This window comes from Lactuca virosa, chromosome 7, assembly GCF_052849685.1.
Source record: "Lactuca virosa cultivar CGN04683 chromosome 7, Lactuca_virosa_CGN04683_v6, whole genome shotgun sequence".
NCBI classification, from domain to species: domain Eukaryota; kingdom Viridiplantae; phylum Streptophyta; class Magnoliopsida; order Asterales; family Asteraceae; genus Lactuca; species Lactuca virosa.
In genome coordinates, this window is record NC_136432.1 from 69,126,701 (window position 1) to 69,198,789 (window position 72,089).

A 72,089-nucleotide genomic window follows, 5' to 3' on the forward strand; every position below is an offset into this window, starting at 1 on the left:
CCAGTGGTGCACCAACATTTCGTTTTGGACCAAAACTACATAATTTTGCCAACCACAGAGACCATTTTTGCAATTTTGTCTACCCAATATTTGTAAGCTCTCAAGATTTGGATTGGAATTAATAACAAATGCTTCTTTATTCTCATATGTTTCTTTAATTATTTATGAATACTGTGAGCATCTCTTGATTCATCAAAACAACCCAATAATGCTTCTTCTACCTCTTTGCCTACCATCTTTATGCTACCACTACTAGAATACAGGCTTTTAGTGACACACAAACTATCACGCACAAGGGTGTTGTAAAAAATGGCACCCCTTATAAAATTTGAAGGATTACGACACGCATTTTTGCGTGTCCTAAAATCGGCCGTTGTTCTATACAATTTTTAGGTTACCCGCATCCTACTTAATTAATAGAGAAGGGGGGAAATGAAATTCATAAAAATTTAGAAAACCCCATTTGGCCTCTAACCCTCACCGCCTCTTCTGATCTCTTTCCCCTCCACCAATATTTACTTACTCTCTCAAATAGCAATGAACCCTAGATCGTATTCAATATTCCTCTCCACCCCCCCCCCCCCTCACTACTTGTTACTAACTACCGCCATTTTGTCGCTTCCAAGCTTTGAATTAAGGTTTACTATGGCGATGGTTTCAACTTTTCTTACACCAATATCCCAACTCTCCGACCCTAAATTTGTCATTACTTCTCTGCCTCTTTTCTTAAGACTTTTCTTATCTTCAAATCTCGACTCCACTTCAATCTCCATAACTCGATCGTTCTTCCATGCCCGACATCGGGAATGTATAAATATATGCTTTTCATTTTAGATATTGTTTATATATTATCATATCTAATGTTTTGATATGTCGCACACTCAAATTCTCAATGCTAAATAAAAGAGCAAAAAAGGAAAAAAAAATTGAACACAACTCTAATTTTTTATACTAATAAATAATAATATTGCAACATTCTTTGGATTTATATTTGTGTTTCCTCTAGTTGCGGCTATATCTTATGCTTTATGTTGTGACATTTGTTCTATGATGGGACCAAAGATTCAATCAAGCAACTAGTCCCAGACTTGAACATTGCAACTTTGGAGCCTGATGTTGGTTATTTTCTATCTTCATCTCTATTTTTATTAAATTGGAACATAACCTAATTGAATTTTACATACAATTATTAAGCAAGATTTCATACAATTACAAACTACTTTTTGTCCACTAAACTTTATAAAACCTATTTTCAAAGAAGAAGAAAACTTTAAGAAGTGTGTTAACTGTTCTATTGTATTAATTTTTATTGTAGTAAATAGCAACATACTTTATTTCTTTAGCAATTCATTATTCATGATTCTTGATTTCTTGGAGCATTGGATCTAAGTTTTGTTTTTCGAACTCTGCAGATGTTGTAGGGCATCCTTTTGTTTATATTGATCAAATAAAGAGCTATTTTAATTGACCGAATTAAGATAGCTACTCAAAATTCTTGGATTCAAACCTCCTTTAGTTCATTATACATAAAAATTTGAACTTAACATGTTTCTTTTGTGATATGTTGAATATAAGTTATTAGATGTTTTCTCTTTTGGTGTTTCTTCTTCTTTGTTGAATCTATAAAAATTGGAACCCCAAAGGTGACACTTGAAAATTACCTTAGTCTAACTACATCCTCTTAGTTATCATCTTTTACATTGTAACACCATGGTTTCCAGGTATTTACACTTTTAACCTTGTTGTATTAATTTTTGGCACTTGGGTCCAAACGTCAGGCGTTTGGCATAGAACGCTAGGCGTTCTATGATGGACGCCAGGCGTTTGCACGCAGAGACCAAACCCTAATTTTTTAGGGTTTGCACCTTATTTAAAGAACATTATGGCCTCAAAACCCTTCACCACTCTAGCCCCCATCCTCATTTCGAAAACCCTAGGTGTGTAAGAGTGTTTGAAGCCTTGGTTCATCTTTTTGGTATCATTTACTGTTCTTGATAATAGAAGGAAGATCTTTGGGGTATTATGGTTGCTCTCTAGCTTGTAGATCTGGACTCTTGACATCTTGGAGCATCATTTTGAGGTATAAAGTTCAGATTTTGATGTCTCATTTGTTAGATCTTGATTTAGGGCTAGTTTATGTTCTTTTTGATCCCAAATACTTGATCTTCGTGAGTTTGGAATGCTCCATAGGTTTGGACTGTCATTTCAAACATAATAGTGAGTCTAGAATCAAAAAAATGCAATCTTGGCTCTTCATAATCTTCCATGCAAGAGTTTTGGATAGGGCCGGTCCGTTGGTTTTGAAGGCCCGGTGCGAAAGATAAAAATGGGCCCCTAAATTCAAATGTTCTATATAAAAGAAAAATAATTTTAAGAGGTGAATTGCGTCATGTAAATCTAAAAAGTAAATAAATTGATTAAAAATACACAAATACAAATTTAGGATTAAATGTGTAACTTTTAGAAACTAATTTAGCAAAAAAGTTAAAAGGAGGGGTAGATTGTAAAAAATGTAGAATAAAGCAGGGGGTGTACATGTATCTTGGATTTAAATTGGAAGGAGATGAACGTGTATAGGATTTAAAAATAAAAATGGTGCATATGCGAATCGAACCGAGATTGTTGGGAAGGAAATCACGCGTTTTAACCAGCCGAACCACACAACATATATGCATTGTTTTTGTTAACTTAATACGGATTATATATTTATTTATAATATATTATTATATAATTTAGACAAAATTCGGGCCCTATTTTTTTCGGGGCCCTGTGCGGCTGCACACCCGGCACTCCCTCAGGGTCGGGCCTGGTTTTGGAGCCTCATAGTTGATTTTGAGTTAGGATCTTGGTGTTGGGCTCGTTGTAGCCATGCATGGCCATAAAGTTTGCAACTTTATGGATTTAGACGTCCCATTATGATTGGATCTAAAGTTTGGACATGACATCTTAAGCCATTAAGACACTGGTTTGGAAGTTGGTATTCAACGAGCAAACGTCATGTGTTTGCATGGGAGCGTTCGGACGCCAGGCGTCATAGGGTGGAACGCCATATGTTCTCAAAAGAAGCCCAATGGATCGATTTCGGGCCTTTGGCCATTCGGGGTTTTGGGCTTAGTTTAGTTGGGCTTGTATGTAAAGGGAAAAATGATCTTTTGCCCTCATCATGATAAGGAATGGACTAGACCATGGGTTTGGGTTAAACCTTAAGTCCCTAATTATTAATTAGGTTTGTTTCTGGTTTTGGTTTAGTGTGAGGAGCAGTGTTCGCTGCGGATCGAGTGTTGTTTTAGTTATCATCAGTAGATGTGAGTTTTCCTCGCTGTACTTACGGGTCGAAGGCACCACGACCGACCCTTTGGATTGATATCCTGTTTTACCGTGTGTTGCAGTGATCTGTTAGATCTGTATCCTGGTACATAGGATGTGGTTATGTTATAGTGATCTGTTAAATATGTATCCTGGTATATGGAATGTTGGCATGCGTAGTGATCTGTAATATGCCTCTTATCTGATGTCTGGTTATATTTTATCGGTTATGTGCATGTCGACATGTTGTGGTTGTTCGGGTTGAGGCGGTCCTGCTTTGTGCTGAAGGCCAAGATACCCAAGGTGGTCCGGATAGACAGTAGGCCATGCGAGGCAGTCCAGTCAGGCCGAAGGCCTGACGAGCAGTCCGGATAGGCTGTAGGCCCTACGAGATGGTTCAGTCATGTCGAAGGCTTGGGAATTGTAACATCCCACTTTCACAAGCAAAATTTTTCATTTTTATTAAGGTAAAACTTCCCAATTTATAGATCCATTATTAAGAAAACCGTTCATTCCAAATTACATTTATTAAAAATCAGAGTATCATAGAAAATGTGAAATCCTCAATGCTGCTGATGAGTGTGTACAGTCTCGCATTCGCCTTCCCATAGACACTGATGATACCTAATACAATAAACAACTGGATAAGCATAAAGCTTAGTGAGTTTCCCCCAAAATACCACCACACAAACGGATAGCATATACAATCAAACATGTCGAGTCCAATCAACCATCGGGTTGGAATACCCCAGGCCCAGTCAACCATCGGACTGGAATGCCCAACTATATCAGGTTTATTGGCTTTATCGCCTCAACCTAACCACTCCTCCCGAGCCTTCGTTCCTACGACTCACAGCCGACCCGCACTAGGTACCTTGGCCTACAACACAAAACAGGACCGCCTCAACTCAAACCAAACAACATGTAGACATGTGAGCAATCAAAGATCAACTAGGGACATAATACATACAACATCATACAACTCACTACTCCCACTATTCCTCTCACAACATACAATCCTGCTACCAGCTAACCTTCATGGAATGCGTAACCATAAGTAACCAGAGGTGAGATAGCCACCCGAACAGATGATCCTACTCTAGAGCCACAACCAAACAAGGAACATGCAAGAGATCCTAGACCAAGAGTTCTCAGGCTATCCTACATGACCACATCCAGTCCCTAGGGGCACTTCATAGATGACAACCAACAAGCACATATAACATATAGTTATATAGATTATTACAGCAAAGCAACATACTCAATACCAGGAAACATATCTAATAGATTACTACAACATAACAACATACTCGATACCATAACACAAATCTAACAGATCACTACAACATAACAACATACTAAGTATCAACAATCCAATGAATACATGGTCGTATATATTCAGAGGTGAGATACTCATCCAGACAGGTGATCCTACTCTATAACCACAACCAAACAAGGAACATGTAAGAGAGCTTAGATCAAGAGTCCTCAGTCTATCCTACATGCCTATATACAGTCCCTAAGGCATCCTTCTACTAACAAATAACCAAAACTAGTGGGTCGACATTGATGCCTTCGACCCACGAGTACGGTGAGGCGAAACTCACCTTGATATGCGTGTAGGAAACCATCGTAGCAACGAAGAACTCTACCAGCTTCAACTTACTTCCAATCACCTATAGGAAAATACTATAGTCAATTCCCGATCATAGTTCATAATCACTTGCAACAGTGACTATTTCACATGAAATGATGATTAAGGTTCCACACAAATGACGATTAGGGTTAAGTAAGGACACTTAACCCATTAAGGACTTAATCACCTAAGGGTAGGACTAAATAAGGTTTGACCTAGTCATTCTCGGGTATAATAATAATCCAAGCAATATCACAAATACGTGCCCCGATCATTGTCCAAAATAGGGCTTCCCGATTCTAGGGTTTCGACATAAAATGATAGCTAGGGTTAGTGTTCCACACTTAACCCCCTTATGGACTTAATTCATTAAGTACAATACTGCATTAAGTTAATCGCAGGGCATTACTGAGAATAATTTAAAGTTCAATTAACAGTTTTAACGGGAGTCCCGACAAAACTCCAAAACCAGGGTTTTCTTGACATTAGGGTTTTCTAAACCCTAATTAAGGTTTCCAACCCTAAACACATGCCACTCGAACTAAAATTAGATGCTTAGGTCATTTAATTTTTAATAAATCAAACACTACCCACTGCTACCTCGGGCAGTGGTGGTCGATGGCGGTCCATGGCGGCAGCCACCCAATCATGGCGGTGGTGGCCGTTTCGAGTTACAATCTAAACAAACAGCTCCCACAACAACAATCTCGCAGAAAACACATGTATATACAATATTAAACACACACAGCCACCTCACACGGTGGCAGGTGGTGGCAGAAAATGGCAACAAGGCGGCAACCACCATGGTTGGCTGCCTTGGTAGTTCTTCTCGTTTTCCGGCCAACCAAGACGCACACACCTCACGACTTACACCAACAACACACACACACATACATACGTGAAACACGGTATCCAACACTGAAACATGCACACAAACTCAACCACCCTCGTGGTAGCAGACGACAACCAGATAACAACAACAAAAGGGGCAGCCGCTCAGAGCGGCGACGACGGCGGAACGTGACGAAGCAACAGAAAAGAGAAGAGGGTAGGAATGGTGCGCCTTTACCAGAGAGAGACAACAGTGGCTACGAGCTCTACTCTTCTGACCTCTTACAACCACGACGTCATCTCGTCGATCTCTGCTTTCGTCATTAGCAACAACGACGATATCGGCTCGGTGGTGCAAGGCAGCAACAAGGTGGTGGCGACGGCTGGAAGTATGGAGTGATAAGATGGTTGTTGCAATAGATTTAGGGTTAGGGTTTGGGGCCGATTAAATTGGAGGCCAAGGGAGGGGTGACAGGTTTTAGCCCCGCCTCTTCCATTTCAAACTTAATTGCATTTTTTCACTTCCAACGCCTCCTTCTCAAATCATTTTCAAACTAAATCCATAATTTACTCTATACCCCCCTACTTCCAAATCTCAGTTCTAAAGCTGCACATCATATGATTGAGTTTGAAAGGAATAATGACATCATCACCTTGGTGATTATACTATGTGATGTACATTTTACAATATGTATGTAGTCATATGTTATGTTGAAAGTGTGTGTTAATAGTTTTATGTTAGTACATATATTATATGAAATATATTATTTTGTTATATATATATATATATATATATATATATATATGCAACGCCTTGTTTCGAATCGTTTCCCATTGCGGGGTGGTAATCAAGGAGTGGGTAGTAGCAGACTTAGAACCCTTGAATAATTGAGTTTGGGCTCATTTGGAGGTAGACGATGTAGTTTGGATGATCCGGGTATTCAGTTTTTGTTTTGGAGCCCAAGGGTATCGGTAAAGGCATTGGTTCAGGCCTTTTATGCATTTTGGATTTAATTTTGGTTGTTTTTAGACTAAATAAAGTTTATAGAAGTGTAGGGCTTCTCGTTACCTTTCTGTGGATATAAAGAACGTTGAAAACGGATAAGGGATGCAAAAGTTATAATCATTTGAAGTTAGAAGGGTTTGGACCAAGCCGGGTACGCATGGCGTACACGGGAATTTGGACGCAGATGCATTTGGGAACGCCCTGCGTTCCCCTCTGCGTTCATCAAACCAAATTAAAACCCTGATTTATGGTCTTGGACCCTATTTAAACACGTTAACTCACCTCCAACCCTCATTTCCTTCCGCCTCCATCCTATCTAACCCTAAGAACGAAACCCTAGCCTCCATTTGAGTGATTATTGAGTTTCAAAGTTATTTATGAGTATTTTGGTGCTTAAGGAGGAAGAAGGAACTTCTTGAAGAGTCATTGCTTGATTTGGAGCTTTTGGATCCAGGCTTTGTGCACCTAGATTTATCTTTTGGAGGTATAAAGTCTCAACCTTGACAAATCTTTCATGTAGATCTAGCTAAGTGGTATTTTGTTATGAATTTGGTCCCTTTGAGGTGGTTCTTGTGAGTAGAAGTTATTCCAGAACATTTGAGCTTCATATTTGGTCCTTGTTGAGGTTATGGAGTCATAAAGTTTGGATCTTGATAGGTAAAAACTTCCCATGCATGATTTGGTAGTCATTTGATGAAGTTTAGGGACTTAGGGTTTTGCTTTGGGTCCCACTGAGTTATGCTAAGTCATAAAGTTGGAAACTTTATGACTTAAGAAGTCCCTTGAAATCAGATCTGGAAGTTTGGATTGAGGTCTTAAGGTATTAAGAAGTTTTAAGACATTTTAACGTGATTTTGACATTTGTAGTTCATCTTTGGTGTTGGATTTCATTAAGCCATGCAAAGGCTTAAAGCCTTCGATTTTATGGATTGAGTCACTGATATGAAGCTATTTTGAGGATTTGGATGTTGGACTTAAGGTATTAAGACGTTTGGTGTGATTTTTGTTCAATGCCCGAGAACGCCATGCGTTCATCTCAGGAACGCGACGCGTTCAGGCAAGGGGTCCCGATCTGTGGTCTGGCAACGAACGCCCTGCGCTCCACCAGGGAACACAACGCGTTTGGTTCATCAGTGGGCTTTTTGGGCTTTTGGTCATGGGCTTGTTTTGGGTTTGTTTCGTTTTGGACTTGCTGTTTGGGCCTTTCGGCCATCTGAGATTTATTATTGAATAAGGAATTATTGGGCTTTAGGATAAGACCCATATGGGTTGGGCCCAATTTGGAAAATTGGGGCATTAGTGGCCTTATGTATCTTATAGTTTTGGGCCTTTTGATTTTGGGCTTGGGCCTCAGTTTCGGTTCATGTTGGGTCAAGGGTAAAATGGTCATTTACCCCAAGTATGGATTATGGATCATAGTTTGGAACCCAATTGCTAATTGGGTGTTATTTTGGTATTGATAGCTCGGGAAGTCGTCAGAGCAGCAATTAGGGATTTCTTTCAGTGAGCTTCTGCATTCGAGGTGAGTCTTCTCACCGTTCTATGGGTCGAAGGTACCAATGTCGGACTATCTGGTTTATGTATTGTAGGAAGACCCGGGGGTAACCCCTGACATTTTGTATGGAAGACTGGGAGGTGGCTCCTTGCAAACTGTATGCCAGACCAGGGTTTTAACTCTGGTAGATAATTAGTTAAGTAGTTGTAGATTGTATACTAGTTGTCTTTGTGATGCTTGAATGGAAGACCAGGATGTGGCTCCTGGAACTTGCCTGTAAGACCTAGGGTTTTGGTCCCTGGCCTGGTAAGAAGACCACGGGGGCGGCTCGTGGCATAATGGCAAGACTATGGTTGACACATAGCACTTTTATTGATTGATTGGTTATCTATGATATATATGGATCATTTGATACGTTTGGTATGTGGTATTTGGGGAACTCACTAAGCTTTGTGCTTACAGTTTGTGGTTTATGGTTTCAGGTACTTCCGGCTTGAAAGGGAAGGGCCCGGCTTGATTGCAACTTCATACACCCGTATTTTCCGCAATACGTGATATTTGGGAATGAACTCTGATCATTGTTTTATTTTGAAATGCTTTTAAATGTTTGGATAAAGTTACAATAGTGTTTTGATTATAACAAGAGTGAAATTTTTACCATTGTTTTTTCGGGATGTTACAATATATATATATATATATATATATATAATTTTGTATTGTGAGATATTAATTGTTATTTAATTTGAAAATTAATAAATCTATATTTTTTTAAACACATAAAATTATGATATGCAAACCGTGTGTCGTCTTCATTTATGACAATAGATTTAAAGACACACAATGCGTGTCATAATTTTATGATATGCAAATGCGTGTTGACATGAGCTTTAACGACACACATTTTGTATGTCATATGTACCTTTTTTATGATAAAAGAGCTCTTTTTTCTAGTAGTGCATAGAGAAGAAAATTGACGGTTAATCTGAAGAATGTTTATACAATTTGATTTTGTATAACCTTATGTATTTTATTTTTCTAATGTGATTTTGTTCTTTCTTCCGTTTCGTTACATACTTTAAAGAAACAAATTTATGGGAACATATATAACAATTATTATTAGTTTTGACAAGATTAAAGACGCACACTAAATATTTGATGCTTGAGCGAGATAGACATTTGTCACATATTTCTTTGTATTGTCATTGGTATAATCTGTCAACCATGTTATGAAAATTTACTGTAATATGATAAAGTGCAGGATGGATTTTTGTTATATTAAATTAGAGATATATAAAGTTGTATGTTCGTTATTTTTTTTTTTTTATTTTTTTTTATTTTTGTTATTAATTATTGAAAGCATTAATAATTTGTATTCTATCTTATAGCTTTCTTAACCTTTTTAGATTTCATCTTATTTTTTTGGTCACAAAGTATATGGATTTTATCTTTGAAGTTTTTAAATGTTATTTTCCAGGTTGATGAGACATGTGTTTACGTGTGGATTATAGCTATGGAAACTTTTTCTACCTTGTTAGTACATTACTTCAAAACAATGGCATATTTTATATGATTTTTTTTGGCTACATTAAAAATACTTATGGAGTAATATCCAATGATATTCTTTATATGATTTTTTTAAAATGATTAATGGTTGCATTAAAAATAGTTATGATGTAATATCCAACGATATTTTTTATATGATTTCTTTAAAACGATTAATGGCTACATTAAAAATAGTTATGATGTAATATCCTATGAATGTTATGTTATAATATCTCATGAAAACATAATTGGTTTCACCGTAAACATTTAAGTTATAATGTTATAATGGTTCAATTTTAAACCGTATGAATATTAAATTTGGTGTTTTGAGAAACATTATTGAGGTTTTTATAATAAAAAAATTGATAAATGCAACCGTATGAATATTAAATTTGGTGTTTTAAGAAATCATTGAGGTTTTTGTAATAAAAAAATTGATGTATGTCTTGATGATACATTTATTGTACTTTTATTTTATAATTTTTATATATATGTTTTAGGGATAGTATAAACATTATACATTATTTTATTATCTTGTATTGGACATGAAAAATCAATAGAACGACCTTGAAAGTTTAGACCATCTTTCATATACACAACATTTGAATTTATATGTGTCATTCTACAAAAACACAATAATCAACTAAAACAACAAAATTTATGATTTAGAAGTCGTCGTTCCATGAAGATAATTACTTGCACAAATGAGATCAATTGCTAAGAAATGAAGATATATTTATATTTAATTTTCCACATACACCAACACATGTAATCATAAGAATAAATGAGATGATTTTATGAGATTGATTTCTAAATTCCCAAACATTCGGGTGCATAATACACAAAATAAAATTCATTGACCACGTAAGACCAAAATAAAAGAATTGCGGGAAGGTTTATACTCGAGTCGCTCCCATTCACCTTAAACCCTACACACATTCCACGTCTCTGTTTTCTTTGATCATGGCCCAAATAAATTGAAATCTCTCAATCTCTCGTCCCCTGATTCTGCGACAGCCCTAGAATTTTGAAATCACGTCCTCTTTCTGTGCGACTCACCGACGCCGCTGCTCACCACCACCGACCAACGCTGCTTGACAGTAAGTTACTTGAAGTATGTCATCTGCAAATTTTTTAATATGTTGTGTTCATCTTAATCTGATAATGTTACCTTTTACTTGCTATTTTGTTGATTCTCATTTATTTCAATGACTTCCTCCTCAATATATTTCACCGTTTCGCTAAATACATCTCAAAGTTTTCTTCTTTTCATCTTCCATGATCAAAGAAGATAACCACTTTTGATCAAGTTTCTGTGATTCTGTGTCTTCGTTATAGTCCTTTATATGGTGATAATTGAAAAGCTATTAGTCTTAGTAATAATCCTTTAGGTGTGAGTCGTGAAACTGTGAATTGTGATTCACTGATAGTTTTTGTTATTTTTATATTATAATGACTAAGGTTTACTTATTTTTAGACTGTATATTTGATTTTCTATTAACTTGTCGCTAAACATGAAATAGCATATCACCACCATCACCAATGTAGGTGTATCCTTTTTGTAGCTTGACAATATTTCATCAGCTAATTGACAATTACACAATAACTCAATCTAGCAAGTCTACAAAGCAATGCAGACGATTTTATCATTCATTTTGTCGTTAGGGTTCCTTTTTCAAGTTAAAATGTTTTTGTTAGTTGTTAATATGTTGTTACAGTTTGTTGAAAATTGACATGTGCTGATATTTTTCTTGATTTGTTGAAAATCAATATGTTTAAGTTCAAATGTGTTAACCTTTTTGTGGGCTTGTTGAAAAACGATATTGTTTAGTTGCTAATACTTTAATATCAAATGGTTAGTTGTTACTAATTAATAATTACAAGCTATTTGTTTATTATTTAATTATATTATGTATTCTAGGTGCCACGGTGAAACTTCTGTCCATATCCACCACTAATAATGGGAGTGATCGAAGACTCTGTTACTTTGGATGCGAGTCAAGAGTATGCAATATATTCTATGATAAATTGATTTCATCATTTTTCTCATTTAATATATATATATATATATATATATATATATATATATATATATATTGTTTTTGTTACAGTATGAGCAAAGTTGACAGGCAATTCCTTGCTGCTCCTGTGAAGTCTGCTGTTGATAAGTTTCAGCTACTTCCCGAGTTTCTTAAGGTAAATGCACTAAAATATAAGTATTTAATTAGTCATTGGTGAAAATTGAAATGATCACTTCCTTTTAGAAATATAAAAGTGTTTTAGTAAAACTATTGGAAATCTATTAGTTTATTGATATTTATATAGTAGTATGTAATGTAAATGCTAACTTTTAAAGAGTTTCAGGTGAGGGGATTGGTGAAGGAACATTTGGACTCTTTCAATTATTTTGTGAATACTGAAATAAAGAAGATTGTTCGTGCTAATGACCTTGTGAAAACTAAAGTAACTGATAAGGTCTTTCTCAGGTAGAACACTGCCATTTTATGTCTTTTTTTTTTGGTATCATTTAAAGATCCAATTTTGCAATTTATTTGCTTTGTAAACACATTCCACTTACTAGTTATCTGCAAGTATTTTGATTCTTTAGTCAGTTTCTTTTAGGTAGTGTTTGGTATGATGGAATTGGAGAAGGAATGGAATTGCCCGTTCCATCATGGACTGAAATGAAAAATTGCAACATATAAAAATTTCTGTAACATTTTATGGCACTACTTCTTAAAAATATTGCAATTTTCATTAAGTTGTTATCTTGTTTTCTAAGTTAATTAAAAAACTAGCATCTTTATTTTATACTATACTCATATTTGGGTTTAATGAACTTTTATTATGTTTAATATTCTATTTTGGGGAATAAAATTTTGTTATTTATAATTAAATAATGTATAGAGTAGAGTTAAAACTATACACACTAATTGCATATGTTTTATATTCCAGTCCTTCAGTCATTCCATTCTATCTAGCCTAACAAATCCTGTGTGGATAAAGTACTGTTTGGATAAATGATGTTATACAAAATATTTTGTAAAAAGTCAGGACTTAATGGGGAAAGCTTCCTTCCCCTAACTTTCTCTATTAAGTTGTTCTTTCAGCAATAAGTCAAAAAGAAACACATCTTTATAGCTTACTGGAGTAAGTCCTGTCTGATTAAGTACATTAATTCAAGAAGAAATTCCATTTAGTTCTTTTATTATAATAATCTTATAAAATTTTTTATCTTTTTGTGTGGTGATGGCAGATATACAGATGTTTGGATTGGAACACCTTCTGTGGTTGTGGATGGTGTTACTGATGTAATGACTCCTCAAAGGTGTCGGCTGGGTGACATGACGTAAGCAGTGACGGAAAATTACAAAAATACCCCTTTAAATATATATATATATATATTGTTTTTTATAGATAAATTGAAGAAATGGTTCATGTAGTTCAAAATTTTCTTTGGTTTTGGTTCAAAAAGGAAAATCTTTCTTTATTTTTGGTCCTTATTTCAGAGTTTCGTTTTGATTTTGGTCCATATATCGTTAATACATAGTCGTTAATACATAGTCAGTTGTTAGATTCCTTTAAATGACTATTTTGACCTTGGATCAAACTCGGAAAAGACAGTATACCACAGGGACCGAATTTGTAATATGCTCATAATTGCATTATTAAATTATTTTATAGTTATAAGGGATATTTATAATTTAATCTCGTATATACAACTTTATTATAATGGTTATAAAATTTAAAATAGATTATTTTATTATATACAACTCCATCTTGCCTTAATTTTATACCTTCGATTTTTTTGTTTCATTTTTTAGGTATTCTGCTCCAATATATGTAAACATTGAGTATTGCAATGGTATTTATGGTTATAATGCCAATCTACAAAAAAAAGTAAGTTCTAATTTCTTGTTAATATATTCATCATCACTTTCTGAGCTTTAATGGTTTAAATCTTTTTTTTTATATAATATTGCAGACAAAAGTTATTATAGGAAGAATGCCTATCATGTTAAAGAGCAATAAGTGTGTCCTTTATGGCAAAGATGAAGATGAACTAGCAAAATTAGGTGAATGCCCACTTGATCCAGGTGGATATTTTGTTGTGAAAGGAAATGAAAAGGTGACCTATATAATCTCAAGTTTATAACAAAATAGCAACATACTTTTGGTTATATGTTTTTTGTAGCATTTTATTTTTCATTTCTTTCGTTTACAACGTTGTTCTTCCATATTTTTCTTATTAGGACATTATGCTTTGAAAAATCTACCCAGTTAAAGCATCATACATTTGATTTTGGGTTTTTTGTTTCATAAATTAGATATAAAATTTCATCCCTTTTTTGTAATATAATTTATTGGTTGAAAGCATGTTTAAAGGACACCTACTCTATCTATAACAATTCCTATCAAACTTTTTTTGTGATAGCTATACTTTAATTGAAACAAAATGTAACTTCTAATGTGGAGTTGAATATATTTCCATATATTGATTTTACTATTGGTATGTTATTTATTTTTCTGATTCTTCCAGGTTATTTTAATTCAAGAACAGCTTTCAAAGAACAGGATAATCATAGACACAGATAAGAAGGGTTGGTGAGTATTAACTTCCCAGGTCTTCAAAACTTTATGCTAATTTACCAAAAGGGCAAATTGTGGAAAATAGCAATGTACCTTGCCTCCTTTACCAATATGGACAATGTACCTTGTTTTTACCCTTAATGACAATGTACTTATACTTAACTTTTTATTACCTGTAATAACAACATGCTTACATTTTTTTAGTGATAATAGCATTATGTAACTCATAATAGCAATATAGTTACATTTCTTTTTTTTCATAATATCAGTTCACTTGTATTTCTTTACCTATAATAGCAACATACTTACATTTCTTTACCAATTATAGCAATATGTAACAATTTCAGTACATTGTTATTATAGGTAAGAAGTATAAGTATGTTGCTATTATTAGTATAAAATAAAGTACATTGCTATTATCTGTAAAGAATTGTAAAGTACATTGCTATTTGGTTCGCTGAATATGTATCCTTCCTGTTTCTCTATCCAGCATCCAGGCATCTGTTGTGAGCAGCACAGCAACAACAAAGAGTAAAACAACTATAGTAATGGAGAAAGAGAGAATATATTTGATTTTGAATTCTTTTACTTCCAAGGTATAGATAGGTTTTATCTGTATTATGATTTGTTTTCATATAATTTTGTTTATCTGATTCCAAGATAAATTTGTTATTACTTCATATGATAAATTTAAGATTCTTCTTCATTATTTTCCTTTTGTTCTGTTTCATTTTTTGGCTTTTCTTTTAGGTTCCCATTATGGCAGTTATGAAAGCTATGGGTATGGAAAGTGATCAGGAAGTTGTACAGATGCTTGGTAGAGATCCTCAATATGCTGCTCTGCTTTTGCCATCTATTGAGGTAAGCTTCATGTTGACTTTGTAAAGCCTATGATAGTTTTATAAAAAAATGTAGTAAAAATGCCTTATTTTGACAACTTTGACTTTATATCAAATGCAAAAGTAAGCTATATGTGCTTTGGTAATATAGGACATCAAATAATAGACACTTAATATCATGTTTTATCATTCCCATTTCAGGATTGTGCAACTCATGGTATTTATACACGAGAACAAGCTTTGGAATTTCTTGAAAAAAGGGTACAATCTATTGTTAATGTGTACTAGAAATTTGATTAATTTATAATTTATTTTAAATTAATTTTTAAGTTTAGAGATTCTCCAAAGAAAGAGAACATTTTGACATTCAAATAAAGGAAATGCTGGGAATTGAATTCCATGAGTCTTAGGATGGAATGCTGAAATCCACCGATCAAAGGATTTGTGAATTCCAATGGAATTCAGTTTCCTACTCATTTTCTTACTTAATACTGACAACTACTTATTAAACCATCTGTTTTTGCATACATATAACATTATGTCCTTTTCTGATTATTCATGTGTTTAATGCAGCATAAGAAGAGGAACAGTAAGGATACTAAGGTATGTCTCTTCTTCATCCTTCTGCTTTAGGCTTATTGAAACATCTGTTAATTTTTTTCTTTTAATATTGTAGAGTCTGGTCTATTTCTAACAAAAGGGTATTGTTGTCCATTTAGGATGAGGGAGCTTTAGGTGTTCTTCGGGATATTTTTATTGCCATGGTTCGGGTGAGTCAAATAGTCAAATAAAGTCAATGACAAAATATATGATTTTTTGAATGTATCTCCACCTAACTGTATATCTATCTATCTCTGTAGGTGAGAGATAATAATTTTCATCCTAAATGTGTATATGTTGTGGTGATGTTGAGACGCATGATGGATGCACATTTAAACAAGGATTCCATGGATGACAAAGTAAGTTATGTACTTTCATTGATTTATTATGGATGTCATTGCTTTTTTTTTTTTTTTTTTTGCATTTAAATATATGTATCAGTGTATGTATGTATTATATGTTTATTTTACTTTACTGATTGTCAATTCAATGGGTTTACAGGATTATATAGGCAACAAAAGATTTGAGCTTTCAGGGCAATTAATATCTCTACTATTTGAGGTGAGTTGCTTGTCAAGATTATTATTATTTTTTTGTTTTTTCATCAGTGTCGATAGTCTTGATTTTTATATTTTAAATTTTTTTGGTGATATTTGGTTAAATTTCATATTTCAGGACTTATTCAAGACGTTGAATACCTATATAACATGGGTTTTAGATACCCAACTAGACAAGAGCAGTCGTTCTAGCAAGTTTGATATATCTAAGGTATGCCAGTTTTATTAATCTTTACCATGTGATACATATTAGTAACTTATTTTGTTGTCTTTTTGTTAAATAAAACATTTGCATCTAAATTTTTTAGACTTTGAAATCAGTGTTAGACTGGTTTCTTATCATAACAGGATAAATCCAAGAAATAGCAACACACTCCCATTTATTTGTTTGTTATATTATAGCATCCTACTTTCAAATCTTTCTACTTCCAGATTTTATAATTTTTTATTTTTTCATGCAGTTTATAGTGAAAGAGGATATTACTAATGGTTTGGAGCGCAGCCTCTCTACTGGAAATTGGAATGTTAAGCGATTTAATATGAACAGAACAGGCGTAACACAGGTGATTATTTCCCTTTTTCTAGTATACTTTATTTGGGTCAACTCAACACCTTTATCGATAAAAATATATGTTCACAATCTATAAAAAAAACTGAAAATTCACTTGTAACAGATTGTTTCAAGGCTGTCCTTCATTGTAGCATATGGATACATGACAAAAATCTCACCACAGTTTGAAAAGTCAAGGAAAGTCAGTGGACCTAGGGCCTTGCAACCTAGCCAGGTATGTGCCACTTATATACCAATCTTGAAGTGTCACATCACATCCCAAAACTACGTCGTTTTGATGAATCTTTATGTACAGTGGGGAATGCTTTGCCCATGTGACACTCCTGAAGGCGAACAATGTGGGTTGGTGAAAAATCTGGCTTTGATGACCCATGTTACAACTGATGAAGAGGAAGGCCCTATTATCGCCTTGGTATTTCTTACTTTCATAATTATTTATTTATTTATTTTTATAATTGTTTGTGTATATAAATATATTTAAACATCTTTGTTGTTCATCAGTGCTCCTGTTTGGGAGTTGAAGATTTGTCTCAACTTTCTGGAGAAGAACTTCATTCACCGAGTTCATATCTCATCATATTAAATGGTCTTATCCTTGGAAAGCATAGGAAGCCACAGGTTATATCCATATATTATACTTTTTGTTTTTGATATGATTATTTAATGTCATCACATCATTATTTTAATATTTATCTACTCTTTTATACGAATTTCTAGTTCTTTGCTAATGCAATGAGGAAACTGAGAAGGGCTGGTAAAATAGCTGATTTTGTAAGCGTTTATATCAATGAGAAACAAGTAAGCTAGCTCTCCAGACTTTCAAAATTCACCAATTAACATGTGTAGCATAACCAGGGGTAAAATGGTCATTTTCTTTTTTTTTGGCAGCGTTGTGTTTATATTGCTTCGGATGGTGGCCGTGTTTGTCGGCCACTTGTTATTGCTGACAATGGTGTTTCAAGAATTAAGCATCATCACATGAAAGAGTTGAAGGTATGTTACACAATCAGTTAAATGCAAGAAATAGCAATGTACTTTCATCTTATTTATTTATTTATTTTTTAAATATTTATAATTTATAGCATTCTCCTTTCATTTCTTTTTTTAAAGGATGGAGTTCGCAATTTTGATAGCTTTCTACAGGAAGGATTGATAGAGTATCTTGATGTCAATGAAGAGAACAATGCTTTGGTTTGTTAAACTTTCAACTTTTTGGAAATAAACTATTCCAAATGATTATATATTTATAAATAACTTCCGTTCTTATTTTGATTTTATGATTTTAGATTGCTTTATATGAAGGAGAAGCCACCAGTGAGACAACACATATTGAAATAGAACCATTCACACTCTTAGGTGTTTGTGCTGGGTTGATTCCTTTTCCTCATCATAACCAGTCCCCAAGAAATACCTATCAGGTCCTTCCTTATTCCTACTTTTTTATGGTCAAATTGTAGGAAATAGCAATGTACTTTATTCTGTACACATGATAATAGCAACATACTTACAATTTTTAGCCATATGTAAACCTGGAACTTGTATACTTACAATTTTGCCTTTTTCCTTCTGTGGAATTGTAGGACTTTTCAATTTTGTCTGTGTTATACTCTGGATGATTAATTGATTATGCTTTTGCTTTCTTTCTCTTTCAGTGTGCCATGGGAAAGCAAGCAATGGGTAATATTGCATATAACCAGGTATACACTACTCATCAAATTCCATATTAGTAGTAAAAAAATTCATTAATTATATCTCAATAAAAAAAAATACAGGCAAACCAAACATGATCATGTAATGTAATTATTTGTTCCATTCCATTCAACGAAACATACCCCAAGTGTTTATTACATGTTTACAACTTTACATGCATCTTGCATTTGATTATAATTATTATATATATTTATATTTATATGTAGTGACTTACATGTGTTTTCTTTAAATGAAGCTATGTCGGATGGATACATTGATCTACCTTTTGGTTTATCCCCAACTCCCACTATTGACAACAAGAACTATTGAGCTGGTTTGTATTTTGTCTTATCTCACCATATTATACAAGTTCATTGGTTTTCTTTATTAGTAAAAATAAATAAAAAAAAATTCATTCTTTTTTCAGGTAGGGTATGATAAGCTTGGAGCTGGACAAAATGCAACTGTTGCAGTTATGAGTTATAGTGGTTATGATATTGAAGATGCCATTGTTATGAATAAATCATCCTTGGATCGTGGTTTTGGTCGCTGTATTGTAATGAAAAGGTACTTATAACATGATCCATATTATCTGTTATCTATTATCTATTATCTGTTTGTCTTGTCTGTTGTTAAAGTTGCTTTCTCTTATGCATTTGTGTAAACAGGCACACAGCTGCCTTTCAGAAATATCAAAATACATTTGATCAGATTAATATACCTAGCCGGGCCCCACATGATCGAGAAAAGAATCAGGTCATAGTTCATACTCTCTATCTCTCTCTCTCTTGTACATTAATATTTTCTTATTTGGAATTTTATACTTTAGAAAGTCTACCAGTTATAGCAGTGAAAATTGCTTTTTATTTTGATGACATTGGGTATATTTTTTGAAGTAGGTGCAATGGTATGTTGTTTTTATACTTGTGAAGTATCTATATTCATGTTAAACAACAATTATTTTCCGTGTAGATTTTGGATAATGATGGACTTGCTTCTCCTGGTGAAATAATAAGATTTCAAGACGTTTTCTTCACTAAATTAATCCCTGAAAATACAAATGTTTCTCTCAAATCACAAACAACAAATAGGTGAGTTGTTATAATGCAATAAGATTTGATTGTGTTTTCGATGATATGGGAAAAATTCTCATTCTTTTTGTGATTTTCAGTAAAGGTAGACTATTTAGACAAACCTACAAAGGTGCAGAAGGGGAAGCAGCTGTTGTGGATAGAGTGGCTTTATGCTCTGATCAGCGTGGCAATTTATGTGTTAAATTCATGATTCGCCATACTCGTAGGCCTGAGGTGATAATTAATTAATTACTTAATATATCAAAATTAATAATCTTTTTTATTCTATAAATAGACACCTACATTGACATATGTCGAAGTTCGTTTTTTTTTGTTGAAAAAAACCATTTAGTTTCAGTTTCTGTGGGTTGAAAAATCATTTGATTTTGGTTTCTATGATTTAGTTTCAGTTTTTTTTTGGGCTGAGATACATTTTATAGTTTTTTTTTTTCAATCTTATTGTTATGCTTTACAAACATATAACTATATAAGTTTCACTGTTTTTTTTTTCTTGTGATAAAATTCCATTTCTTTTGTTTCTCTTTAAATGTATTACTGATATGCTTATTTGATTTAGGTTGGTGACAAGTTTAGTAGTAGGCATGGACAGAAAGGTGTTTGTGGGACCATTATCCAACAAGAAGATTTTCCTTTCTCTGAACGAGGCATATGCCCAGATTTGATTATGAACCCTCATGGGTTTCCAAGGTACCAAAACATTATTTTTTCTTAAATTACTAAATTTAATTCTAAATATGCAACAAAATTCCACTTTCTTCAAAATGGGGATACGACTTAATTTGGTATAACTATACATGTGTGTATCTTCTTGACTTAATGCAGAAAAAACGACTTAATATAGAAAGTCAAGCATTTAGTCCCAACTTTTTACAAATCACCCCTTCACTAGCTTTTGTGATTTTCCCATGTGTTTGTTCATTCATGTATTTAGATTTTAGAACCTTTTTTTATTTTTGTTTTCTCACTTTTTGCCATTTTTGTAGTCGAATGACTGTTGGAAAGATGATAGAGCTTCTTGGAAGTAAGGCTGGAGTTTCATGTGGGAAGTTTCATTATGGAAGTGCATTTGGTGAACCAAGTGGACATGCACACAAAGTGGAAGATATAAGGTGCAACTCTTTCTTTCTTTCTTTCTTTCTTTGAGTAGGTGGTTGATAATTAAAAACTAAAATAAAATTAAATGACATTTCAATTTTTAACAGTGAAACCCTTGTGAAGCATGGATTTTGTTACAATGGGAAGGACTTTCTATATTCAGGTACTTATCTTTTATTGCACCCTATATTGATGATAAATCAAGATTATCTTAGAACCCGATTAATACAAGTCTCTGTTGAATTTTAAATTTAGAAAGTAATAAAGATTTTATAAATTACATAAATACCCATGAAGTTGGTGTATCATGGTGATTTTCTTCAATTTAAAATCCTAGAAATCTATTCAAATATTCTCTTAACTGTGAATACATTTTAATTTTGTGATTATAATTCAGGAATCACTGGTATGCCACTACAAGCATATATTTTCATGGGACCAATATACTACCAGAAGCTAAAGCACATGGTAAGAAAGAATTAAATCCTTTAATTATCAATTTTTTAAAAGATATTAAACATGTATTTATGATGGTACATAAATCAGGTCATGGATAAGATGCATGCTCGAGGCATGGGCCCACGTCAACTCATAACTAGACAACCCACAGAAGGGAGAAGCAAAAATGGAGGTGAGTTTTTTTTGCTTAAAATACATTTTACATAAAGTTTTTAATAGTAATTTTAAATATGATAATTTTGATAATTATTTAGGTTTGAGAGTGGGAGAAATGGAACGAGATTGTTTGATTGCTTATGGAGCTAGTAATCTGATATATGAACGCTTAATGATCTCTAGTGACCCCTTTGAGGTTCAGGTATGTCACATTTTTTCAACTCATCTTTTGCTTAAGAGTGATTTTTTCAGTTTTGGTCCTTGTTCTAAGTAAAATGGCTATTTTTGGCCCCTAACTATGGATGACTTTTGCAATTTTGGTCCCCAAAATATAGTCATTTTCTTGGAACAGGGATCTAAAACGTTACAAGGACTTTAAATAAGCAAGAGAAAACTTGTTGGGACCAAATTTGCAAAAAAACATCTATACTATATTTAGGCTCTGATGAGCTTTTGTTCTGGTTAATCTATTATTTTTGTAAATTAAAATTCATCAATAATATTAAATACTGCAGACTAATGAACAACTGCAATATAACCCACTTTTTTATATGCAACATCTAATAACACAATTATTGTTTTCAATAATCTCTCAATTCTATTTAAATTACAGAGTTATTTACTAAAACTAACCAAAGTTATATATTTTTACTTTTTTTTTTTTTTTTTTTTGTTTTTTTAATCTGGTAGGTTTGTAGAAAGTGTGGGTTACTAGGGTACGAAAATCATAAGACAAAAACTAAAGTTTGCTCCACATGCAAAAATGGAGATAATCTCTCATCCATGAAACTACCATATGCTTGCAAGCTTTTATTCCAGGTAAATATTTCTTTCTTTAATAATTTTTTTTTGGGTATTAATGAGTTTTCATTATGTTTGATTTTTATTTTTGTAAAATAAAAAAGTTCATTAATTCTTCACTGTTCGTGGATGGAAGAAATTCAACTCCATTCATTCTTTTTGATTTTTGCTCCCATTTACATATGTAATCAAATAAGTCAAAAAAGAAAAAGAAAATTGATTTATAAATAAAGATTTAGTTTTTATCATGGAGTTCAACTCCATTTCCTGCCAACTAAACGCATGGCAGATTCCAATTCCTTTGACAAATTTCTTTTTTTGTTTCCTGATTGCAGGAAATCCAGGCCATGAATATAGTTCCAAAATTGACATTGGCCGAGTCATGATTGACACATGTATATGTTTTTATTTTTATTATTTTTTATAATTTTCATTTTTATAAACATACAAAGTTTATGGGTGATTTTTGAACAAACATATCCCATATCCCAGTTTGACATGTTAAACCTGCTATAGAAGGTCATCATGTGTTTTTTTTTTTTTGAACAATTTAAATAAATTATATATATATATATATATATATATATATATATATATATATTAATTACCAAAATTGGTTTGTGAGGGTATCACTATTCATTTGGTTTTGACTATTTCCAAAGCACAAATAACTATATTCAGATTAAGTTATTATATAGAAATAATACGGTACAAGTTCTAAAATAAGTCTTCTTTTGAAAATAAAGATTTTGTTTCTAACTAGCAAATCTTTATATTTACCTTTCTTTCCCTGAAGTAATTTTAATTGAACACTTTTCATCCTTGGTAATTATAAAATAAAACTATTAGTATTTAATAAGTTACTACTTACGTTCCTTACTATATTTATATTTTTACTAATTATATTATATATATATATATATATATATATATATATATATATATATATATAATTACCAAAATTGGTTTGTGAGGAGGTTTACTATTCACATCGTAAACAAAAATAAAATAAGTCTTCCTATTTTCAATTCTTTTTTCATTTTCCTTCCTTTACTTTTATTTGTTTTTATATTTTGTATCCCTAAACTAATTTTGATGTAACAATTTCTATTCTTATAATTTTAAATTTTATATATATTTATATTTTTTTCCCTTTAATTAATTTTTATTTAACAATTTTCAACCCTTATAAATTTAAAGTTAAATTATTAGTATTTTATACATTACAATTTGGTCCCTTATTATATTTTAAAGTTATATTTTGGCCCCTTATATAATTTTTTAATAATTCTTTTTTTATTAATTTCTTAAAGATACACTTTCAAGTCAATTGTTTGTATCCATATTTTATTTTGATATTTTTGTGCTCCACTTTATATGATTTAATCGTCTCTATGATATATATAGTGTCGAACTGCGTTTTTTAAAATACCGGAGCTTTTGCAGCAACGCGCGGACGGTCCAAACCCTAGTTTGATATTAAATATCGACATTAAATCGTGTTGAAAATAAACATACATGAAAGTGGAATTTAGACCTCCTCATGGATGATATTTTCAATATGGGAGATAAATGTGGGTTGTCCATCATTGTTCATATGGATTTTTTATTGACAATAACATCATATACATAAATGATATTTTTGCATAACATCAATCCAGTAAACGAAGGATATTTTTTAGTTGACAATAACATCATACCACTAGTGAAGTTTCACATCAATCCATATATTTTTACCTTGGATCCAACATAAACAATACCAAACTCACAGGTTCCAAAAAAGGTTATTTTCTCCTAAGGATGTGGCATTGCCTTTTCAATTGAAATGATGGCAAGCCACTATAAACATATTACATCACCAGGACACTCTTAATTGATGGCAAATCATTGTGTTTGGCCCTAGGGAAAGTTGATGGTTACTTGGAGTCATGGGAAGGAGAACCCCGTTTAGTGGACTTACTAAACTTGATGTTTCTAAGACCATCTATAACCCTTAACACTATTTTTTTTACACTATACCTATAATTATAGTGTAAAAGATAGTGTAAACACTAAAGTCCTTCAACCTATTATACTATATTTAACACTAAAAAGAGTATTCTAGGTATATTGTTCTTTGTTCAACACTATATTTAGTGTTGCACTAAAATCCAACACTATATATAGTGTAACACTAACACTATATATAATGTTAGGTATAGTTATATATATATAATGTTAGGTATAGTGTAGGGTTGGAGCATCATAATCTAATTTATAGTGTAAAAATGGTTTTTTAGTGTAGGGTTGGGAATGACCTAACAGTGTAATCGACATTGCATACAATTACAATATGAGACTCAATAACACCATCAAATAGTCAAGATTCAAACAAAAACCAAAGTCAAGTTATAGTCAATAAAATGGTATATGGACCCACATGAATCGAAGTCAAGATATAACATAATCAAAGTCACAGGTATATAAATCCACAATCAAAACTCAAAGGGTATAAAACCCATAATGAAAGTTAAAGAAAAACCCATGTTATTTAAACTTATTCACAAAAACATGTCCTTAGTTTAATAACGGACACCCCGAATCATAAATTATAATCAATAAAAGAAGGGAACACATAGTATATATATATATATATATATATATATATATATATATATATATATAGAGCTAGGTTCAGGTGTTTAAACTAATTATTATGTTATTGTATGCATAAATATGGGCCAATCAAAATTTAAAATAAAAATAAATAATTAAACAAATAAATAAGGGTAAATAGGTAATTTGATAATTAGTTTCCAGAAATAATATCCTATAATTATGGTAACCATTGACTTCAGCTGCCTAGGTTTTCTCGATTATCGTCGGCTTTTTAAAACCACCACCTATTCGATCCCAACACCATTGCTCGTCTCCCTCGCTTCACACCCTTTAATCAATTTACCAATGCTCTTAGGAAAAAAACACAGACGGATCCTTCCCAATTTGGTCTCTACTCATTTTAGCCCTTACTTGTATTTTGTCCGAGGGTTTTCAGCACTTCGGAGGTTAAAAAGCAGGAAAGCTCCTTACAGCGAGGTGTCTAAGGGTTTGTACATCGGTGGGTGGCCTTCTTCGCCGGAAAAAATGCCGTCGGGTAACCCTGCTGTAATAGATTGCACCTGTGAGTTACCTAGGGTTTCTGGTTTATCTAAAAATGGTTATCTTTGTGTTCCGACGTGAGATACAAGGTCTCCGGATCCAGGTGCCATGGAATCGTCTATTCGATGGGCTTTGAGAAAGAGAACTCAGAATACTCCTATCTTCATTCATTGTGCTTATGGTAATTCAAATTCATTTCATCCTTACTAATACAGTAATACTATACCTCTTGATTAACGATATCATTACACTAAAACCATCAATCTTAATTCTGATATGATTTTAACTCAGGCCATGGAAGAAGTGTGGCGTTGATGTGTGCTTTATTGGTGGGTTTGGGTGTCGTTGATGACTGGAAAAATGGTGAGAAATTAATCAAAGAAAAACAACCTTATATTCGAATGAGTGCTCTTCACCGGAAAGCCTTGGAAGAATGGTCAATGAACCGGTTATCTCCTCAAAAAAATGGATCCAATGCACGTTATTGATTAGGTAATGTCCATTAATTCAAAATTACTTTTCTTTATAGTGGTTATGTTAATATGAACATTTCTAAAACTTTGTTTTTTTATTGTACTTCATTGCTTTATAAAAAGTACAACAGTTGATGCAACTTTGTTAGATGTAGGGATGTGCTTCGGGCCGGAACCGACCCGAACCCGAATAACCCGAAACCCGAATTGGACGAAAAGTGGGAACCGAAACCCGGACCGATTATACTAATATGGGTCGGTTCGGTTCGGGTAATACGTGTTTCGGTTCGGTTATTAACCCGAAAGGACTGAAATAACCCAAACAAACATTTACACTATGTTTTGAACTGAATAACCCGAATAAACCGAAATGACCCGAATAACCTAAATAAACCTAAATAACCCGAATAACCCAAATAAGAAAATTCTATATTTAGTTCAAGAAAAAAATATTAAATTAATGTTTTTTTTTCTTGAACTAAAAATAGAATTTCCTTATTTGGGTTATTCGGGCCATTTCGGTTTATTTGGGTTATTCGGGTCATTTCGGTTTATTCGGGTTATTCGGTTCAAGTGACTATTCACTTTCCGGGTCGGTCTTTTTGGCCCGATTAAACCTTTATTCGGGTAACCCGGACCGAAAAACCCGAAACCCGAATTGGGCAAAAATAGATACCCGAGAACCGACCCAAATAACTTATTCGGTCCTAATTCGGGTCGGTCCGGTCCGGGTTTCGGTTTCGGTTCGGGTATTCGGTCCAAACGCACATCCCAAGTTAGATGTATCATTAGTTCTAATGTGCAAGTAAGAATTCACAAAAATCCAAGAAACATACTTTATACCACAAGGGCCGTTTTGTAATTTACTTTCTTTATTGATGGTATACAAACTTGATACTTTGTGATAACATTAAACCAAGATTAGAATGCAAATCTGATATCCCACCAGGTGTTCGATTAAATTCCTTAGTGAAAGCATAGACTATTATCAAGAAAGTGAAAGGGTCACTCTAGATGCACTTTCAACCACCGGTATGCCCATTCCAATCCTCGTGAAGTTGAAAATGCAACCTGGATGTTAACCGTGAGTACTATTCTAATCTAGTCTGTTGTTTACTTGAGTTAATTATTTCAATGAATGTTGGTGTTTTGATGGTATGTGTACAGGTGTTCAACTGTTTCGGGCATTATTTATGTCTCCACTTTGAGTCCAGAGTCAAGTTTTCAAGCCTAAAGATCAAAGTAAAAGCAAGGCAGCTAAGCGACGACAGAACACCCACCAGGTGTTCGATTAAATGCCTTAGTAAAAGCATAGACTATTATCAAGAAAGTGAAAGGGTTAACTGCAATTTTGGATGTGTTTAGGTTTATTGTCTAATTCTTTCAAGGTGTAATATTTTTGGTGAATTGGGAATTTGTTCTGATTGTCTAATTTTTACAGGAAATTGAAAGTTGTTTTGATACACACCAAGCGCTCGCTAAAATGCTTCAACTGAATGGTATTTCTTCGTTTATAGTATTCTATCAGAAAAGAATGTTTTTTATGATAATCATGAACATATTCTGTTAGAATGCCCGAATTAATATAACTATTGGTAAATGCATTCCAATTCTATCAGAATGGAATCACGAATTCCAATTATGTTGGAATGGAATATGAATATTTTTTCACTAATTTATTCATTGGATTTGTTTCCACAGAATCTGATGCTTGAAGAACGGACCACGAAATTTGAACGACGCTTCTTAGCAACATTATTCTTTTAGAATGTATTAGTGTCTTTGTTAGATTTTGATGTTTTTTTTCCAGATTTGAAAGTTTTTTTAGTTTTATTCTTTAACAATAAATGTAATTCTTAGCAATTGTTACATTTATTCTATAAGAATTAATGTAATTTTTGTTTTAATTCTTCAATTGATGGTTCGAGAATTTGTTATTCTACAAGAAATTTTTAAAGTCATGATCAAGAAATATGTTCAAGAATATTTTTATTATTTATGGTTCAAGAATATTTTTATTTTTGAAAATACTCATAAACATATTCTGTCAGAATGTCCGAATTAAAAGAATTATAATTCGTAAAATCGGATTTTTAAAATTTATAGAATCCATGATCCCTTAAAATATGCAATTTTCCTTTATTAAATCTATATTACTTGACTAAAATACCCTTGTAATTAAATTAGATGGTATTTTTCAAGTATATTTAATTCAATAATATGTATTAATCACTTTCTTAAAACAAGTAAAATGATTGGCCCACATTTATGCATACAATAACACAATAATTACTTTAAATATAATAACCTAAGCCTATATATATATATATATATATATATATATATATATATATATATATATATATATATATATATATATATATGGGAGCGTTCAATCGAGAACATATTTTTATCGCGAGACCATTTGAGAACAAAACCACCACCCATCACCACCACCACCCACACCCACCCACCACCCACCAAAACCACCACCCATCACTATCACCACCACTCACAACCACCCACCCATCACTACCATCCATCACCACCACCCCACCTCTACCACCATCATCACCACCCGCCACTACAAGCCCCACCCCCACCTACAAAATCCACAACTCGTCACCACCAACCACCACTATCCACCAATCACTGCCACCCATCACCACCACCTACCATCACCACCCGCCTCCACCACCCATCACCATCACCACCACCCACCCACTACCACCACCCATTACCACCCACTTACACCACCCGCCACAACCACCCCCACCCACCACTTACCAAGACCACCACCACCCATCAACACCACCCGAAACCAACACCAACACCCTCACCCACCACCACCACATGTGATTATATGTATACATATGATTTATATGGATACGATTCATTTTTGTCCAAATAAATCATATGTGATTAGATACCTTTTATCACATATGATTAAATACACGAGAATAACAAAAATGTATATTATCCACATAAATCACATGTGATTAGACATATATAATCACATCTGATTATATGTTTTAATCACATATGATTTATGTGAACAACATGCATTTTCGCGTTGCTGATTCGTTAGTTGTTCTCTTATATTTAATCACATGTGATTATATGTATAATGTATCTAATCACATATGATTTATATTGACAAGATTCATTTTCACATTTTCTCTTCAACAAATTTTTTTATGTTTTTAATCACATGTGATTTATGTGGACAATATTCATTTTCATGTTTTCGACTCAATATTTAGTCTCATGTATTTAATCACATGTGATTATATGTATTTAATCACATATGATTTATGTAGAAAAAATTATATTTTCGCGTTCTTGATTCAATAATTGTTCTCATGTATATAATCACATATGATTAAATGTATCTAATTACATAGGATTTATATGGACAATATTTACTTTCGAGTTTTAGATTCAATAATTTTCTCACGTATTTAATCACATGTGATTATAAGTATCTAATCATATGTGATTTATATGGACAAAATTGAATCGATATTGTCTATATAAATCATATGTGATTAGATACATATAATAACATATTATTAAATATACGAGAACAACTATTGAGTCGAGAACACAAAAATGAATATTGTCCACATAAATCATATATGATTAGATACATATAATCATATTTGATTATATTAATTTAATCACATATGATTAATGGGGTAAAAGAACAACTATTGAATTAAGAATACAAAAATAAATCATGTCTACATAAATCATATGTGATTAGATACATATAAGCACATGTGTATTTAGTCACATGTGATTATATGTATTTAATCACATGTGATTTATATGTACAAGATTCTTTTTCGCGTTCTTGATTCAGTAGTTGTTCTCGTGTATTTAATCACAAGTGATTAGATGTATTTAATCAAATACGAATAAAATGGACAAAAAATTTATCCACATAAATCATATGTGATTAGATACATATAATAATATGTGATTAAATATGATTAGATATATTTAATCACATATGTCATTATCGCGTTCTCGATTCAATAATTATTTTTTTGCCAACTTTAATCATATAATCATATGTGATTAGATACATATAATCACATGTGATTATATGTATCCAATCACATATGATTTATATGAACAATATTCATTTTTGAGTTTTCGTTTCAATAATTTTTCTCATATATTTAATCATATGTGATTATAAGTATTTAATTACATATGATTAACGTGGACACATATTTGTTTTAATGTTATTGATTCAATAGTTATTCTCGTGTATATAATTACATGTTACTATATATATATATATATATATATATATATATATATTTCATCACATATGATTTTTTGAATCAAGAACGTGAAAACAAATCTTTTTCACATAAATAATATGTGATTAAATACACGAGACCAAGTATTCATAAATCATATGTGATTAAATACATATAATCACATGTGATTATATGTACCTAATCACATATTATTTATTTGGATAAATTTCATTATTTTTTTCTCAATTCAATAGTAGTACTCATGTACTTAATCACATGTGATTATATGTATCAAATCACATATCATTTATATTGATAGTATTCGTTTTCACATTTTTGATTCAATATTTTTTCTCATGTATTTAATCATATGTGATTGTATGTATTTAATCACATATGATTAATGTGGAAAAACAAAAAATGTTGAATTGAAAATGTGAAAATGAATCTTGTGTACAGAAATTATATGTGACTAAATGTACAAGAACAACTATTGAACGAGAATGTGAAAACGAATATTCTCCATATAAATCATATATGATTAGAGGTGGACAAGATTCATTTTCGCCTTCTCGGTTCAATAGTTGTGCTCATGTACTTAATCACATGCGATTAAACATATAATCACATGTGATAAAATACATGAGAACAACTATTGAATCGACAAAGCGAAAATGAATTGTGTCCACATAAATCATATGTGATTAGATTCATATAATCACATGTGATTAGATGTATTTAATCGTATATGATTAATTTGGATAATGATTTGTTTTTGTGTTCTTGGTTCAATATTTGTTATCATGTATATAATCACATGTGATTGTATATATCTAATCACATATGATTTATATAGACAAGATTCATTTTTTCCAAATAAAATCATATGTGATTAGAAACATATAATCACATCTGATTAAATGTATTTAATCACATATGATTAAAGTGGAAAAAAGACAATTATTGAATCGAGAATGCAAAAATGAATCTTAGCCACATAAATCATATATGATTAGATACACATAATCACATGTTATTATATGTATCTAATCACATATGATTTATGTGGACAATATTCATTTTTGTGTTCCCGATTCAATAGTAGTTCTCGTGTATTTAATCACATGTGATCATATGTATCTAATTACATATGATTTATGTGAATAGGATTCAAATTCGCGTTCTCAATTCAATAGTTGTTATCATGTATTTAATCATATGCCATTTTATATATTTAATCACATATGATTAATATGGACAAAGAACAACTATTGAATCGAAAACACAAAAATGAATCTTGTGCATATAAGTCATATGTGATTAGATGATATAATCGCATGTGATTTAATACACGAGAACAATTAACGAATCGAGAACGTGGAAATGAATCTTTTCTGCATGTCACACTAAAAAACAAACTACATTTTGCCTTTCCTTGTTCACTCTACCGGATTAGGGTAACCGTAAACAATATCATAAAACAAGTAATACCTACATAATAGGAGAGTTAGTGTAACTCACCTCCTTGAACTTGAAAATCAGCTAGCATGATCAAGATGGATCCTTTCCTTTCCGAGAACCTACACAACAATTATAACATTATTTAGCTTGTGCTTTGTTGTATTACTCTTATAAAACTTATGTATATATTTTCTTGATTTCTCTTTGATTGTAGTGCTCTTTTGGGATCTGTTTTCTTACCTTTCAACCCATTCTTAAATTTCTATAAAATAACATTGGTAAAGTTCCCTCTTTTTTCTTTCCAGAAATATAAAGATCTCATTATAATGATTTTTGGTTGATTTTATATTAATTTTACAAGTTAGTAACTTTAAGCTGCCACATTCTGGACCACTCAACACTATTGAAATAAAATGTACCAATATACTAAGAATTACATCAGACCCTTTATATGTGGGAAACTATACATCCATATCTAACTATAGGCTTTGGAATTTTGGCATTTGGAGTTCTGATGAATTTATTGTGATTTTTTGAAGACAATGCATGAAATCTGTGACAGCATGGACCAAACTGAGAAGATTGCCAATTTTACCCCTCAAGGATTTGGAATTTCGAAATGTGATTCAAAGTTTGAAGAAAATAAACACAATAATATTTCCATAAAAATAAGTCTCATGATTTTTAGGTTTTCCTACTGACTTGCACAAATTTTAGAAGTTGGAGGACAGATTTGGGAAAATTGATCATAATAGCTTTTAAATCACTTTTGGTGTTCTATTAAGTACTTAATGGTTAAGCCTTAAGTTTATCACTTTTAACATGATTGTTGGTTACTCATTAGGATATTGAGATGTGAAATTCAATTTGACCTAAGGACTTTAATGTTTGGCTTAATGAGGGTTCAAAGTTAAGGATTTTCACATAAAACGCCACTTTTACACTTATTAGATTCTTTCAGACAATATGACAAACACCTTGTGTGCATGAAATCCTACAGTGATCATCAACTCTCTAATAGACTCCAATCCAGCCCCTAGAGCTTACTATTTTCATTTATCATTGGCACCAACAATTAGCATAAAGAAGAAACGATTCATGATTATAAATGAAACGATGTCAGATTTCACAATATCATGAATCTGGCTCATAATTCGATCGGATCCATTGTTTTCCTGATTAGAGTACAAATCAAACTAGAATGTGCTAATGAGAGAGAGAGAGATATATAGAGAGAGAAAGAGAAAGAGAGTAGTGATAGTACCTTCGGAAGATCAAATTGTTGAGTTTGAGCATTGAATTTCTGGAACAAGTATCGTGCATAGATGAAAGTTCATAGGAAGAAGAAAAACACTAGGAGGCGGGGTCAATGTCGGAGGGGCATAACGGGAGGAATCGGTGTTGGGCAGAGGGCAGGACCAGAGAAGGGTGTCACTAAGTTTGTGCGTGAAAAACAAAGCACAGGGAATCATTAGTTAAATTACAGATAACCCATTTCTTCATTAGCACTTAAATGACGCACTTAAATGACGCTGTCCTTTTTTTAGATGTGTAGTTGAAATTTGTTTTCAAATGTTCTCAATATAAGAATTGTTTTCATTTGAACATATATATATATATATATATATATATATATATATATATATATATATATATATATATATATATATATACATACATACATACAATATTACAAAAAAGAAAACACAAGTCAAAATACATAATATAGTAGAGATATGTGCTTCAAGGTAAGAGTACTCACCTCAATAACTTGTAATGTCACTTCACCTTGCTTCAATGCTACAATGATCTCTTAATCACTTCATAATGACGTGTTCAAGAGGTTACAAAATGCCCAAAATACCCTTGAGAAGGTTCATAACTTTCTTATTATACCTGTTTTAAGCCCATATGGAAGGTTTGGTTCATTAGATATCAAGGGCTTAAGGGTTAGGATTTAAAATCATTTTTGAACTTCTCAATATGTTACACATTATGTAACTTATGCCTTGGGAGTTACACTCAACACATCTACGGAAATGAGTTTTTACTCTAAAGGCAATGTAGTGTGCTCCTCTTGCTCCTAAATTTGACCAATGAGTCTTAATAACCTAAAAACATTCTTAATATAATAATTTTATCTCTTTTAAGTCCTATGCTACTCTTGACTTGACATTTAAGAGATTTAGACCTCATAAGAGCTTTAGGGGAATTATATGGACGTCCAACCATCAATAAGGGTCCATAAGTTCTTAATGGCATCCAATAGACTTTTAAACACTTAATAAATATTAGTATACTTCTAATATAACTACTAAAATGATTAAAATGAAGATTTACATCCATAAGTTTGGAGATTGGTCGACTACAAACTCTAAAAACTCAATAGAAGCATTGCCATATGATATGTCGCTCGACTTCATGATATTTTGTTTTCGCGACAACAATCTTCTATAGCAGTCTTCTAAACACCATAGTGTCATTTCCGATTCTAGTGTTGAGGATGAGTATCATGCGGCTTTGCAATCTTCTCCACAAACTTCGCTCATTACTACACAAGCTACCATATCTTTTATTGTGATAATTTTGGTGACATATCTTTTGACAAATCTAGTTCGATAATGATGAATCAAACATATTGGGATCGATATTCACTTTGTCCATGACTAAGTTACATTAGGGCGCACACACATTCTACACGTCCATCAACCTCACAATATGCATATGACTTCACCAAAAGGCTTCCTACATCATTATTTGGTGAGTTTTTGTCTAATCTAAATGCTCATACTATATATTTCTAAAGATAAAACTTTTCGGCGGATATTAGTACGTAAATGTAGATAACCATTTGTATAATATAACCGGCCTATGTCCGGCTTATCATGATCTGTTTGTACTTCGTAATATTGTACACATACATATTTAACTAATGTAAAGATATCGGGTTCATGGGTTCATGAGGAAAATACTATCTTACGGATCCTTAACCAAAAAAAAAAAAAAAAAAAAAAAAAAAAAAAAAAAAAGTGCTTACTCAGGAAAACACGTTTACACGCATAAAATTCATCCATTATTTGCTTCCAAAATGCAAATGGTTATTTGGGCCATTTGGAACAGTGTCATCGTTGTTCTTGTTCAATAGCAATGATAACAACGCGTGATAAATGAGTCATAATCTCTAGGGTTTATCAAAGCCAATTAAATGTGGGAAGTTAACTAAAGCACGGTTTCCTCGGTGCTTAAAGGCTGCTCTATCGTAGGCTATGGCTGCTTCCTCTGGCGTCTTGTACGTCCCCAGCCATAACCTTCCACCTTTCTTGTCTGGATTTCGTATCTCCGCCGTGTACTTCCCCCACCGCCGCTTCCTCACGCCTCTGTACCTCTTGGCCGTTGGTTCTGTTTGCGAGGATGCTTGATTCTCCTCCCTCTCATCACATACAAATTCCGTCTCGCATGGCGAAGCTTCAGTGTCCTTTCCGCTGATCACCACTAATTCCACCATTTCTCCGTTTGAGAAATCCCAATTTATTGGCATATTTATCCCTCCATCCGCCGTTAATGAACTCGTACCGGAAATGCATGATGAACTTTCCTGCAAATCTCCTGTTTCTGGGTACAACAAATCCGTAAAATCAACATTGTTGACTGGAAGAATGTCCTCGAGCTTGCCAATATCATCAACAGTTCCCGACTGTTCAATCCATTCATCCACTAAGAACGAGTCAATCAAGCTTAAACTTGGGCTGTGGTGGTATATCTCACCCGAGTTTGATGAACTCCAAGCTTCTTTATCAATATTCATGGACGATCCACCATGGTTCTCAAGAAATGAAAAATCGTCGTTATCAAAACTCCAACAAACATCTGCAGGTATTTGATACTCGTGGAGAACATTCTCAGAATCATCATCAAGAAGGTATTTTCGTATAGATTCAAGGTTGGAAGAATTGAAATTAATTTGTGTATCCATGTTGGGTATTCCTTTTTGGGATATATAGTGGTAAGTGACTAAGACGATGCCTTATTATGGTATTTATAGGCAATAGAATAAAGAAAGACTTGGTCCATTTCCATTGACTATAAAGTAAATGTTCCATGACGACGAGAAAATAACATTAGATCTTTGATGTCAACGTACGGACTACGGAGGAGACATTGTTGATAGTGCTATGTATGTAACATGTGTGGAGGAGCATTATATTCAATAGTTTGTAATATTGGTGATGCTGATGCTGATGCTGATGCATGCAGTGCAGATTATGAATGGAACCCACTTGAAATCATTTGGCTGTTCGAGTGGCTGATGGGAATGGTGTTACACATGTGTACATAGCAGCAACACCCGTAATCAATAATTTTAGTTGTAGTTAATGACACAGTCACTGTATATTTCATCCTTTCTCGTTATCTTCGATTGATTATCGATATTGCATGGCAAGGTATGAATTATGGTCAATACTTAATTAACACTAGATTAGGGCATCCATAATACATTGAACTCTATAGAGTTTAATGAATTGTTACATATTTTTTTACATTCCATACAACTCACTACAAGGAAAACGATCATTAGCGGCGACAAAAGTCGCCGGTAATAACTCAAGATGTCGCCGCGGTAATAGTAATAACGGCGACGCGTTGCCGGTAATAAGTCGCCGCTACTACTTCGTCGCTATTGATCAACTTGTCGCCGCTAATGACAGATGTCGCTGTTAATGACAATGGCACCGCTAATGAGGTCTGTCGCCGCTAATAACGAAGTCGCCGGTAATAATAATTTTCATTTTTTTAATTTTTTTTAATTAACGATTTTGGTTGCCGGTAATAATTTCCTCGGTAATTACATAGCAACATTCGATTAAATATCAAAAATAATAGTGTCGACGCTAATTACAAAACAAACATCCGATTATAACTAATTAAATATCAAAAGTCATAATATCCGATTAAATATAAAAAGTAATAATGTCGCCCGGTATTAGTGTCGCCGGTAATTACAAAAAACAACCAAAGTTTTACAATCTACCAAGTAGCAAAGCGTGACAACGTATGCAAATAAAATTCATCCCTACATACCATCATCTTTGTTCCCATCGTTTCCTCGATTATTTTGGGATTGAAAAAACGAATAAAGCTCATCCCTACATGCCGGGTCGTTGAGCATTGCACGAAGATTTTCCAACTACATAATTAATAACAACATATATAAACTTATAAGTTAAATTATCAAATATAAACAAAAACTATCAAAATACATTGTTATTTTTAAACTAAGACAAAAAACCAAAGTACGTTGTTATTTTTTGCACTTGGGTCAAAAACCTAATTACCAAACTTTTTAGCAAATAATCACCACAAAACCAAAATTACCAAATCAACATGCATTTTACGATGCTAAAGTAGATTGTTATTTTTAAACTAAGACAAAAAACCAAAGTACGTTGTTATTTTTTGCACTTGGGACAAAAACCTAATTACCAAACTTTTTAGGAAATAATCACCACAAAACCAAAATTACCAAATCAACATGCATTTTACGATGCTAAAGTAGATTGCTATTTTTAAACTAAGACAAAAAACCAAAGTACGTTGTTATTTTTTGCACTTGGGTCAAAAACCTAATTACCAAACTTTTTAGCAAATAATCACCACAAAACCAAAATTACCAAATCAACATGCATTTTACGATGCTAAAGTAGATTGCTATTTTTAAACTAAGACCAAAAACCAAAGTACGTTGTTATTTTTTGCACTTGGGTCAAAAACCTAATTACCAAACTTTTTAGCAAATAATCACCACAAAACCAAAGTAGATTGTTTTACCTGTGATGGTTGTGATGGTTGTGGTGATGGTTGCGAAGGCTGTGGAATCGGCGGGAGAGCAGAAGGTTTACGGCCAATGCCTCTAATATGGCCACGTCGCTCTCCTAATACTTTCTCAAACGCAGCTCTTTCTTGAGCGGGTGTTAACTCACTTTCACCTTGAGTTTGTTCTAACAGCTCTTCAACTAACCGATTCTGTAACTCCCAAAAGTGAGTAACAATTAAGTATAAATAAACATTTAATTATATGATAAAATTATAATTAAATACTTACATATTGTTGTTCCGCCTCAGCAGTAACAAATACACCATTCTTATCGGTATGAGCTTTGTGAAACGTTTCCACTCTCTTAAGGTTCTGTTTAACTTTAAAAATTAGATTATATTTTAAATAAATAATTACATGTATCGTACGTTACCTTCTTATAGCAAGTACTGCTATGCGAGCTCGACCCCCACGATTCACATTTGTTTGCATTTCATGGATTTTTTTGTTCCTTTCTGAAGCAATTCCGTGTTCGTCTGTTTGGAAATACTCAACTGCTTTCTTCCAGTTATCAACTTCCTTACCCTTTGGAGGGTTGGCTAATGCTCCCGGGATATCTTCATACCCTCCGACTGACATAAAATATTCTTTTGCGTCAGCTTTACGTTCTCGATAACCTTTTAACAACGCTGCTAGAAAACTCTCTGTCAACATATTAGCTTGTACATCCCGGTACATCTGATCCAAATCAAACTTTGTCTACAAAAAAAAGTTAACCAAGTAAAAAACAATTATAATTAACCATATAAAATATATTTAAATAAATAATTACCGCTAAATGTTGTAATACGATGTCCTGCATTGTAGGGGGAACTTTTTTCCAAGTCCATTTATCAAAAGGGACCATGTGCCACATTGTTTTTCCAACTTCTCGGGAAAACATGTCTTTCGGCTCACCTACGGGATCAAATGTGATATCCCTATCATATTCCATGCTAATCGGTTTGCCCTGGTTCCGTAAGATCGCTTTTTCAAGCTTTATATTTTTCGCTTTGCCTCGAACTTTCCTTCGTGCACGTTGCTCAACTACAAATGTAATTAAAAATTATTAGAAACGATATTTAATTTATAATAACTGAACAAAAATAGTAAATAAAAATTCATAATAAAACTTACCGTCCTGCTCGTGATGCCCAACACCTCTACCATCTGGGAGAGGTGGGTCCTCAGCTCCATCACCCCCGTGTCCACGACCCATAACAGCAGCCATGGTATACATAAACAAAAGCCATATTGTCATCATTTCCTGAAAAATTATAAGATATACAAATACAATTTTTATTACAAATACACATTACATAGAAATAAACATTTACATAGGAATAAACATTTCTATTTAAACTAGAAATCCAAATAAAGTTCATATTACAAACACGTATTACATAAGAACTATTCTAATCAGAATCTTCCTCATCTCCTTCATTGTCTTCTTCGGTATCATAATCAGAATCGGTCTCATCGTAATCAGTCTCGCAATTAGAAACATCATTGACTCTACCAGTTGGCGGAGGAAACTAGAAACTTATTGGTTAATTTGGGGTTAGCTTGGGAAGAAACTAAAAACTTTCTAGTATTTGTATATAAGTTTTTAAACAATTTTATAACATTTTTTTTTGTGTTTTTTTCCAATTATAACAATAATTTATTTTTATTTATTATTTTCAATTATAACATCATACTTATACCAAAACCACATACTTTTACATAATAAAAGGGTCAAAGATCCAACAAATCAAATTTTTCCACACGTTTGTTTTATTTATACTAGATGTACAAATATACCCATGATTATTGAAAAAAAATTGTTTGTTTCTTTTAATATGTTTAGCAATTAGTTTTTAATGAATAAAATATTAAATAAAGAAAAATTAATAATTTGATATATCCATAAAAAAAACATTTCTTACTATTGTACATTTTTATATTTTTTTATTTATAACATTTTTTATTTTATTTTTTAATTATACGATTGTAATTTAAACAATTATATTATGTTTTTGTGTTGTTCTTTTTTACCGTCGAGATTAAAAAAAAATATTTTTTATTTATAACATTGTATAATATGTTGCAAATAAAAAATTTAAAAACTAAAAAAGACATGAAAATTTAAATATGAAACTATAGAAATATAGCATTATAAGTTAATTTGAAGATTATAAGTTAACTATAGAACTTATTGGTTAATTTGGGGTTAGCTTGGGAAGAAACTACAAACTTTCTAGTATTTGTATATAAGTTTTTAAGCAATTTTATAATATTTTTTGTGTGTTTTTTTTTCCAATTATAACAATAATTTATTTTTTCAATTATAGCATCCTACTTATACCAAAACCACATACTTTTACATAATACATAAGAGCATGAAATTCACATACATATACCACATATACACCAAATACAAATACATTCACATACACACAAAATAACATCCTACTTAAACCAAATACACATAATTTCACATATATAGATAATAACATCCTATTTATACCAAATACACAAATTTCACATTCATATACCACATTTACAACAAACATACATACATTCACATACACACACAATAACATCCTACTTATAACAAACACATATAATTTCACATATATATATATAATAACATCATATATATACTTCTACCAAATACTCATATACCAAATATACATCAAACACACATACATTGGCATATATACACCAAATTCACATATATTCATACAAATATCAAATATACACACAATTTTCATATATGACAATTTTCACATACAAATACCAAATTCACAAAAAATCGAAATAATAGAACCTGTAGTGGCGGAAATCAACAGATATGTAGCCGGAAAAATTGGTCTTCACCCGAAAATATCCTCACCTATAAACCCAAAGACAACACCACCAAAAACACTGAAATTGAACAATTTCTTGCAATTTAATCATCAAATGCAGCTAGAAATCGAAATTAACATACAAATACAAAGAGATACAAGAAATTCAACCTACCTTTCTTCAATAGATGGAGCTAGAAATCGGTCCCAAGAAGCCCTAACCACCCTTGATCCCTAATCTCACACAATGTGGGGAGATATGTTGTTGGAATCAACTAATTGAGCACAAAATCAAGGGAACTTGGAAGAGGCGCACCAACAAACAGAATGCAAAATGGGAAGAAATGAGGAATCTGCGTGCGTTTTTTTTTATCTGCGACAGCCTTTAGCGGCGACAACTAGGGCTTTACCGGCGACTAAAGTCAATAGCGGCGACAATCTGGAGGGAAGGGTACCGCGTCATTTTTTATGTAACTATTAGCGGCGACGTTTTAGACATTTAGCGGCGACACAAATGTCGCCGGTATTAGGTTTGTGCGGATAAGGGGACCCCAACCGTTGGATTAGATACTTGATCGAACGACTCAGAGCTAACAGAGGGGGAAAACGCGGATTTGGTTGATAAGCCTTTAGCGGCGACACTATTACCGGCGACATGGACTTTTAGCGGCGACAAATGCTAGAGTCGCCGCTAAAAATCCATGTCGCCGGTAATAGTGTCGCTGCTAAAGGCTTATATTCTTGTAGTGACTCTATCAATTTTTTTTTCGTACAATGCATTGAACTCTAAAAAGTTCGATAAAAAATTAAAAAAACTAATTTATAGTATATATATTTAACATTAAAAACTTTCGTATTTTTCCATTGAAGAGTTCAATGGCCATTGAACTCCAAATCCATTGAATGTCAACGTGACATCTCATTATGATAGAGTTTAATCCATTGAATGACAAATAGACTTGCCACCTCATTCAACTCTTCCATTGAACTCATAATTAAAAGTGTTATCTTGCTCCAGAAACTAAATCTATAGCTAGTCGACAACAAATTTAGTAATAAAGTTCTAAACGTACGTTGCTAATTTACCAATCCTAATTATTATATTATTAGTCAACATATATATATATATATATATATATATATATATATAGGTAGAGGTTCATTTGAGACTATCTATATTTTGTGAGACAAATACCAAATCTTAGCCTTTGATCAAAACTGATCTTGTGGCTCATAAAAAAACGGATTAACACTAACTAATCTAACTGATTAGTTAATTAAGGGGTAGATTAGTCACTAGGTTAAATTCAAATATGATATAATGTTAGCGTTATCAAGAAATCATCTCATCTGCTTTGATTCTTCTACCAAACAGGATCAATGTGACATCCCCAAATTCACGGTTATTTTAAAAATTTTATTTATGCTTATTTTAAAAATCAGAGTATCCTTTTTGAAGAATAATATTGCAGATTTTGTTCTCAGAAAACATGATAATAATATTATCAAAGCATTTCCGAAGAAATGTATTTTATTTATATTAAAACATTGGGATGTTGTGACATCCTCATTTTCACGGCTAGAAAAGACCGATTTTGTTTATGCTTTATAAAAATCAGAGTATCTCTTTTAATAAAAATGTTGCGGAATTTGTTCCCAGTAAAACATGATAAATACGTTATCAAGGCATTTCCGAAGAAAAGTATTTTTTTTATTCATTTTAAAACATTTGGGATTTCATCGTCAATACAAAAACATAAGCATAAACAGAACTTACATTCCTTATTACTAGGGATTTATATCTCCTTAATCTCTTAGTGTAGTGTAACTTCATATCGACACCTGTGATAGAAATGAGCTGGAGTGGGTCAGGTTGGGAAACCTGGTGAGTACATAGGGTTTTCAACCCACAATAATATAATTATTATGTTTAAACATCAAACAATCAACCCAATTACCCATCCCCATTATCTTCTTTACTCTTAAGGATCTACCCTAAGAATGAACTATTCCTCGTTCATTCATTCCTAAGGATCATCCTAAGGAATCGACACGAAGTCCATCGTTGCCATGGTTTACTCAATAGGCACTAAGTCTCATAGTCGCCAAGTTTATTCTCTTTTATCGATTCCGAGACTCCTCTCACAACACATGTCAAGGGGTTTAGGCACTACGTTGCATAGTCGCTAGGGTTAATCTCGTCTATCGACAATGTCGTTTTCGAGACTCCTCTCACAACACTTGTCAAGGGGTTTTTAGAGTACAGTTGGTGAGCACACAGTTCAAAACACCTACAGGTTGCGAGCCTGCTAGTGTCCACTGGACTGTCTAGAATAGTCTGTGGTTGTCATCCATACTCTGCTAGATGACGGGGCCAACACTTGGGTAAAAGGCTTCTCTCATGGTTCACCTCTCACCCTTATCTCATGGTCTATATCACCTCTCATTATTTTGTTTTTGTCACACAACAACTATTTCATCTACCCATGTTTTACCCAACACATTTTGTAGATATAAAATACATATACAATTTAAATCATTTAAAACATGTATAAAAATCTTTCACCCAACATAGACAGCAAATATTCAGACAATATGCATACATAGCACGTAATTAAATACTTCATATCTATGTGTAAGATGAAAGGGACTATGCACTCACTTGATTAGGTGGTGACTCTGTACTCGAACACCACTTTTTTATCTCAAAACAATTTTCCCTTGACAAAACCTAGTATCAATACCACTAGGGTTTAGTCTAACGTTAACCGCGACTAATTAATAGTCTAGCTATTATTACTATTATATAAGCGTTAAACAACACTCTATATAACTCATAATAATAGCCCAAATAATTATTTTAAGGTTCTAATAATGTTACTATAATTAATTAGAAGCTATATTAAAAATAGCGTAGGCATAGCTCACTTACAACGGGTTTTCTCGAAAACCGGGCTTTGCTTGGAGCAGCATTTCCGAATCGAAAGACCCTTTTTCCCGGGACTCCAGGAGCCTCGGGGCTTCCTTCGGGTGCTAGGGGGTTTACCTAGGCTTAGGGGGGGGGGAGGGGGGGGGTTGTGTGGTAGTGAGAGAAAGTAGAGAGAGAAGTGGGAATGGAGTGAGAAACGAGGGCTGCCTTCGCTCCCTTTTATAGCCACCAGCTGTAGAGTACGTTGGGCGTTCCTGCGAGGGTACGCGGGGCGTACCTCGTACGCAGGGCGTTCCGGCCTTACGCTGCGCGTTCGTACATACAAGTGTCCGAATCCGGGTGGGGCGACGTGGATCATTCCGAGGCCAAGCGAATCCGAACGCGGGGCGTTCCCGTCTCGTACGTGTTGCGTAGCGAGCCAGCTGTCACCCATCCGAGGCAAGTCCGTGCTTAGCAAGCGACGCCCAGATCGAGCCACGTCATCATTCTCGCATCAGATTTCGCAAATTCACTTTCCGACTTCTAAATACTCTATAACTTTCGTTTAGACTCCGTCGGCTAATTTTGACTTTATTTTAAAAAGTTATATTTTTAACAGGCCGGGACAGAATTGGTCCGTTAAAAATTCATAACTTCTTCATCCGACGTCCGCTTTCGTCCGTCTTTTTATCGTTACGCTACTATTAACGAGATATTCGATTCTCGTTTAGCTTGTGTCGGCTAAAAATCGCTCGATCTAATATTCGAACTTCGGGCTGTACATTGCTAAGCCGAAACTTCGAAAAATCATAATTTCCTCATACAAAGTCAGATTTGGACGTTCTATTTATGCACACTCTCGGTATAACGTATTCTATGACTTTTGTTTATATTGCTAAGGCTATGAGTCGCTCTATCGTAGATTCACTATTTACGCTTCCCGGTGCCGTGCCGGTTTTGTTGCGAAACTTCGATGGTTCATAACTTCTTCGTTATAACTCGGATTTCGGCGTTCTTTATATGTACGGAACCCTTGTAACATATACTAACACTTGGTTAAGATGATTTATTCTAAATAATCTTTTGTCGAAAAATCGTTTTCGACCCCTATTATCTCTAAATTGACTAGCCCGGATCTACGGGCGTTACAGATGTCATCGTCAAGACAAAAACATAAGCATAAAGACCTTACATTCATTTACGCTAATGATTTAAATCTCTCAGTGTAATGTATATTCACATCGATACCTGTGATACAAATAAAGTGAGTGGGTCAAGTTGGGAAACCTGGTGAGTATATATGGTTTTCAACCCACAATAATATAATTAATTGGTTTCTTTACATACTTCATGTCAAACAATTAACCCGATTACCCATCCCCATTACCTTATTTTTTCTTAAGGATCTACCCTAATAATCATCTATTCTTCAATATTTATTCCTAAGGATTGTCCTAAGGAATAGGCATGAAGTCCATCACTGCCAGGGTTCATCTAACAAACACTAAGTCCATAGCTGCCAATATTATTCACTAGGCACATCTGCCATTGTTATCTATTAGACACTAAGTCCATAGCTGCCAATGTTCACTCATACGACACTAAGCCCATAACTGCCAAGATTTTTAGAGTACATATGGTGAACACGTAGTTCAAAAACACCTACAGGTTGCGAGTCTGCTAGCGTTCCACTGGACTGTCTAGAATAGTCCGTGGTCGTCATCCATACTCTGCTAGATGACTGGATCAACTTTAAAGTCACGGCTTCTCATCACCTTTCACCTCTCATTATCTATATAATCTTTCATCCATATCATCATTCATCTACCCATCTTTACCCAATATATTTATAGGTATAAAAATACATATACAGTTTAAATCAGGTAAAACCTGTATAAATCGTTCATCTAGCATAGATATCAGGAACACAGATAATAAGCACATATAGCATGTATTAATATTAAATACTTCATATCTATGTGTAAGATGAAAGTAACTATGCAATCACTTGTTAAAGTGACGAATTGAAATTCGGGCAGTGTTTCGCTTCTAGCAATTGTCGCGTCCGTCGACGTAACCTAATATTATTATCACTAAGTTTTAGTCTAATATTTATTGCGACTTATTATTAATCTAGATTTATCATTAACTCAAAGTCTACTTCACGATCTATCGAGTAAGGAACAACCAGGTAGGATCATATCGGAGGTAGGGTCCGTTTGGTATACGAAGTATACTGTTGGGAAATCCCACTTTAAACACCTCACTAAATCCAACCTAGACATCATCCCCGTAAGCAGATCAATATGTATAACGACTTTGAATTACTGATAAATCTTGTTTATAGGTTCATAATAACGATAATAAACTTAAACGTAAGTTATACTTAAAGTATGGTAAGCATAACTCACTTACCGGGGCTTTAGCGAGGAGTCGGGCTCTGCGTGGGCAGAACTTCTGAGCCGAAAGCTCTTCTTCTCGGGGCCTTCTGGAGCTCCGGAGCTCGCTTCTAACACCTAGGAGGTGCTAGGGAAAGGCTTAGAGGGTTTGGGGGTGTTTGAGAGAGAATGGGTTGAAGAGGTGTGGAGCAATGGGGGGAAAACGCCTTCTATTTATAGGCTGTCAACACGTATGTACGCTGGGTGTACGCAAAGGAACGTTGGGCGTACTCAGTACGTGGGGCGTCCTCCTCGGTACGCGGGGCATACTCCGCGGTATGCGGGGCGTACCGGTGCCAAGTGTCGCAATCTCGTGCAAAGCCGTGGGGAAGAAGTAGTGCCCCAGATATTGCCACGTGTCACTCCGGGGTTTAATCCAAAAATCAATTATCTTCTAAAATCTGTAACTTTCGCATACGAGCTCTGTTTTTGACGTTCTTTATATCCATGCATAGGTAGCGACGTGATATACAACTTTCGTTTAGACCCCGTCGGCTAGTTTTGATTTATTTTTAAAGTTATATTTTAATAGACGTAGACAGTTAAAGTCCGTTAAAAATTCATAACTTTGTCATCCGAGGTCCGTTTTGGACTGTCTTTATATCGGTGAGCTCCTATTAACGAGATCTTCAATTCTCGTTTAGGTTGTGTCGGCTAAAAACTGACCAATCTAAAATTCGATTTCTGGGCTGTATACTGTTATGCAAAATCTTAGAAAAATCATAACTTCCTCAAACGAAGTCAGATTTGGAAGTTTTCTATATGCATGCTCTCGGATTAACGTATACTACGAATTTCGTTTAGATTGATAAGGCTTAAAAATATTTCATCAAAAATTTACTTTTTACGATACGCGAAGCCGTGCCGATGTAATCGCAAAACTTCGACGGATCATAACTTCTTCGTTATAAATCAGATTTCGACATTCTTTATATGTAAGGAATCATTGTGACATATACTATAACTTTGGTTAAGATTATTTATGCTAAATAATCTTCTATCAAAAAGTCATTTTTAACGCTTATTATCTCTAAATTGACTCGCCCGAATCTGCGGGCGTTACAATTATCTCCCCCTTAGGATGATTACGTCCCGGAATCATCAACAAAACATGGCTTGTATAATGACTCCATATGTTATCTTTTCATTCTAGGTAATAACCGTAACTCTTATGTCCTTTCACATGAGTATCTAACTCTTGGACTTCTTGACTGCTGGCGCTGCTCAATCTTGCACCCGCTCTTCGTACTATGTTGGACTTTCAATCGTAACCTTCGAGTTACAAAATCGATCTTTATTGGAGACTCTTTCTTCTTCTTAACATACTTAACTTAAGATGAGTTCTTTACTTCGATTACCATAATATACCGATGGGTCATGTTCTAATGATCTCTCATCGTATGATGCAATGCTTAGACTCAGGTCTTTTAGAGTCTAATTACAAAATGGAATATACTTTCCTTCATGTTCTAATGTGATATGATCACATTCTAGCATGTAGCACTTCTAGCTACAAGCTTCTTACTTTAATGGCGATCACGATACTTCTATTGATCGCTTCGATTATCTTTCACTTCAATCTTCTTGTTTAAGTCGGATGTTACATCGAACTTGGTTCTTCGAACCATGTAACATACTCATCTTAGTCGGAATCGATTTGATATGACCACTAGGGTCGGAATATCAATCATTTTCTTAGTCATTACTGAAACGATGATAACAACAGACATGAACAAAACGGAAACAATTACCAGTGCCTTGTTAACCTTGTGACTTTCCCTGATCCAAGTGTGAGTCCTGTGCTTCCAGCAGTATAGGCCTCTACTACCTTTCACACCTACTCATACTCATTCTAAGTATTGCCTCTCAGTTCACCAAGTCACCATACAAGAATTTCACATAGTCATTTAACACATCGGATAACATAACTAAGGTTTATATTATTTCTTGAAATGATTACATAAGTATTCAAGTTCACCCTACACTATGCCTCTTATATTAGGCTATACCACATGATTCTATCTATACAACTAATTTATAGATCCTTACTCCTAATCCCTTGCATCGTCACCTGCTTCATCAAGGATCATCTGGAATGCTCTTGCCTTTGGCTTTGGCGGTGCATTTGTCCTTGCTACTTCATTTTTCTTCGGGAAATCTTTTGACATATGCCTCTTATCTCCACATCTATAGCATACCTTATCATTAAACGTATAATCCTTGGAATAGTGACCGATCCTCCCATACTTATAACAAGTCACTTATCTGTAGCATCTCCCATAGTGCTTCTTTGTGTACTTCTCACACCACTTTTCTTCATTGCTATACCCATACCTATTGTTGTTGGGGTCATAGTTCGGGAACCTATTTTTCTTGTCGGATATTGAAGACCCCTCAAACTTCATCTTCTTCTCTACCTCAGCTCTTTCTAGAACTTTTTCCCTAAGTTGGCTCTCCACATTCGCGGCTGCTCTAACAACTGTCTTCAAAGTAGTTGCCATTTTTACCGTTGCACCAAAGTCCGCTGGCAATCTATTAGCAAACCTATATATCTTGGAGAGTTTAGTAGGCACTAAGTAGGGGAATAGATTCATCTTCTTGGTGAATGCGGTGGCACACTCATCAATACTCATCTTTCCCTTCTTTAGGTTCTGAAATTTGTTGTTTAGGTCTATTAGATCTACCTCCAAGCAATACTACATTTTCAACTGCTCCAGGAATGCTTCCCAAGATATCCTCATGGCTTCTCCTTGTGGCATTGTATCTGCCAACAACTTCCACCAACTTAAAACTTCGGTCTTTAGTTTTCTGACTATAAAGACGGTTTTCTGCTTGTTGCTGCAGTTGTAACTTTCAAATACCATCTCTATCTCGGAGATCCTGTCCATAATCTCCACTGGCTTTGGGCTTCCAGAAAGACTTGGTGGCTTGGCACCCAAGAAGTTCTTATACATACGCCAATCCCTGTGAATCTCTCTTTCCGGGTCGTTCCTCCTAGCCAATCAGGGTTCAACTTGACTCACAATAAGACTGTAATTTCCCTCCTCTGACTGTTCAATGTTCAATTCATGTTGTATAATGGGTACAATAGGTTCATTCATATTAAGAAACATTTGTCGCATCTCCTCTCTTTGTTCGACCATCATAGCCCGAATCATTGCTCGGACTCCTGCCATCGTGATTGGCTCGGGTGTAGCTGCTACCTCTGGTGCACACTCAATCACTCGTGGCTCAGGCTGTTGATTACCGTTTCCCAATCCGCTTTAAGTTCTCACCATGTCGATCTATACACTCTAGCAGATGTTCAGTGTACAACGATGAGAATTAAGATATGGAAAGATTTATTTACGATAGAAATATAAATCTCCTTATCACTCCGAAAAGTTACATGCCAGTTCTAATACCGTAGCTTAAACGTTTAGAAATCTGAACACATAAAATTTCTACATTCAGTCGGAAATAGGCCATAGATCCGATCAAACGATAACATCATAAAGCATATAAGGCATCTTATAGCATACATCATGTAGCACATAAAAGCAATTTAGGAATCTTTCCTAAAATAAACTAGTGCTCGTGTCTATTTAGGTATATTTCCTAAATATAGCAGACACTCATCTTGTTAGAAATAAGGGATGAATAGATTGCTTGGATTCTCTGAAAGTCGTGATTCACTATCAAATTGAAGTATTTCGATGGTATAGATCGAACACTCAATTGGATGAAATTCAGAGATATGAAATCAGAGAATGTTTGTGAAAATGTTCTTCAAGATGTACCAGAAAATGACCAAAAACGGCTATATGATTCCTGTCTGAAAACTGTCACTAGACAGTTATAAACTGTCATAAAAAACTATCAAACCTGTCATTAAACGGATCTCAGGGAAAAAAGGGTCGACCCCAGCCAGGGGCTCTGCCCCTTGGACCCCGCCAGGGGCTACCGCCCCTGGGACCCTGCTCCCAGGGGCGCTGCCCCCGGACCCTTGTTCATTTAGGGGCTTCGCCCCTAAATAACAGTGTACTTTGAATCTTGAAAAACTTGAACAAGTGTGCACTCCTACACCATCCTAACTTGTTCAATATTCAACAAGATCACTTTTGGTCAACAAATTTAATCCTATTACACTTAAATAATATTGATGATATAAAATCACCAACACATCTCACAATCATCGCTTAGCATTTCTAAGTTTAAGCCTAGAAATCCTATAGATTCATAATTCGCTTAAACTAATGCTCTGATACCAACTGTGACATCCCCAAATTCACGGTTATTTAAAAATTTTTATTTATGCTTATTTTCAAAATCAGAGTGTCCTTTTTGAAGAATAATATTGCATAATTTGTTCCCAGAAAACATGATAAAAATATTATCAAAGCATTTCCAAAGAAATGTATTTTATTTATATTAAAACATTAGGATGTCATCGTCAAGATAGAAACATAAGCATAAACATACCTTACATTCATTTACACTAATGATATACATCTCCTTTAAATCTCTCAGTGTAATGTATCTTCGCATCGATACCTATGGTACAAATAAACTGAGTGGGCCAGGTTGGGAAACCTGGTGAGTACATATGGTTTTCAACCCACAATAATATAGTTAATTTGTTTCTTTACATACTTCATGTCAAACAATTAACCCAATTACCCATCCCCATTATCTTCTTTATTCTTAAGGATCTACCCTGAGAATCATCTATTCTTCAATATTTATTCCTAAGGATTGTCCTAAGGAATAGGCACGAAGTCCATCGCTTCCAGGGTTTATGTAACAGACACTAAGTTTATAGTTTCGTATGTTATTCATTAGGCACAACTGCCAATGTTATCTATTAGGCACTAAGTCCATAGCTCCCAATGTTCATTCATAAGGCACGAAGTCCATAGTTGCTATCTGGTGAACACGTAGTTCAAAAATACCTATAGGTTGCGAGCCTGCTAGCGTTCCACTGGACTGCCTAGAATAGTCCGTGGTCGTCATTTATACTCTGCTAGATGACTGGGTCAACTTTAAAGTCAAGGCTTCTCATCACCTTTCACCTCTCCTTATCTATATCATCTTTCATCCATATCATCATTCATCTACCCATCTTTACCCAATATATTTATAAGTATAAAAATACATATACAGTTTAAATCAAGTAAAACCTGTATAAATCGTTCATCTAGCATAGATATCAGGAACACATATAATAAAAACATATAGCATGTACTAATATTAAATACTTCATATATATATATATATATATATATATATATATATATATATATATATATGTTTGTGTGTGTAAGATGAAAGTAACTATGCACTAACTTGTTAAAGTGACGACTTGAAATTCAGGCAACGTTTCGTTTCTAGCAATTGTCATTTCCGTCGACGTAACCTAGTATTATTATCACTAAGTTTTAGTCTAATATTTATTGCGACTAATTATTAGTCTAGATTTATGATTAGCTCAAAGTCTACTTCACGATCTATCAAGTAAGGAATAACCAGGTAGGATCATATCGGAGGTAGGGTCCGTTTGGTATACGAAGTATACTGTTTGGAAATCCTACTTTAAACACCTTACTAAATCCAGCCTAAACATCATCCCCGTTAGCAGATCTATCAGTATAACGACTTTAATTTACTTATAAATCATGTTTATAGGTTCATAATAACGATAATTAACTTAAACATAAGTTATACTTAAAGTATGGTAAGCATAACTCACTTACTGGGGGTTTAGCGAGGAGCCGAGCTCTATGTGGGCAGAACTTTTGAGCCGTAAGCTCTTCTTCTCGGGGCCTTCTGGAGCTCCGAGACTCGCTTCCAATACCTAGGAGGTGCTAGGGAAAGTCTTAGAGGGTTTGAGGGTGTTTAAGAGAGAATTGGTTGAAGAGGTGTGGAGAAATGGGGGAAAAAGCGCCTTCTATTTATAGGATGCTAGCACGTACGTACGTTGGGCGTACGCAAGGGAACGCTGGGTGTACTCTGTACACAAGGCGTACTCCGTGCTACGCGGGGCGTACCGGTGCCAAGTGTTGTAATCTCGTGCAAATCTGTGGGGAAGAAGTAGTGGTCCAGATATTGCCACGTGTCACCCAGGGGTTTAATCCAAAAATCAATTATATTCTAAAATCCCTAAATTTCGCATACGTAGGTAGCAACGTGTTCTACAACTCTCGTTTAGACTCCGTCGGCTAATTTTGACTGTATTTTAAAGTTATATTTTAATAGGCTTAGACAGTTAAAGTCCGTTAAAAATTCATAACTTTGTCATCCGACATCCGTTTTCGACTGTCTTTATATCGTTGAGCTCCTATTAACGACGTCTTCAACTCTCATTTAGGTTATGTCGGCTAAAAATTGATCGATCTAAAATTCGATTTTCGGGCTGTATATTGTTATGCAAAATCTTAGAAAAATCATAAATTCCTCAAACGAAGTCAGATCTGAATGTTTTCTATAAGCACGCTCTCGGTTTAACGTATACTATGACTTTCATTTATATTGTTAAGGCTAAAAAGTATTTTATCAAAAATTTACTTTTTACGATACGCGAAGCCATGCCGGTTTAATCGCAAAACTTCGACGGATCAAAACTTCTTCGTTATAAATCGGATTTCAGCATTCCTTATATGTACGGAATCCTTGTGACATATACTATAACTTTGGTTAAGATTATTTATGCTAAATAATATTATATCAAAAAGTCATTTTTAACGCTTATTATCTCTAAGTTGACTAGCCCGAATCTGCGGGCGTCACAATCAACATTCCTTGTTCTTTAATCCACTCTGATCGATCTTCTATCTCCAATCTTATATTCTTTCAACCTTTAATCGATTTGAGTTAGACATTGATCGAACAATGCTAAATCATAGCTTTCAAAGTTGCAATTTTTGTGTTTTTCGAGTTCGTGTTCTTTATTCTTCTACATCTGCAATTGATAATCTGAGTGACTTTGGTCAATCATGTTCTTCATTCTTATACATCTACAATTTTTGTGTTTTTTGAGTTCTTCTGCTTCGATTCTTCTACCAAGACATTGATCGTAACAGAGAAGTCGCCCCCTTTGTCGTCTGATGATTTCTCAATCGCAACCAAATTTTACCAATCCTTCATAGAAATTTGTCCCCTTCATCTAATGGAATAGTAACTAAAAGTATGATATTCAACAACTTCGAGCTGCAATTTAATTTCAGATCAACGATTGTTAGTCATTTATTAACATCAATAATGAATCATCCACTGATATCGATTTCCATCAGATTGATGCTTCGAGTTTTACTCTCAAATAAGGTGTTTTAGCAATTTAACTTCATCTTAGATCTATTATCATTCCAAGTGTTTGATTTCAACCATCGATTATCAATTTTCAAGCTTTTGGTTTTTTCTGTGCATTCTAGCACATATTAAATGAAGAGAAGCAAGCAAAAGCAACATATCTTGGAGTTATTTTGTGCTCTATCTATAAAATCAATGAGGTATGTACATAAATATTATTTTTCTTGAGCCAATTCTCTTACATTATACATGCACTCTACCTGTTTGATGAAACTCCTGAATGAATAAAGAGTCGGATGTAGAGTCTAATATATCACTCCTTACTTTCCACCCTTAAACTTTGTTACTATTTAATGATATTGACCCTAAATTCCAAGATGATTTTTCTTAACTTAGTGATGACTGGTATACTTCTTCTTTTTGTAAGTGATTAAAGGACATACAACTGTTCATTGATGCAAATGTTCATTGCATATGTTGGAAGAAGCATATCATCCATATCTTGCCACCATTAATTAATGATGAGAACTTTAAGAAGTATATTGACATGGTGGTTTCAATGGTGCTTGGTCCATAAAAAGTTAAAGTGGCTAAGAAGTTAATGGATGATGAGGACTTGATTCATCTTTGGAATCGAAATCCGTAATGATGATGTTGGTTTAATTTACTCCCTACACTCTCCTTATTTCTTTCTTTATGAAATTGTTCTCCATATTTGTGCAACTTTAAACATTGTTATTGCAGCATATATATATATATATATATATATATATATATATATATATATATATATATATATATATATATATATATATATCCCAATACCCATCAAACCCCTTTCACAGTGTAAAGTGGTACATAAAGTTATGAAATTAGCTAAAACTTTCATGTTTTCTATCATGACAACTTTTTAGGTAAGTCTTGAATGGAACCGTAGAGAATGTGGCTCGATAATAATTTCCTAGGGAGTCTCATTCTATGTAATGGGATGTTGTAAATTTTCTTATATTTTTCTTTGTTTGGTTTCAAGTGATGTATTTGAGGTAATTGAATAAAACGATAACACTATATTCTAAGTTTTTATTTTTACATTGGTATTTACACATAAATTGTGCGTTATTTTAATTTTCTTATATATATATATATATATATATATATATATATATATATATATATATATTCTAGTTCGATATTTGATGTTCATATAATCATTTAGTGTTACATTCTATTTAGAATGTTCTAACAGATACAAACAACCTATAACATGATTCTATAAGAATATTAAGTTAGTAACTTGAATATAAACAACCTAATTAAATTATTCTGTTAGAATGTTATGTAAATTCATAATATTACATATAATATTAGAATCTTATGTAATATAAGTTCATTTTATATGTTATAACACAATTTAGAATATTACACTTTAATATAAGAATATTCCATACAATTTCATTATATTATGTATCAATTAACAACATATTCTTAAATATTGTAACCTTGTGATAGATTTTTTAAATACAAACTTGAAATTTGGTTTTCAATCTATCAGGTTTTTAGAAGACATTTCAACTTCCAGAGACAAATTTGATATTTATCCTAAAAGTATTCATTTTATTTTATAAACTTATATTCTTCTCACTCGTTTAAAAACTTTATTAGTCTAGGTTCCTACCTGTTATTTGGTTTCCTACACACTTGAAGGGAATGATGGTCTGCATTAGAATATTTCATCTTATAATATAATATTACACCATATTACTATCTTAAAGATTATTACACATTAACATTATAAAGTTTTCTTTTTCTATAAATCAATTTTGTTTCCTATAGACTATTCTATATATTTCTATAACACTATAAATTGTAAATTCAAAATATTACATAACATTACATATAATATTAGAATCTTACATAATTTAAGTTAATTGTAAACATTACAACATAATTTTTGAATACTACTCTTAAATTTCATAATATTCAACACATTATAAAGTATTGAATATTTGAATAAGTAGATTAATATCATATCATTGAGTATTAATAAAGCCAAAATTTAATTAGGCATTGTTGTATTAGAATATCCTGCATATAACTTAGAATATCACAAAATATTATTCTACTAAAATATTCTACATATAGATTATAAAAACCTAGAACTTTATTTTATTAGATTATAAACATCATACATCATAAAATACAACATTCTAATAATTTTAAACATCATACACCCACTTATAAAATTTACCTTGAATAGTGACTTAAATTCTAAAAAAAGACATAAACAACAATTGACGATAACAAACAACACATAAAATTATTCTATTAGAATATTATACATATACTTATTATAACATAAAACATACAATATTATTCTGATAGAATATTTTACATAGAGACTTTAATTTTAAACTCGTCTAATATGTGAAAGGTATTATTACCATTACACGACATAAAAATATAAAATTACATGTATTATCATTTAAAACATAACTATTGTTCAACCACAATATTGTTTTATTAAATATTCACCAATCTTCAAACCTTCTAACCATAACTATTGTTTACCGAACATTCAACCATACATGTTATTCAAAATATAGAAAATATAGCCAATATTCAAAGAGAAAAAGACTCCAAATTCATTAGACATTAAATTCTTGCAAATATTTTATCAATTCGATCAACAAACTTAATTTCACTGCATCGCTTCTTGCACCAGGTTAAGATGCTTTAGTCGGTCAGATTTTTCAAACTCCATAGCTTCTTCAATTAGTTTATATGTAGGTTACCATTCAATTTGTCTGCATCATGAAAAGTAAAATCAATGTAAACAAATATTTATGCAAACAAAATACCCATAATATACAACCTATAGTCAAGTAATAACAAAAATCAAACGTTTTGTAACATTATAAGAATTTCATTCACCACCACACATTTCCAAACTTACATCAAATTTATTTTTGGATACCTTCTTATGCTTTCTTTTCCATCAATCTATTCCCTCTTCATCTTATACCAAGTTTCTTTATCAAGATTTCCAAATTATTTAGCTTCTTCAATATGTTTTTCTTCTTATTTTATCTGCATCAAAACATATATCATAACTTTATTAAAACAAAAAACTAAAAAAATGCATTATTTTCATTACCTAATATAAAATCAGATATAAAAATATGTACATTCTAAGAATAATCAACATCGCGAAAAGAAGAATATAACACTTAAAAATATGTTAACTTAGATTATTTATGTCAAATATCCATATGCATTAATATGTTTAATGTTATACTTTGTCCTTTATTTCACGTTCTGATAAAGATCTATCACTTAAACTATCATTGTTTTCTTAGTTTTAGTATCAACAACATATTTTGCTCTTGATTGAGTCATTCTTGTCTCTTGATCTGCATCAAAAAATATATCATGCTTCTGTTAGAACAAAATACTAGAATGTTCACACCAAATACCATAAACCAGAATAATACATGAATTTATTTATTAAATACTTGACAAAAACTAGAATATTGCTATTATAAAGCGTAAACAACATTCTAATAATAATCAACATCATAGACTCTCCAAATAAAATATAAAGATCTTTTCTTTGAATTATACATGGAGTTATGATAAAATAAAATCTAGAATATTATAATATTAACATTATTAACCATATACTTCATTTTAATAATAATCAATATCATACATTCTCCTAATAAAGTATAAAGAACTATTCTTTGAATAATACATCAAGTTATGATAAAAGAAAATATAGAATGTTAGAATGTTATATAAATAGACATTAACTTTACACAAAAAAGTCATTGGTGTATGAATTAGTTCTGATTTATCAAAGTAAACAGTAGCATCTGATTAATCAATAAAATAACATCTGAAACCAAATTTATGAAGTAACACCTAACTTAACAAATCAGAATACCTAGAATATTAAGTTACCAAACACTATTTTACTAATATTTTTAATCGATCCTATAAATAATCAAACAAAGTAACATATAGATCAAATTAAGAAGTACCATATAACTTATCAGACTATCACGTAATAACAATTCATATTTTAAAATATATAGGGTTTTGTACTACGTGGAAGTTCAAGGTTTATATAGAAGTGCAAGGCCTTTAACTGGTGCAAATATGTAGAATATGATATCACACATTCAATTCATTGAAGATTTTAGAAATTAATCATCATTTCACAACCTGTTTAGCAAAGGACTATGATGTACATGACAAATTGAGAGAAAGAGTTAAAGAACAAGAATACATATTCAGAATATATAGAATATTATACTAACATATGCAGACTATTGTACATTTTATAGAAAATATGCAGAATATATAAAATATTATATTAACATATGTAGAATACTATACATTCCATATTACAATTTATAGAATAACAAAAATATCACACATTTATATTTTAAAATGTCTAGCTTATCGTACTTCATGGAAGTGCAAGGTTTATGTAGAATTACAAGGTGTTTAACTGGTGCATATATGTAGAATATGATATTAAAATATGTAGAATATTATGCATTCTCATTACAAATTCATAGAATCAGTAGAATATTAGGCATTCCAATTTCAAAATTTAAGTAAAGTTATATACAAAAAGATATATCATGGTTTATTCAAATTTCCTTTGACTTCTTTGACACAGAAAAAAGACAATTCTAGTTATTTGGAGTAGATATGAAGTAAAGTAAAAAAAGAGATTTTATATGAGAATTAGAACATGAATTTGATTATGTTGAACTAGACATTCTTGAGATCTTGATCCGATTTCTATGATTCTGTAATGCTAGTGATTGAAAGCTTGGTTAAGGAACATAATCAGAATCACAAAGTTGAAAATATGAATAAGAGTGAATAAGAGGATTTTTAGGGTTCTTCAATCGCAAATCTCTCCTGTAATCAAAATCAGGTTAATCACAATGTTTAAGCACGAGAGGAATCTAATGGTTGAAAGCAAAACTTAATCTCGATTTAATAGTTCTTCAATCGAGACTGTAGATCAGGAAAAAAATGATTTTTAGTGTCCATCAAGGCGGAGGGTTTTGTACGTGAGAAAAATGAAGAAAGGTTTGAATCATGATGCAGATAAATTATACTATTATACATTACCTGGAATGACTTAATCTGAATCTGATTTTGTAACCATTTGTTGGAATAACAAATTTGGATTTCTTTTGATTCAGGAACAATTTATGCTCGAGCGATTTCATAATCAAAATCAGAATGAAAGGTTGATAAATCAAAGCGTTCAAATCCGAATATGAAGGAAACATAAGATGTTGATGATCGAGATTGAATCAAACGGGTTTTAATGTTCGTATTGAGGTTAGGGTTTTATGAATCAGAATGAAGAAGATTTAGAATAATACCGAGTGTTTTTGCGAGCCGAATGAAATAGAATAAAAAATTCCATTACTGCCCCTCTGTGCCTTACTCTAATCCCAAAGTTCTATTTAATTACAAAAATGCCACCGCCTACTTGTGGTCCCTTGTGGTTTAATCTGATTTAATTTCAGACTTTAGTTATTCAAGATGAGTGGTCAAGATTTGGTCCATTGTCTCGCAAAATACTATTGTCTCATATGAACCTAACCCTATATATATATATATATATATATATATATATATATATACACACACACATACATACACACATACACACATACATACACCACTTACATTTTACTAAGGCTACATTTGACATACTAGCTGTTAGCGGAAAGCTGAAAATCTAGCTGTTAAATAAAAGGCTAGTTGGTAGTTGAAAAACTAGCTAATAGAAAATAACGTTTGGTAAAATTAGTTGAAAAGCTAACTGAAATATATAAAATGACATTTAAAAGAATGTGTATTTATAATTAATTAAGGGGTATATTTGATTTTTTTTTAAAAAAAATCTAAAAAACCTAGTCTAAGTAGATTTTTAAAAAGCTGCATTGTAAGCTAGCTTATAAGTTACTTTTTGATTTTTCAAACACGACAACTTAAAAAAGCTCGAAAAATAAGCTAGCTTATCACCTGGCTGTGGCGAGCCAAACTCAACCTATAGCTTTGTTTGACACGCCACAACTAACTGAGATAGCTTATTTTTCGAGCTTTTAAATTTGTCATGTTTGGCAAGTTAAAAAGTAACTTATAAGCTATTTTTTTAAAAAGCTACTTAGACTAACTTTTTAGGAGCTTTCTAAATTTTTTTCAAATTTACCTTAATTAATTATAAAAATATATTATCATAAATGCCATTTGTTATTTAATTTTTAAAAAACTAGCTTATTAACTACCTTTTGGATTACCAAACATGAAAATTTTAAACAACTTGAAAAATTTGCCCTTTATCAAAAAATATTTCATTTACTTTCCTTATTACATTTAACCTTTTAGAGTCTAATTACTTTTTTGAATAATTTTTTTTTCATTTTAATGTAAAATATAAAATATTAAATATTAACTGTTATATGATATTTTTATGGGAAACTAAGTAAACTAACCATTTTTGTATTGGTTTTTATAAAAAATAATCAATCTGACTTTTTTTTTCTTTTTTTTTTGCAAAATAACCATCTTCTCCGGAATGGGGCATTCCGGAGACCATTTCGGCCCACTCCGACACGTTCCGAAATGCCAATTATGACCCATTCCTACTGTTCCGGACCAGTTTGTACAAAATCACATTCCTGATTGTATTCCGAAATATCTACACATTTTGGACTAAAAAGAGAAAGAAGATATGGTATCCAATTCCTAAGAGTTGGAAGTTTTACAGGTAAGTTCTTGATTTCTTCACTTGTAGTTGTTTAATTTTAAAATTATTGGTGTAAAATAGTTACTCCGGAACACGAAGAATATGTCCGGAACACGAAGAACATGTTCTAGACGATGTTGTAGAAAATGTTATTTAATGTTAGGACCTATTGGATTTTTTTTTTCAAAAATAGTTTCACAAACTAGAAAAATTGGCAAACAGAAGACTTGATTTTCGAAAATAACACAAACAAGTTTACACCCACCAAGGATCATCTTGCAAGTTATAGAAAGATTAAATCACCTACCAAAGAAGAGATGAAGAAATAACAACCTTTGTAGTTCTTTAGGTCCTCTTGAGAGGCTTGGAAGTTGATGAAGAATGTGGAACTTTAGAGAGACCAACAATGACTCAACTTGATGTAGAATGCTAGTTCTTTTGCATAAAAGACTTAAGAATCTTAAGCTTTTAGTGTATATAAAAATATGACTTAAAGAGAGCAAAATGCAAGAGTGCGATCTTCAAATCTTCAATAAAAACTAGAGAGAAACACACACACATACATACTTATGGTTTTAGCATGAATGAATAAAGAGATGATAGCCTTCACTTAAAGCAAGTTTTTTACCCACAAGTCCTTAACAGTTTAAGACAACCCATGCCACTTTTTGTAATACTTTAATCCCATACTTCTAAAGTATGTTCCCTATATTAAAATAAACTATAAACCATACCTCTCTTTCCCTCTCTAATTTTCGGAAATATTAAAAAGAAAAGAGGAGCCAAAATTTATAAACTTGTAATCTCTTTTATAATTTGTAAACTGTCATTTGGCTAAAAGACAAAAGTCTTTCTAGGCCAAAATGTTGTACATGACTTAATAAATCATACCATATGATATATTATGTTACTTGCTATTAAATTTTTTTATTTTTAAGAAATAATGAATTTTCAATTTAATTATAAGAGTTTATTGAATATTTATTAAAATCAATTTCTAATAAATAATCAATTATATCAAGTTGTTGTTAGTGTGACCCATTAGTATTATATGTTAATTAGCAATATCACTTTAATATGATTCTTGAGCATACTACATCTTTCAATCTCCCACTTGCGTAAGACTCATATTAGACTGATATAGACAGTAGTGAACGTCCAACAACATTTCATTGCCCCTAAGAACATACGACTTTTGTGCCATTTTATTAACACCCAATTCCCAAAAGCTCAAAGCTACAATTGGTGTATAAGGTAAGTTTATCAGTTATCCAATTGCTACTGACATCATGTTGAACATGAGTTATGGATCGTGATCAATCTCATTAAGTGTTCAACTTTTGGTAAGACGCCTTAGATGTCTAAATCTCAACACATAAGAGGAACAAATCCCATCTTGACTACATTAGCCTGTTGTATACCTGAAAATGGCTTTTATAATTGACTAGTTAAGGATCAACATTTAACCATATCAAAGCACAACACTTCACACACTTAAGTCCCACTATGTATCTCAGGTGTTAAGGATACAAAGATAGTACCTTTTAATCAAGTATCACTCATGATAGCGATCCATGAGGTGATCTTTATACGGGTCAGTTCAATACTAGTTCTCTGACCAGTATCTATGAAACTTGGTTACAACCCATTGCCTACTTTCATCTGGTGAAAGTCAACGAATCCAATTCATATTAATCTTACTTATTAATTTCTCCCACAATTATAACCGACTATGATCTTTTAGAATAATAAGATTATTCATGGATTAAACTTGTTAATATAAAACACCACAAGTATTGATGTTATGCTCATATCCCAATAAATCAAAACATTATATAATAGTTGTTGTCACAATGTTCCAATATCCAAATACTAAATCCAAATCAAAATCCTATTTCTAGAATAATAAAGTCTTACAGCTGAAGTGTGACCATTCATACTTAACTTAGAAGAAAGGCTTTATTAGTGGGTTCGACTAAACTTAATTTGTGTGAATTCTACGAATACTATCATATCTATATTTGAACTTACTCTAGGTATAATTAAATATCTTGGAGTATATGATTGGTGTTCTTTCGTGACATAGAGTCTCTTAGCTTGATTAAGTATATTCTCGAAGTCACAAAGATTTCTATGTGATCATTGAATGGTAGAAATCAACATAGGTTTTCAATGAACTCAATCATCCAATCATATTAGATTTCAACTTCTAAAGTAGTGCATATTTATTGTGTAATATATTGTGTCATTATGTTTTTCTTGGACCTCATTCCAACCAAACCTACTCTTCATCCCATAATGAAGTTATAATCTAATTATAATTCATAATTATATATATTTGTTTAGAAATCAGAATCTTATGTAGTTCTTTACATGAAGATTTTATCCTAAATTAATCATCTTATATACATTCTTTTATTTCTTCTAAAGTACTCTTAGAATGTTCCAATAGTCATTCAGTAACTTAACTATGTATCGAATTTGTATATTATGATATGCTCATAGCATGATCATATACCAGTTCTTATGCATAATATGACATAAATGATGGATTCATTTTCCAATCAAATCGAATATAAACCATTTTAGCTAGTTCAAACCTATAAGCTAGGTCCTTTTGAGGCTGGCACAAAATTAGTGCCATGTGACAATGCTAAGGTCCCTCTAAAGGAATCTTCTATATTGATCCCTTTCAAGATATTGTCAATATATGCATAGAGATATAAAACTTTTATCGTGTATTTTATCTACCGCGATAGATTTTACATTCCAAGAATGTATCTTGTTCTTCCTAAGTCTTTCATTTTGGAAACACATTCCGAGTCAAGGTGAAAAGGCATGACATAGTCAGAATGTAATTTCTTATGATTAAGTATGTCTCATTCATACAAGATTAGGAATGGTACTATGCTCCCACTAGTTCTTAGTAAACACACATGTTCTATTCATTTTGATATAAAAGCATACCTTGTGCTTTTATATTAAAATGATGATTGCAACATTGAGATGCTTGCTTTATATCCACAAGTGGATCCCAAGCTTTACACATTTTGTTAAGATAACATGGATTAAGAAAATCTCCAGGCTAATGTATATAGATATCTTCTAATAGATGTCTATTAAGAAAAATGGTATTTCTGGAAATCTATTTCCTATATCTCATATTAAGAATATGATCTACAATAAATAATAACCTTGTTGATCTAATCCTAGCTACTTGTGAAAAAGGTTTCATCATAGTCAATGAATGAGTATGATGAGAACCATAGTCAATGACACAAGTATGAGAAAATCCTTTTATAACAAGTCTTGCTTTAAATGTGTATAGTTATCCATGTAATGTATTCTTTCTAGAAGAATCATGTACTCCTTCCAGCCTTGATATAGGAAGGAAGTTCAATCAAGACCATACTCGATTATTATACATGGATTACATATCATGTTCATGACTCTAAGTCATTAATCAGATTCGAGATCTGACATAGCATCTTGGTATTTGATGGATTTTCCAGAAACCATCAATAAAAGCTCATCAATGAGAGATTCCACATTTCTCAATTCATAGATGATTTCTACCACTAATGTGAACAATTTATGTTTGTGCATAACTATTATTCAATTTTAAAAATCCTTGTTAAAACTAGTGCCAACTATAACTACATCAGGTTATGGTTCTTGAGTTGCTTCAAGTTCCATGTACATCCCACTTGTTTTTGTCATTAGAAGCTTGCTTTCTACTAACTCTGCTATCAAAGGAATAAGAAAAATTATTCTTGGTTGGTTTGCATATAATAATCTAAGCCACATTTAGAGTATTATATAATATGTATTTTGTAGATTTTGGGTTTAAAAGCTTTAGTCCAACATAGGCTTTAAATCCATAAAACTTTTAATAAGATAGGGATGAAGCCTCTCCATACAAAATCTTATAGAGAAAATGTTTATCTACTTATTAGTTGGTATTTGTACTCAAGGTACAATTGATAGTTGTAACACCTCGTTTAGTAAATAAATAAATAGAACAAATTAATAAATGAATAGTAGCCATATAATCCGTAATTATATAGCAAGGTGCTGGTTTCGTGGAGTTTACTTGGATAATTTAGAAGTTGGGGGTTAAAAGTGTAAGTTCCGGATTGGTTTTGTAAATATTTATGAAGACAGGGACTACTTGGTAAATTATTGGGACTTAATTTGAAGATATTTTGGAGGCATAGGGGCTGAATGGTAACATATGGACTTCATTTGAAAACAATTTGTGGAGGAGGGGCTGTTTGGTAACTGTTGGACCTAATATGAGAGGAATTATAGAAGTCGAGGTTTAAAGGGTAAATATCAGAGTGAATTCGAAATTATTTCTGGAGGGACAGACCATTTTTGCCATTATGACAATAAGTTTGTAGGGCTCGGGTATATAACCCATATAAACCCTAACCCTAACTATATGAGCAGCTGCCACATTTCCCTTCCTCTATGGCCGGCGCAGCACCACCACCTCTTTTGAGGTCGTCAACCACCAGATGCCGCCACAGTGATGCTGCCGGACGTTTTGGGCCACCGAGACCAAACCTCGAAGCTGTGAACGGAGTCCGTTGCCACCGCTCCTCCGTAATTATCTTCCTCCTTGCTCCGCCACCCACTATGTCGCCATCATAGCGCCACCACAGTCGGTGGCTGAGGGCTGCTGATTCGCGTCATGTCTCTTGCGTGTGTGACATGCTGTTGGGCAGTGAATCAAGAAACAAACCACCGCCACCACCGTGAGGTGGTTGCTGTCATCGCAAAACACTGCTGTTGCCGCCTTCTTGTCCCAATTTCGTAGTCACCGCCGTTCAGAAGGTTGTCGTCGTTCTTTTATTCGACTTCCTTATGCTGCCACCCCAAAGTGACCGAGGTGGGTGCGTGACTTGCGACTGGGCTTGGGTTCGTGTGTTTTCTGCTTGCATCGGTTTAAGTTTGCTTGATTGGGAACCAAAAGAAACCACCGGCACCACTGTGATGGTGGTGGCTACCATCGTGAAACAGCCGCTGCCGCCGCCGTGAGCCACCAGGTGGGTGGCTGGACCCTTTGAACAAATTAGATTCGTGTGTGTGATTTTAGATGGTATTTGATGGCCGAAAAACAAGAAAGATACCCACCATGGCTGCCATCCATTGTGGCTGCCGCCATGCGCCACCGCCGACCACCACAAGGTGGTTGTGTGTGTATTTTATTTGGATGTGTTAATTTTGGGTTAAAGTATTGTAAAATGTAATTAGAGATTAGAATAATGAAAAGAAACTCATAACCACCACCGTGAGGTGGTGGCTGCCTCCTCCTGCCACCACCAGCCGCCGTGTTGGGTGGCGGTGTGCTTTGTTTGCATTTAGACTTCGTTTGGGATACTTGGACAAAAATGGACTAGAACCATAACCACCACCGTGAAGTGGTGGCCGCCGCCGTGAGCCGCCGTTGACCACCACTACCCAAGTTGGTAGTGGGTGGTGCCCGACTTAGGAAAACCCTAATTGTCCTAATGAAACCCTAATAGGCCCTAAGGACTTAGCTTTTGGGCCTAATTGGGTTGTGAGGGGTTAGAAACCCTAATTAGGGTTTAGAAAACCCTAATTTTGGATATATGGATTATGGGTTGTCGGGACCCGCATTTTTAGATGACCGGATTGGGATTATGGATTAAGCCGACCACACTACATGATTGACCTAGTAGATTGATGGACTTAATGGATTACGTCCTTTATGGGTTAAGTAAGAAACACTTAACCCTAATCGTCATTTTATGTGAAAACCCTAATTTGACATGGGCTTTGAGTTGGGGCTTTCTGTTGGGCTTTGGTGATTGGGCTATTGATGGGCCATCGAAGATCAATCATATGGAATAAGAATATATGGATGTGCTTTAAGGTATGGCCCATGTGAGGGTTTGTGCCCAATTTAGAAAATTGGGCCATATGTTGGGCTTTGGCTCATTATTAGACTTTTAGGCCATAGGTTGGGCTTTGACTCATAGTTGACTTTTGGGCCTTGGGCTTGAGTCAAGCTAAGTTAGGGGGTAAAGTAGCCTTTTACCCAAAGCATGGACTTATCAGTATGTATTGGAACCCAATTACTGATTAGGTGTTATTTTGATGATTGGCAGTTCGAGAACCTGTCATCCAACAGCTAGAGTTTTGTCTACGGGACTTCAGCAGTGCGAGATGAGTCCTTTTCCAGTAGGAACGGGTCTAAGGCACCAAGGCCGGCCCGTTTAGCTAGTAGTAGTTCCGGACTATGATTCGATGTCGGGCGGGGCCCGATGTAGGTTTATATGCTTTTTTGGATTTCAAACCGATGCCGGGGCGGTCCCGATGAATGCTTGTATGCTTGATGTCTTTGTGATTCTTGCATGTGTTTGTATTTGTATGTTTCCGGACTTTGGTCCGATGCCGGGGCGGTTCCCGAGGAATGTTAGTATATATCCGGATTTCGGTCAGATGCCGAGCGGGGCCCGAGGAATGTTTATATGTTTATGCTATGTATTTATGTATATATGTATATGTTCATATGCTTATGTATACCGAACTTTGTTCGATGCCGGGTGGGGCCCGATGTAGTGGGATAGGCCCAAGTTATGTTTATGTTATGTGTATGTTATATGCTTGATGGTATGTTACATGTATACCAGACTTTGGTCCGATGCCGGACGGGGCCCAATGCCGGATGCCGGGCAAGCCGATGCCGGGCGGGGCCCGATGTAGCGGGCAAGGCCCAATGTGATGTTTATATACTTATGATTATGTGATTATGTTTATGTAACTATTGATATGATCATGTGTATACCAAGCTTTGCTCGATACCGGTCAAGGTCCGTTGTAGCAGGCGGGGCCCACAATGTATTTTGTGTGACATGTGTATGGTATGTGGTAGTTTTGGGAGACTCGCTAAGCTTCGTGCTTACAGTTTTCAGTTTTGGTTTCAGGTACTTTGGTTTTCAAAAGAGTAGCTCGGGATGATTGCAGTGCACACACCATTTGTTTAGCCTGGGATGTTATATTCTAATATATTTTGACCGATGTTATGACATTTTGAGATACATGGTTTATGACTTTAATAAGATGGATGATATTTATGATTCTTATAAATGAATTTAAAACGAAATTTTTAGACTGTATTTTTGGGATGTTTCAAGTTGGTATCAGAGCCTTGGTTTGAGGGATTTGGGCACACTCTCGGGTGTGTCTGAACTCAAACTAAGGACATGGTATGAAAATTTTCAAAAGAAAATCATTTTTACAAAAAGGATTTTGAAAAGAGAAAGGAACTTTGAAAAGAGAAAAAGGGTGTGGTGCATGCAATCAGCCGAGCTCAAGTAAGTACTCCCAAATTACCCATACAAGTTTATGTTATGATATGTTTATGAGAACTGCATGCTATATTAGGACTAAGGATCTAGGAAGGATGCCTTATGTGCCTATTATATGTGTATCAGATTTATGAGAATTGCATGCTAGTTTAGGACTAAGGATCTAGGAAGGATGCCTTATGTGCCTGTTATATGTATCTTAGTTTTATGAACCGCATGCTAGTACAGATTAGTCAGTGATGGCCTGAATGAGATATGCTTGATTATGTTTACTCGATGCTCGAATGCTGCTTGATTTGTGCTTTTAGGAGTTCTAGTTATCTTTTACTAACTAGTTAATAAATATGTTAAGTTACATATTGCGAGGACTAAATAATTTCAGAAGGTTAAATCTATCTCTATTGCACAACTCTTGTTTGAGTCCAACCGTAGTAGGGTAGGATCTCTCATTCGAAGAATTATCTAGTCTTAGTGACATGTAATAGTATTCACGAGCTAGTTAGGGGGAGATAGCAGGGACTTCTTATGCAGCTGACATCGGAGAGTGGGCTGGTGATTACCCTAGGGCAAGCCTAGGATGAGTTTAGCATGAAATTAGCAGTAGTAGTTGAAGGGACTTGGTGGAGTCAAGGCAGTTCTTGAGGAAAGTATGGATAGATGTGGAAGGTAGTATGGGCCCGTACTACTGAAAGTAGAGGATCCGTACTCGAATCCAGGAAGGCTGAGACGAACCCAGGAAAATTGTAGTGTGTGAGATCCCTCGAGTTATGATGATTGTGATGGTATATTTCTGAGTATAGTGACGCTACGTGGTGGACCAGATGGCAGTTCTGGTGCCGACGAGGGATCAGGCTCAGACTCTGGAGCCGGGCAGCTCGATGATCAGATGAGGGAGTTCATTCCATCTGAGATTACACGCATTATCATTGACTAGACTCCTGTGATCTTCGGTATGATCTAGGAGGGCATTTTAGAGATTTGTGATGAGAGGCGGAGTGCATTCTACACTGAGATAACAACCATGCTAGGGACGCGTACGTTGCTGATTCGGGAGTTCAGAGCTTGTGAAGCTCCAGATTATCATGGGGCTAAGGACCCCATTGCTAGCAGCAGGTGATTGGGAGATGTCGCCAATATTTTCGTACCAGCCATAGTCTCGAAAGGGGACAAGGACCGACTTGCTTCCTGCCTCCTGAAGGACAGGGCACGTGATTGATGGGAAGAGGTTGGTAGTGAGTTGGGTGATGATGTGGTCGATGTTATGTCAGGGGATGACTTTTCAAACAGATTTCGGGCAGAGTTTGCCCAGGCGATTGAGGCACAATAGTTAGCGCAAGATTTATTAGATCTCCGCCAGACTACTGAGACTGTGGCAGAGATCACTACCAAGTCTCGGGAGAGAGCTTATTTGGTACCGTAGTATGCAACAGATGAGGAAACGAATAAGGTAAGGTATCATGACGTACTGCAGAATGATAGCAGGAAGATCGTGAGTGTCTCGGGGTGCAAGACCCTGAATGATATGACTTCTAGAGCCCGAGAACGGGATATGGACTTGGAGCACATTGGGATGGAATCAGATCAGTTGCTTATACCGAAGGGTCTCGGGAGGAGACTCAAGATTTAGGATCATCTTTTGAGAGGCCAACAGGGCCAAATTCGGTGCAGCACTTGCGGGAAACTGCATGGTGGAGCCTTTCATTCCAAGGGTTTGAGTAAGTGTAACTCTGGGTTATCCTCTGTTTGTGTTTGAATTATGTTTTTGAGAGATGTCACATGCCAATTGCATACCGAGAACTATTAGTGGGTAGCGGAAGGTCATTTCCCTAATTGTGAATTCGAGAAGTACTCATCGGGTTCTTAGAAGTTGTGTGACCTTTTAGATGGGCTAATATTAAAAAACTAGCAATGGTAAGTGTGGTTTCCAGTAGATTAGTCATGGGATGGTAAGAAGGATTGAGAATCCTTCTAGTATTGTGTGCTGTAAGATGTTAGCTGAATCAAATTGGGGGAGAATCATCTAGGGATTCAGAAGCAGGAGCAGTTTTGAAACTGGGATAAGTTTCGCATCCTTGTCAGGAAGAAAGACAGCCTAATCGGCTATATGGATTGAGGATAGTGTGAGTTGGAAGTTCGAAAAACTTGCCAATAATGAGATCGCGTTCTCGGAATGTTGCTAGCAAGCCTTAGGGAATCAGATTGGGGATTCCACTCAGGACATGAGTTCAGTTTGTGATGTTAGGTCGTGTGTATGCTAGACGTTGGATGTGTTCGGATTAGTGATCAACGATTGAGATAGTGTGGAAAGTGTTGTAAGACTGCGGGTAGCCGTAACATTCACCAGTAGCAAGACAGCATGGGAAGTGTTGTAAGACTGCGGGGTAGCCATAGCATTCACAAGTTTAGCAGATAGTGTGGGAAGTGTTGTAAGTCTGTGGGTGTAGCCGTAGCATTCACAAGGTTAGCAGATAGTGTGGGAAGTGTTGTAAGTCTGCGGGTGTAGCTGTAGCATTCACAAGGTTAACAGATAGTGTGGGAAGTGTTGTAAGTCTGTGGGTGTAGCTGTAGCATTCACAAGGTTAGCAGATAGTGCTGGAAGTGTTGTAAGTCTGCGGGTGTAGCCGTAGCATTCACTAGGTTAGTAGATAGCATGGGAGTGTGTTGGGTCGCGGAAGGAACAATAGTACCCACCAGTTCGGGTGCAGCAGTGAGGGCGTGGCAGATCCACATTTTGGATTACGGAATTCCTCAGATGAATTAGACCTGGTTGAGCCAACGATATGACCGTTGGAGCGCCACTACAACTATGGGATCAGGGAAGCAATGGACCGTATAAGGTCGTTGTGGTACAAGGCTACCTTTTAGTCAGGTAGCAATCACTTTTAGCCTAGGGATTTGGTGACGTCAGGATTTGACGTATGGACCCGATCAGTTGGATCATAAGGTCGTTAGAGCTACAGTGGCAAGATAACTAGGGGCAACTATTGACAGACAAGGATTTCGTTCGGAATTCGTGTAGAGCGACTACGTGGGAGTCCTTTGGGCTCTGCAACCGGGCCGGAACCCGGTATTTCAGACGACTTGTGAACGAATTGAGACCAGGGAGGTCTCGGTAGATTTTGGAAGGCAGCCAGGGCGCATCATACTGTTACAGAGTGTTCAGTGTTTCAGGAAGTTCAGTGATTCAGACAGTTTCAGTGTCTCAAGCAGTAATGGTATGTTAGGATTTCATGTATGGTTAGAGTCACAGATAGCTTGGGTTATGCTAAGTCACTCACAACGGGATTATCTGAGCCTTGGCCAAGTATAAGTGATCTGCAGGGATAATTAGATCTGTAACCCTGTTGTCTAGTGGGAACCTCAAATTAACAGAAGATGAGTAGACAGTTGAGAGATAAGCGGACTGGGTTCAACAATAATAATTCAGTATGAGCGGTCTGTCATGGAGTCAGACCATCTCGAGACTACAGATTTCAGATTGAGTAATGTGATCATAATGCAAGGAATTTTTTTACCTTGGGTCTTAGAATCCTGCGAAGGATGATTTGGATTGCTGTAGAAAGGCTGGTGCTATGCTCGGGATTGTGGCCATGCCGCTCAAGTTGTTTGGCGTGACGGGAATCGTAAGGAATGATTTCGAGGACGAAATCTAATTTAAGTGGGGGAGAGTTGTAACACCCCGTTTAGTAAATAAATAAATAGAACAAATTAATAAATGAATAGTAGCCCTAAAATCCGTAATTATATAGCAAGGTGTTGGTTTCGTGGAGTTTACTGGCATAATTTAGAAGTTGGGGGTTAAAAGTGTAAGTTCTGGATTGGTTTTGTAAATATTTATGAAGACATGGACTACTTGGTAAATTATTGGGACTTAATTTGAAGATATTTTGGAGGCATAGGGGCTGAATGGTAACATATGGACTTCATTTGAAAACAATTTGTGGAGGAGGGGCTGTTTGGTAACTGTTGGACCTAATATGAGAGGAATTATAGAAGTCGGGGTTTAAAGGGTAAATATTGGAGTGAATTCAAAATTATTTCTAGAGGGAGGGACCATTTTTGCCATTATGGCAATAAGTTTGTAGGGCTCGGGTATATAACCCATACAAACCCTAACCCTAACTATATGAGCAGCCGCCACCTTTCCCTTCTTCTATGGCCGGCGCCGCACCACCACCTCTGTTGAGGTCGTCAACCACCGGATGCCGCCACAGCGATGCTCCCGAACGTCTTGGGCCGCCGAGACCGAACCTGGAAGCTGTGAACGGAGTCTCCTGCTACCGCTCCTCCGCCATTATCTTCCTCCTTACTTCACCACCCACTATGTCGCCATCGTAGCGCCACCACAGTCGGTGGCTGAGGGATGCTGATTCGCATCGTGTATCTTGTGTGTGTGACGTGTTGTTGGACAGTGAATCAAGAGACAAACCACCGCCACCACCGTGAGGTGGTGGCTGTCATCGCAAAACACTGCTGCTGCCGCCTTCTTGTCCCAATTTCGTCGTCTCCACCGTTCAGAAGGCTGTCCATTGTCGTTGTTTTACTCGACTGCCTTATGCTGCCACCCCAAAGTGACCGAGGTGTGCATGACTTGCGACTGGGCTTGGGTTCTTGTGTTTTCTGATCGTGTGGGTTGAAGTTTGCTTGATTGGGAACCAAAAGAAACCGGTGGTGGCTACCATCGTGAAACAGCCGCCGCCGCCGTCGTGAGCCACCAGGTGGGTGGCTGGACCCTTTGAACAAATTAGAATCTCGTGTGTGATTATAGATGGTGTTTGATGGCCAGAAAACAAAAAAGATACCCACCATGGCCGCCAGCCATGGTGGTTGCCGCCATGCGCCACCGCCGACCACCACAAGGTGGTTGTGTGTGTATTTTATTTGCATTTGTTATTTTTGGGTGAAAGCATTGTAAAATGTAATTAGATATTATAATAATGAAAAGAAACTTATAACCACCACCGTAAGGTGGTGGCTGCCACCACCAGCCGCTGTGTTGGGTGGCGGTGTGCTTTGTTTGCATTTAGACTTCGTTTGGGA

General features: G+C 34.2%; 1 protein-coding gene across 2 annotated transcripts; it reads left to right on the forward strand.

Moving 5' to 3' along the window:
* Positions 1-10,725: 10,725 nt before the first annotated feature.
* Positions 10,726-22,804, forward strand: LOC145127283 (DNA-directed RNA polymerase III subunit 2-like). Of its 2 annotated transcripts, none has more exons than XM_079062505.1 (38): positions 10,726-10,930; positions 11,738-11,820; positions 11,928-12,012; positions 12,181-12,302; positions 13,073-13,165; positions 13,641-13,716; positions 13,802-13,945; positions 14,357-14,421; positions 14,897-15,002; positions 15,157-15,267; positions 15,447-15,506; positions 15,819-15,848; positions 15,965-16,015; positions 16,106-16,204; positions 16,347-16,406; positions 16,521-16,613; positions 16,864-16,965; positions 17,077-17,187; positions 17,269-17,385; positions 17,475-17,591; positions 17,691-17,771; positions 17,862-17,966; positions 18,084-18,164; positions 18,260-18,391; positions 18,626-18,670; positions 18,919-18,996; positions 19,090-19,229; positions 19,331-19,418; positions 19,635-19,753; positions 19,834-19,969; positions 20,313-20,443; positions 20,740-20,865; positions 20,959-21,014; positions 21,249-21,319; positions 21,398-21,482; positions 21,565-21,668; positions 22,157-22,285; positions 22,603-22,804. In XM_079062505.1, the coding sequence occupies exons 2-38, from the start codon at positions 11,777-11,779 to the stop codon at positions 22,651-22,653; spliced, it is 3,444 nt and encodes a 1,147-aa protein (XP_078918631.1). In that variant the 5' UTR covers positions 10,726-10,930; positions 11,738-11,776; the 3' UTR covers positions 22,654-22,804. The 2 variants fall into 2 exon arrangements, with proteins under 2 accessions (XP_078918631.1, XP_078918630.1); XM_079062504.1 differs by having other exon boundaries at positions 10,726-10,916.
* Positions 22,805-72,089: the final 49,285 nt, after the last annotated feature.

Bases quoted from the DNA above. Each gene is read 5' to 3' on its own strand.
- LOC145127283 (XM_079062505.1), top strand. From the start codon at position 11,777: ATGGGAGTGATCGAAGACTCTGTTACTTTGGATGCGAGTCAAGA. The intron at 17,592-17,690 runs GTTATATCCATA...ACGAATTTCTAG, and splicing joins GAAAGCATAGGAAGCCACAG to TTCTTTGCTAATGCAATGAG. The intron at 20,444-20,739 runs GTACCAAAACAT...CCATTTTTGTAG, and splicing joins AACCCTCATGGGTTTCCAAG to TCGAATGACTGTTGGAAAGA.